General features: G+C 43.3%; 2 protein-coding genes and 1 long non-coding RNA gene across 16 annotated transcripts; 2 read left to right on the top strand and 1 right to left on the bottom strand.

Moving 5' to 3' along the window:
• Nucleotides 1-4,502: 4,502 nt before the first annotated feature.
• Fxyd4 (FXYD domain containing ion transport regulator 4) lies at nt 4,503-15,115 on the top strand. Of its 9 annotated transcripts, XM_047553158.1 has the most exons (14): nt 4,519-4,770; nt 4,955-5,029; nt 6,483-6,737; nt 6,833-7,050; nt 9,625-9,758; nt 10,176-10,304; nt 11,150-11,197; nt 12,145-12,205; nt 12,975-13,007; nt 13,125-13,148; nt 14,065-14,139; nt 14,247-14,283; nt 14,586-14,623; nt 14,709-15,115. In XM_047553158.1, exons 8-14 carry the CDS (start codon nt 12,166-12,168, stop codon nt 14,726-14,728), a joined length of 267 nt encoding a protein of 88 aa, XP_047409114.1. In that variant the 5' UTR covers nt 4,519-4,770; nt 4,955-5,029; nt 6,483-6,737; nt 6,833-7,050; nt 9,625-9,758; nt 10,176-10,304; nt 11,150-11,197; nt 12,145-12,165; the 3' UTR covers nt 14,729-15,115. The 9 variants fall into 9 exon arrangements, with proteins under 9 accessions (XP_047409115.1, XP_047409116.1, XP_047409114.1 ...); XM_047553159.1 differs by lacking the exon at nt 10,176-10,304 and having other exon boundaries at nt 4,503-4,621; nt 4,955-5,077; XM_047553160.1 differs by lacking the exon at nt 10,176-10,304 and having other exon boundaries at nt 4,503-4,621.
• An 11,780-nt stretch (nt 15,116-26,895) lies between these two features.
• Hnrnpf (heterogeneous nuclear ribonucleoprotein F) lies at nt 26,896-49,455 on the bottom strand. Of its 6 annotated transcripts, XM_047552511.1 has the most exons (5): nt 38,018-38,291; nt 37,321-37,457; nt 35,474-35,530; nt 29,118-29,205; nt 26,896-28,821 (listed from the first exon to the last, which is right to left on the bottom strand). In XM_047552511.1, exon 5 carries the CDS (start codon nt 28,768-28,770, stop codon nt 27,523-27,525), a length of 1,248 nt encoding a protein of 415 aa, XP_047408467.1. In that variant the 5' UTR covers nt 28,771-28,821; nt 29,118-29,205; nt 35,474-35,530; nt 37,321-37,457; nt 38,018-38,291; the 3' UTR covers nt 26,896-27,522. The 6 variants fall into 6 exon arrangements, with proteins under 6 accessions (XP_047408467.1, XP_047408463.1, XP_047408462.1 ...); XM_047552507.1 differs by lacking the exons at nt 29,118-29,205; nt 38,018-38,291 and adding an exon at nt 49,349-49,455; XM_047552506.1 differs by lacking the exons at nt 29,118-29,205; nt 38,018-38,291 and adding an exon at nt 48,962-49,247.
• On the top strand, nt 38,906-41,194 carry LOC124984639 (uncharacterized). Its single transcript, XR_007108728.1, has 3 exons — nt 38,906-39,061; nt 39,743-39,882; nt 40,113-41,194. It is a non-coding gene; the product is annotated as an uncharacterized LOC124984639 (long non-coding RNA).
• Nucleotides 49,456-60,948: the final 11,493 nt, after the last annotated feature.

The following is a 60,948-nucleotide window of genomic DNA, read 5'->3' on the forward strand; positions in this document are numbered from 1 at the left end:
CTAAGGTGTTAACTGCTGAATAATATTTCATTAGATGTACAGAACATCTGATAACCTTTGTAACACCTCTTCTCAGCCTTTAGTTCTGTCTAGAAAGAACTACAGGTACAAGTCACAGGAAGTTGAGATCCATTTCACGCTCCCACCAAAGAAAAAGAATACATACCCTGGATGAGAAAGACCCCCGCCACCCCCCACACACAGCCTTTCTGCCTTGCTCCTCCTTTCCCTATCCAAGTCCTTTGTGCCCCTAAACCCCTAAGATGGAGTTTTGAGGAGAGAGATCCTCCATTCTCAAGATTACCAGTTTTGTGTGTGTTGAAAGCTCTGTCCTTGTCCCTGATGATGCCAATCCAATACAAGGACACAGTTTTGAGAAAAAGGAAAAAGAAAATGTATTGCTTTGCTAGAAAGGAGAAACACAGGGGACTCCTGTCCCAAAGGTTGTGTGATTATGCCCATCAGCAGGAACAGGGGGCTTTTAAAGAGGTGATTCAAAGGCTACATTCCATATGTTCTCTGTCTGGAGTTGTAATTCACTTGTTAATTTACGAGATAGTCATTTCTGAGATCTTTCTGAGATTCCCAAAGTCTGGATTAATTCATTCCTATGGTAAATTAGTGCTCAAGGATAGATTAACTCTGTCTAGTATGGAGAAGAAAGGTAATCCTATTTCCCCTGAGATTAGAGAGGGGGACAGGTTAGGGAGGAACAGGGAGCGAGGAAGAGAGACATCGATTTTAAAAATAAGTTGTGGGGCTGGGCCTCAATGCTGGAGTGCTTGCCTTGCACGCATGAGGCACTGGGTTTGATCCTCATCACTACATAAAAATTAATTAATTAATTAAATAAAGGTATTATGTCCATCTACAACTAAAGATAAAAAGATAAGTTGCAGTGGTAAAAAGATAAGTTGCAGTGGTAGAGCAGCAAAGGCTATATTCAAAGCATAAAGTGGACCACTGTTACATGTGTAATCCCAATAATTTGGGCAGCTGAGGCAAGGATTGCAATTTTGAGACTAGACTCAGCAATTTAGCAAGACCCTGTCTCCAGATAAAAAATAAAGACAGCTGGGGATGTAGCACAGTGGAAACCCTGAGTTCAATCCCAAGTGAGAGTGGGGGGCAAAAAAGATTACCAGCCCTCGAGCCTGATTTCTTCCTACCAACCTTCCTCTTACAAATATTGACCTTTGAGTCAGGCAGCCCAGACCTTAACTCTAGGAAGTTGGGAGGATTATATGAGTTAACACATAGAAAGTGTTGGAAAACAGCCAACCAGACAGCAAGTACTCAATAAACATGAGGAACATGTACTAATATAAGGAGACACAGAAAGTGTTTGAATAAACACTTGACAGGTAGTCAATAAAAGTCTTTCAGGAATAAAACATATGAAGTTAAGTTCTATGGGTGAAAGGGTAAGGAAATAGAGATTGAGGGGGAAAAAAGACTGGAAGGCGGCAGTGGGGGAGGGCAAGGAAAGAATGGAGGAACTTCAGATGGTGTAGAGGAAAATGGGGCAGGAGCAGGTGGGGGAACGAAAGATAGTAGACTGAGACAGACAGTATTACCCTATGTACATGTATGATTATGATGTGAGTCTACATTGTTTACAACCATAGAAATGAAAAGTCATACCCCATTTGTGTACAATGGATCAAAATGCAGTTTGTAAAAATAAAAATAAAAAATAAATAAAAAGAATAAAGATTTAAACTACTGAAAAAAAAAAGACTGGAATAAACTAATGCTAAACAAGAGTTGTTTATGTAAATCTTTATATGTACTATAATTGGGAGTCAAAATAGTATGTTCAGATTCCACTGGATATAGTAAGAGTTGCATATGTTTTTTACTTTAACATAGCAATATTAAAATATGCTCGAAATTATATTTTTGCAACTATTTTAAGTTTGTGCTAAATTTTAAATAGTAACATAAAGCTATGCAAAAAGTATTATAGTTTTTTCAAAAACCTTCAAAGACCACTTCAATACATGGATATGGGGAACAGGGAATGCTCCTGAGGGGGTAGCATATGCAAAGACTTTAAAGGTCTTATAATAGGGGTCCACTTTATGCTTTATGCATAATGCTACTCTGCCATGGCAGCTTATTTTCCTAATGGATATGTTTCTTTCTCTTCCTCTCTCCTTTCTTCTCCTTAATCTTTCCCCCTCCCTAGTCTCAAGGGAAACAGGATTACCTTCTTCCCCATTTTAGGCAGATTTATCTGTCTTTGAGCACACACCCACCATAGGAACAAATTAATCCAGACTCTGAAGATGGTACTAGAAGGTCTCAGAAATTACTATCTCCCAAATTAACAAGTGAATCACAACTCCAGAGAACATATGCAATGTAGCCTTTGAATCAACTTTAAAAAAAAAACTTTTTTGTAGTTATAGATGAATAGAATATCTTTATTTTGTTTATTTTTTATGTGGTGCCTCACACATGCTAGGCAAGCACTCTGCCACTGAGCTACAGCCCAACCTAAATCAACTCTTTTAAAGCCTCATGTTCCTGCTGATCGGCAGAACATGGCCCCTATTTCTCCTTTGCTAGTAAAGCAATAAACCTTCTTTTTCCTTTTTCTCAAAACTGTGCTCTCGTTATTAGATTGGCACTGGGGACAAGGGCAGAGATTTTGGCAACAGTCTTAACGAAAGGATTCTGGGGTTGCTGGAGCTTATCATGCATGGGAGAGAACTGAGGGAGAATTCAGAGAAGGTGGTTCTAGTAGAGCCTTGAAAGTCAAAGCTTGTACTTTGTGTGAAGAGCAGAGGAGGAAAAACGTGAGTCATATAGATATTTAGGAAGCAAAAAGGACAGAAATTGTTTTATGATTGGATATAGAGACTTGGGGGGGCAAGTAAAATCTAGGATGATGCTCAGGTTTTTGCTTTTATTGCTTGGATGGAGGATAGAGAGTAGGTGGAACAATCTAAAGAAGAAACCAAGCATTTATTTTGGGAAATTTTGAGCTTCAGAAGCCTGTGAAACAATCACGTGGTGACAGAAGACAGGCGTAGGCATGGTGGTCTAGAGCTGAAAAGAAAAAGCAGAGAGGAATTTCAAGGAGGAGTGGTCATCTCAAATGTTGCTTGAGGGGAATTTTTAAAATTTTTTTTGTACTGGGGATTGAACCCAGGGGCACTTAACTATAGAGCCACAACCCCAGTCCTTTTTATTTATTATTTTGAGACAGGGTACTGCTAAATTGTTTAGGGCCTCGCTAATTTGCTGAAACTGGTTTTGAACTTGCAATCCTCCTGCCTCAGCCACCTGAGTCGCTGGGATTACAGCTGAGATGCCACTACACCTTGCTTAAGAGGATTTTTAAAGACTTAATTATTCATTCACATTTTACTCAGTAATTTATCCCTGATTTTGTTCAATATTTAATTTGTACATATATCCAGTTTCCATGCTGAATTCCTGCTAGGAGTCAGGGTCTCTGAGGGCAATGCCATGAATGATAAGCAATCATGGAAATGGGAGAAAAGGGAGGCAAGTGATCAAAATAGACATACCAATAACTGTGATGCAGGGCTTGGGAAAAGTGGGTCCCCACCATTGGGGTAGTGGAGGCACATGAACGGAAAAGTTACCCTAAGTGGGCAGCTACTGAGTTGGGCACATTGGGAAAGAATAGGTTTCCATGGGAGAGAGGATAAGGTCTAGGATGGAGAGAAAAGACTGAATAAGGGAGATAACGGAGTTGCTAGTAGAACTGGATTGAATGTGGCAAGGAAAGGGAATTGTGTCGCATAACTTCCCTAACAGTGTTGGTCCACTGACAGGTTGACCATGTTGAGTGATATGATTTTAGAGCTCAACAGTCCATTCCTTTGATAGGGTCATAGCCTGAGAGGGAGAACCCTTTCAGGTGCTCTCCTGTTACCCAGGTCTTCATTCTTACCCTCCTAAGCAGCTCCCCAAAGGGAGTTTTCAAATGCAAACCTACCAGTGTCTTTCCTTTGCTGAAAACACTCCCAGGATCTGAGGCACGTTTGCGGGGCATCTGGCCTCACTCACCGAATCGGCCCGAGAGTGCACTCCGCCCTGCCATCCTCACCCACTATGCTGTCTCTTCATGTTGACTGCCTTAGAGGCTGTGATTACTGAAGACCCCCACCCTCGAGGTAGGTGGTCTACCTCGGTCAAATGGGTGAATGAACCGGTAAAAACCCTACTGTTTTGAGTGTGCAGAGCAGCGCAACCCCGCCCCGACAGGCTGCGCAAGCGTGGTAAGGCGGCAGCTTGACAGGCACTTCGGTTAAACCTGAGCAGCCAATTCACGGGAAGAGGGGCGGGACTATTTCCGCTACAGGAAAGCCCCGCCCACATGAACTGGGTTTTCGCCTCAGAGAAGGCTTCTCCTGAGGACCCCGCCTCCACCGACATTCCTTTGTGCTGATTGGCTATTCATCTCTAATGTGCCAGCTCCGATTGGCTATCTTGTGACTACCCGCACAGAGGCCTCCAAGAGGCTTATGGGTTGTTTGTTTAGGCCTGATTGTGCGGAGTAAGGAAGTTTAGGCCTTCCCTTGGGTCCAGAGGGGCGTGACTGCCTCCGAGACCCCCTCGTCATTTCTGTGCCCCTTCTCCGGTGAGCTCAAAGCCCGCCTGAGGGAGGGCAGCTTCCGGTGACTGTCCAACATTCGGTCCTAAGACCTAGCACCCGGACGGAAGTTCTACAGAGCTCTGCGCAACTCCCGCCCTCACACAGGCGAGCAGTCAGCTGCATCCTTCCCCAAGGTTCTCTGACAGAGTGAACCCCAGATCTGTTTACCTGGGCAGTCCTAGGGGACCTGAGGGAGAGGACACTGAGAGGGGGGTCGGTATCATCCAAGACAACTGGGAGAGACCCCAGAGGACTGAGAGACTCCTCTGCCCTTCCTCTGGTTCTCTCCGGAAGCATTTATTTTCTTTCCTCTTCCAGATCCCTCAAAATAGATAATCGCAACCTTCTGATGAGCTATCATGCACAAGCAGCAAGAGGCAGAGGCCATCCATGGTGAGCCCTCAATACTCTCAGTACATTTATGGAATGAATGCCTTCCAGGTAAAGATGTAAATAAAGTTCCTTAACCTCAGGATTCAGAGGCACCATTAACAGCACATACTTTAGAGTCAAATTCTGTTACTAGCTGTGTGCACTTGAGCAACTTGTCTTTCTCTGTTTATCCATGAAGTAGGAACAATGACCAAATCTACTTTGATCCCCCCCCTTTTTTTTGGTGGTACTGAGGACAAAACCAGGATCTTGCACATGCTAGACAAGTACTTTTCCCACTGAGCTACATTCCCAGAGACCACATCTACTTTGCATGTTTGTGATAACTATTTCTAATTATACTCCCTGTGCTTAGCAGACAGTTGCATGGTGAGAGCTCAGTTCACAGGAGCTGTTACTGTAGTTGATCTTGATACACACGTGGTAAAGATCTGCAGCATGGGAGAAAGGGGGACCATCATGAGAGAGACCCCTCCAGAAGGAAACTGTTATAGAGAAAAGAAAATCTTGCTCTAGGTTACACTGTACCTTGGTAGGGGAGTGAGGACTCAACCCACAAATTTTCATTTCCTCTGCCAAGTTCTGCTCTATCAGGCTACATAGAATAAGCAGAAAGAAAGCAGGCATTTGTAAGTTCCAAGTACCACCTTCACTTTGGAAGGGACCTCAGATCCACATCTCCAGAAAGCCCTAGTATTTTCCTCCTACCCTACAACTTCTACCCTCTTCAAAGATCCATCGTTCCATCCCTATTGCCATGAGGTATTATCACCTGTAACAGATGAAAAGAAAACTTGTCCCCCCGGGTTGTGGCTCAGTGGTGGAGTACTTGCCTAGCACGTGTGAGGCACTGGGTTCGATTCTCAGCTTCTCATTTAAACACATGAATAAAATAAAGGTCTATCAACATCTAAAAAATATACATATATATTAAAAAAAAAAAAAAAAAAAAAGTCCCTATTCAAGGTAGGGGATCCAGGAATTAGGAACCCAGATCCCATGTGTAACTTCTGCAAGCACAGTGATAAGTCACCACATCTATAGAGGACACCATGCCTGAGCACTGTGTCTGTCCCCTCTGAGAGGCTCTTAAGGCTGGCCACACACTCACTGGCCGTCAACCACACGTTCTGTGCTGGAAGTGGTACAAAGTCAATTCCTGTGTTAATGAATTTATCTTTTTAGGTATTAAACCCATTACTTGTAAATGGTCATGATAGTGGGTGCAGGAAGTTTTTAAAGTTATATATATTAAGAAGTGTTTACTGGGGCTGGGGGGTGTAGCTCAGTGATAGAATTTGTGCTTAGCATGCTCAAGGTCCTATGTTCAATCCTGAGCATCACTGGGAAGGTGGGGGAGGGAGAGGGAGGAGGGAAAGGAGAGGAGGGGAAGGGAGGAGAGGAGAGGAGAAAATCAACCAAGTTTTCAATAAATTGTCCTTTCATCCACTAGGACGGTCTAGAATGAATGATAGCTGTCTCAAGGTGTGATTCCTGAGGATTTGGACTGGCAGTGAAGACTGTTTTCAGAAGTCACTTTCCCTGCTTCCTGAAAATGCATTCCTTATCAGAACCCCCGAAGCCATGCATTGGAGTCTGATTTCTTATCTACTACAAAAGGAAGCTGAGTGATAGGCAGTGAGACCTACAGGGAAATCAGGGGCAGCTGGTGATAGTCAGCCAGTGAACCTGAGCTGGGTGGGCACAGGTCAAAACCTGGAGATATCAAAAAATATGAGAGAGGGGGAGGGAGGGAGGGAGAGAGAGAGAGAGAACTGCTTCAACTCTTTTTTCTCTTTCCAGAGCAAGCATTGTCAAGATTCAAAGAACTTGTGCCTTGCTGGGTGCAGAAGGTGGAGTAGAGTAGAACCTAAACAACAGCACTCACACCTGCATCCCTCCTGTCTGTCACTGTCACCACCAGTCTCACACTTACCAAAATGTACTTTTCCCTTCTCCAAACTCTGTCTTAAACTCTGTGAAGAATATAGTGCATCTTCAAAAGCATTTATTTTCTTGAGGTAAGGAAACAAAACAGGAATTATTTAAGATTGACCAAAGGTCAAATAAAAGGCACATGGCTACTATTTTGCCTGGCATTATAGTGAGATTTCTCCTACCTTCCAAGACAGGCCAAGTGTCACAGGCATCAGAAAGTTGAGATTGTCTATTTGTCTATTTGGCCCTACATGTGCACGTGAGAGCTATTTCCCTCTCTTCCCTCTCTTTCTCCTCTTTCTTTCTCTCTCTCTCTCTCTCTCTCTCTCTCTCTCTCTCTCTCTTTCTTTCTCACACACACACACACACACACACACACACACACATTCATACACAGAGGCTGGGAAAGTTATTACTTACTTTGTTTATGCAGTACTGGAGATTGAATCCAGGGTTGATCTACCATGGAGCTGCATTCCAGTCCTTTTGAGACAGGATCTCCCTAAATTGATAGTGGTTGACCTTGAATTGTGATCCTCCCACCTTAGCCTCCCAAGCAGCTGGGATTATAGACATGTGCTACCACACCCAGCACTGGGAGAGACTTAAAAAGACACAAGAGACTCAGGCAGAAAGCATAAGATAAGGGGAGACACATGATGCTATGTGCAACCCCAACCCCCCACAGAGACCACCATGACAAGACTGCCCTACTCAGCAATCAAGTCCTCTACACCAGGCTTTCACTTCTTGGGGGTTTTTGTTTGTTTGCTTGTTTGTTTGTTTGTTTGTTTTAATGATGCTAGAGGTTGAACCCAGAGCCCCCTACATGCCATGCAACTGCTCTACCACTGAGCTGCATCTCCAGCCCCCTTAACTATTCTCCCTTAATAAATTTAAACACAGAGACCCAATCAGGTGTGGTGGTGCATGCCTGTAATTTCAGTGATTCAAGAGGCTGAGGAAGGAGGATCACAAGTTCAAAACCATCCTCAACAACTTAGTGAGGCCCTCAGCAACCTTAGCAAGACTCGACTCAAAAGAAAAAACCAGAAGGGCTGGGGATGTGGCTCAGTGGTTAAGTGCCCCTGGATTCAATCCCTGGTATGAAAAAAATAAACACAGAGACCCAGGAAGGTGGAACCCCCTCCAATATCATACATCTTAGAAGATGGATCCCAGGTTCAAACTCTACTACTTCAGAGCTACCAAACTCTACTTCCCACACTTGGGGAGAATGTCAGGGGATACCCAGAGATATGAAAGAAGAAAGAGCAGGGGACAGATGCCTAGGGTGTCAATGCCAAGAAGGCTCAGATCCACTCCCCAGGAGACTGGTGTCCAAAAAGGCCACACTCAAAAGCACAGTGAGGCAGTCACCATAGGTGGTAAAAGGTGAAAGTATCACTGTCACACTGTTGAGCCAGGGTCCTGACATCACCATCCACTCCATGTGTGACATGGGGCAAGTTACTTAACCTTTCTCTTCCTTAATTTCCTTATCCATAAAGTGGAAATAATTAGAATATGTACCTCCTAGGACCCCTGTGAGCTATGAGATACACATGAGATAATGTGTATAATAGCTCAAGGAAAGAACTGGGCTGATTAAGCACCAAACTCAGGGAATTAAGCACCAAACTCTCAGAGATTCCCTGGACACCTCTATGCTATGCCAAGGTTGGTGCAGCTCACAGGGACACAGGCCATGAGGGCAGCAGCAGCCACAACCAGGCCTGACCCAGAGAGGTTGCCCTTAATTAGTGTATGTACTTCTGTTTCTGAACACATGTGGTAGCCATAGAAGGGCCAATGCAGTAGAGAGCGACCCCTCTGCCTGCCCCTCAGCACTTGGACTTCTTGCCCAAGGAACCCTGCCACCAATAGCTTCTGAGTCCCTGAAGACAGGAAGATTTAAAGACATTTCAAATTTTTTTCACAGGTGCCAGCATCCTATTCAGACTGACCTATAATTTTCTCCACTTAAAAATATGTCTGGGAGATATTTTTAAATTAGTACACGCAGAGTTGTTTCAATCTTTGCAGAGATCGCATGTTTAGGTAGAAGGTGTTCCTGCTTTCTCCATCCCTGCCTGGTCATGAAATCTTGGGCAGAGATCATAGACAGTGCCCAGGAGAGACCCCCATTATTCCTGTTCCTGATGGGGGACTCCTAGGGAGACAGAGAACCTCATGTCTCTGAAAGAGAGATGCTTTCTACCTAGCCCAAAAGTTTCTCAGCCACTTAGTCCCCAAGGATACCTTACCAGGCCCAACTCTATTCCCAACTTCCCCTACCTTTCCTTGCCCTGTGCCCTGCCCTGAGCCCTCTCATTGGTGGTAACTCCCTTAGTCCCCAACAAACACAGGGAGAGTAACATCAGCCCTCCAGCCTGCTTGATTCTGTGCAGAGGTTCTGATGAATGTCCTAGAGGAATCATGCAAAGGATGGGTCTGGGGATCCCCCTACCCTGCATCTCTACTTTCAGAGTGCGCCTGCTCCTTCCAAACCACCCCCCCGCCAACTCTGGGTCAATGGCCTGGTAGAGTCTTCTACTCAAAGAGTCTCTCTGTTCTGCCCCAGCTCTGTCCTAGTGGAGTGGAGAGCATCCCCTCTCCAACTTCTGCCAACCACCCATTCATCTTGCCTTCCCCAGGAAGCCCAGGTCAGAGATCTCCACTTCCTTGTCAGCCATCCCTGTTAACCTTCTAGACAAATTGTCCCTCATTTGGCAAAGAAGAATCAGGTTGGAAGAACAACAGAACAGAGGTCCAATGATGTCATCTAAAGGTATGTGTGTGGCAGGGTGAGTTTGGCCAGCAACAAACAGAGCAGGCTGTCCTCTTCCTGGTACTGCCTGCCCCCCCCCTCCAACACACACAACACTCTACGCTACCTGTGTGAGGTAGGCAGAAGCCAGGCTGGTCCTGGGCAGTTTCTGATTATAGCCATTGGCCTCCCAGAATCACATGTTATGAGGGCCTGGTCAAAGGGGAAGCAATCCAAGGAGTATCCATCAGTTCCAGCCCTCCCCCTACATGAACACCAGTCCAAGTAAAAGCAATGAGACAACTGAGCAAATGGAGCCTCAAGGCCAGTCCTCAACTTCTCAACCACTCTACTGTCCCCAGGACACCCACACACAGAAGCCCTGGAACCCCCACTGCTGGCAACACTTCAATAACACCCCTCTGGACTGTCTTTTAGAATCTAGGTGAACTTAGGAAGCTGAATCCTCCAGAGAGGGTCTGAGGCCTGGCCCATCCCTCTCTTCATCTCATACCTCAGCTATGAGCAGGCCTGGGACCCCAGATGGCCCTGCCCTGGGTGTGGCAGGTGAGCTGTCTCCTTAAGATTAGCACATGGGGAGGGGTGGCTACAGGAGTCCAAGGAGTCTGACCAGTTCCCTCCAGCCTGCTGGTGTGTTGCCCTGGGCGGGGCCCCTAGGTTTAAAGAGCTGGAACCCACCTGGGCTGTCCACAGCCCAGCAGGCTCCTCAGAACTCTCTACACCTGGCTCAGGTGAGCTCTCAGGTGAGCAGGTACTTGCTAGGACTTTGGAGCTGCTAGGTGGAAGGAGGGTGACCTGGGGACCCATATGCATAAGGGATGGTGGGTGCCCCAGGAATTTGAGTTATGGTCTGCAGCTTAGATGTTTTGAGGACAGAGGCTGCAGTAGCCTCCTGGAGACTGAGGCTTCCTGCTTTGTTACTGCTGTCTGGATGATGGGTTGGAGCCTGGAGGAAACAGGAGCTAGCCTTTGGCTAAAGAACATGTGGACTGGAGATAAGACCCTCAAAGTTCAGGAACTCCAAGGTGAGGGAAAGGGTAGAGAGACGAAGGAAATGAGGGACGAAGGAAAGTCCCATTCTCAGACTGGCCTAGCATGAAACCCACCCCCACCTACTGCATTTAGAAGCCATGCCAACAGTACCTCCTCCTAGAGTGAAAGGACCCATGTGTTTGTTTATATATATATGTATTAAAACAGGTTTTCAGGGCTGGGGATATAGCTCAGTTGGTAGAGTGCTTGCCTTGCGAGCACAAGGCCCTGGGTTCAAGCCCCAGCACCGCAAAAAAACAAAAAACAGGTTTTCAGTGGTAGACATATTTCTTTGGCTAAACAAATAGTAGTTCATTTAATTTAATTGTTATAACTTATAAGGTTGCTATTATTTACAGGACCCTGAAGCCCAGGGAAGTTAAGTAACTTGCTGAGTCACAAAACGGGTAAGTGGCTCAGAGGGGACTCAAGCCCAGTCAGCTGACCCAGGATCTGTGATCTCATTAGGAGGCCAGAGCTGGGCATAGCAGATAATAATAGTGACTTCAGAACTGAGCCTGTGACACTAGCCTGCCTGTGGCTAACAATATGCAGAAAGCTAGGAAGGGCTTTATCTCAAGTATTCAGCCACCCCAGGGATAAATAAATGGAATTGTGGGAAGCAACTACCTGCCTGAGAAGGAGCGGTGCCCCACACACATCAGTGGGTGTTTCTAGCTGATATCATGTATATTCTCAGAATGGAATCTGGGGCTGCCTGGAGCACGACTGAGGGGTCGGCTGAAAGAGGAGGTCCTCACTGCAACAGTCCCTTCTCCCAGAGCCAAGTGGCTTACTCCTCTGTGCCCTCCTGCCCTACATGCTCGGATTCTAGAGCTATCTGGGAACACAACCAGAGAGTGCCAGAGTCTGGCCACCCCAGCTTAGACCTGTGTGGATAGCCCAGGGTCTGATGGTCAGCACCCTCCAACCCTGACTTGGAAGAGCAGCCACCTGATCTTGGGCATCTTGTTTCCCCTCCTTGAATTCCTTTTCTTTTTTCCTTCTGGAAATGGAGATAATGATAGCATCTTTCTAATGGGGAGAAAGGTGTTGTAAAGATTTTAATAAAGCCTTCTACGGTCCTTACTATGTACAGGCACTGTTCTGAGTGCTGAACTAGAATTAACCAATCAACATAACTCCTCTAGGCAGTCTAAATGAGAAAACAAAGTAGTTACTTTCCAAAGATCACTCTATAAGCAGGTCCATCTGTCAGGTTCGTAGCCTACTCTCACCACCAGACTCTGCCCTTTACTTACCCCTCTTGCTAATGGGTTGCACTGAAGGCCTGGGGCAGGTTGTGGATTGCAGACCCCAAAACACCTCTTTCTCCCCATATCTCGCTCTGCAGTACTACCCTACAAGTTGTGACATGGGAAGAGTGACCTGGACCTTTCTCTTGGTGCTGGCAGGTGAGTCCTCCCAGCCTCTTGACAAGGTTCTCCTTTCACTTCACCTCACTGGCAAAGGCAGTAAAAACTAGACAGCCTTTCCTGAAAGGAGGGCTGGTGTCCAAAAAATATGTTTACATTTAAATGTCAACTGAAGGAAATGTTAGTATAGGTGGAATGTGGACTCTGCAAAAAAGTTCTAATGGTTCCTAAGTCATTGAGCTGTGGAAAATTGACTATCTGTGGCATGAACATAAAGGCATGCCCTGGCTGGGCATGGTGGTGCATGCTTGTAATCCCAGGGACTCTAGAAGCTAAGACCAGAGGATCACAAATGGGAGGCCCAAAGCAACTTAGTTAGACCCTGTCTCAAAATAAAAAATAAAAAGGGTTGGAGATGTAGTTCAATGGCAAGCGGCCCTGGGATCAATCCCCAGTACCAAAAAGTAAGACATGCCCTGTTTTTTGAGAAGGCAAAGAAGTTGCCAGTGTCTGCCAGAAAGCTTCTCAGGAAAGGGTAAACAGATACTAACAAAGTTACTCATTCAGAATGCAAGAAATAGCGGGAAGCCTGAGAAATAGGAAGCGTGTGTGTGTGTGTGTGTGTGTGTGTGTGTGTGTGTGTGTGTGTGTGTGTGTGTGTGTGTGTGTAGCAAAATCCCAGGAGTATTTGGAGCTGGAGAAAGTGTAAAGAGGGGATCTGATGGCTCCAGGATCATCTCCCCAGTCTTTTCAGACAGCTGACTTATTTGGACACCCCAGTGTCACTTCCTCTTTTCTTCCTACCCAGGTCTGCCTGTCTTGGAAACCAACGAGCTGTTTGGTGAGTGAGGCCCCCAGCTGCATGCCCACTCTGCCCCATGTGTTTCCCTTCTAAGACCCCACATCCTGTCTCCTGGTTCTGGTCTTTATTCTTTCTTAATTTTTCTCTTTCCTGCAGATAAAGATAGTCCCTTCTACTATGGTAAGAGCTGATATCCCCCACCCTTTTCCTATCCTGGGCCTCTTTGCCAGACAAGTTGGCAAAGGGTGGTGTTGAGACCAATGTAGGCAACATGGGGCAGGAGATTAAACCTGTTTTTTTTTTTTTTTTTTTTTTGGTGAGAGCTTTACTCCAGCAAGCCAGAGGATGCCCTGAGATATTCAGGAAGACTTATTTGGAGCAGGAGCTAGAGATCTAGGGTTGGGCCCTGTAGGTATCTCACATCTCATCTCCTTCTTCACTCACAGCACTCTCCCCAGTCCCTAGTTCCCAATGCTGGTGTCTCCACTGGGCCAGCTCAGAGGCCATCTTTCACAAAAGCTTTCCTCAACCAACATTCTGAGCCCTTTTCTCTGTGCTCTTCCACTATGTTTTTCTTCAAAGTGTTTTTAATTTTTTTTTTTATTTTTGTACCATGGAACAAACCAGGGGCACTTAACCTCTGAGCCCCATCCCAAGCCCTTTTTATTTTTTACTTGGAGACAGGGTCTCACAAAGTTGCTGAGGCTGGCTTTGAAGTTGGTGATCCTCCCGCCTCAGGCTCCCAAATGACTGGGTTTACAGGCATGTGCTACCAAGCCTGGCTTCCTTATAGTGTTTGGCTCCACAAAATACTACACGATGTACTATTGATTGGCTTCATGTCTTTTCATTGCCTGGAATGTTTAAGTGCCAGGTGGGCAGGCATTTATTTATAGTACAGGCAGACTCCACCCAAGCAGGTGCTTATAAACACCTTTTTTCTTTCTTTTTTGGCTGGGGAATGAATGCAGAACCTCCCACATGTGCTCTACCACTGAACCACACCCCCAGCCCCATAAATATCTTCTGAATGAATGTGAGTCCAACGGTTGGTGTGAGCTCACTCTTTGTCCTCTTCTATCTACCCCCACCTCAGACTGGGAAAGTTTGCAGCTGGGTGGGATGATCTTCGCAGGGCTCCTGTGTGCCGCTGGATGCGCTATGGCCCTGAGTGAGTAGTGGGGCAGCCAGAGGGGGAGGGGGGCGGGGGAGGACCCGCAGGGGTGAGGGGGGCCTAATTCCCGCTGGCTCTGACTCTGGCTCCTTTTCCTCTCCTAGGTGGCAAATGCAAATGCAAGCACAATCAGACCCCCAGGTGAGACAGGGACTCTATTGTGTGCACTTCCTGCTGAGCAGACCTATTAGGAGGAAAAGTACTAAGACCTGAAGAGCAGCCTGGAGGTTACTCACTGAGATTACAGTTGGATTTGTTATTCACAAATAATTAACCTCAAGGGGCCCCAAATCAGAGAAAGCTCTGCCCATTGTAGAAGGGACCATGGAAGAGCAGCAAGCAAGGTGTGCCTCCAGAGGGAGGGAAACCAGGAGTCTTGGGGAGAAGAGATGGAAGATCCTCAGTGCTAATCTGATACCAATCTGGTTCCATCCTTTCTCTAGTCCCTTACCTGATAAAACCACACCACTCATCACTCCAGGTGAGATGGGCTTCTGTGGAGTTAGGGGAGGGGAGGGGAACTACATAGGGACTGCATCTCTGAGGCCAATCCCAACTCTCTGCAGGCTCTGCCAATACCTGTTGAGCACAGGACCAGCTTGGAAGGACTCCTCATGACCTCAGCCTTTGCCAGTGGCTGCTCCTATCTGCCCACTGGAGGCTTTACCCTCTGAAATGGTTTCTCTTCCAGGATAGGTTGTCAGGAGCTCTTCCGGTCAGGGGGCTGTCCAAAATTTATATATAAATTAAACTGGTCTCATCACTCTCTCAAGCGATCTGTGACTGTCTATGGGTCTGGGAGGAAATGGCAGAGGGCCTTCTGTAGATTGTTCCTTGTGGACTCCTGTGTGTCTAGAGGCTCACTTATAGAGAACCTCCCCATTATTGGCTCCCTCCTACACACATACCATGCCTCCCATTCTAGCAAGCCCCACAGGGATTCATGCACCACATAAGACACTACAATGATTTATCAAAACACCTTACAGTTTTCACCCCTTGACTAGAGACCCTCCAAGTCCTGATGACCTAGGTAGCTACATTCTGTAACCTAGAATGACCTCAGTGGTTCACCCTCTGTGGAGACCCAAACCCCAACCTCATTCAGTGAGCACTCTCCAGATGACACAACTCAGGAAATGCAGCAATTATTTCATTGACCTGTCCACCCCAGTAAAACTCTATATCCCCTCAGACCAATGCATGAAATACCCCTCTCCAATTTCCTGAGAAACCCCACCAAGGACTCCGTGCCGAAAAGTCAAGCATGGTGCATTTTAGAACCAAAAGTCATCTATGCAAATTTGAGTTCCTTGATACATCTGAAGTCTGCTCCCTGAAGATTTTATTGTCTCTTCCTCCACAGGGAGGTGTGTGGAAGTGCTTCCTGCCAGTCATGCATTCTTAACATGCTGCTGGACATGCTGCAGAGGCTGGGGTGGGTCGGGGTCCAGTGGGCAAAAGACGTGAGGTCCTAGGCAAGCTCACCCTGTTGTCCTGCCGGCCCCATAAAGCCTACCCGACCCCAGCATTTTCAGCAGGAGCAGGGGACCAGGTTTTCGGGGCAAGAGGTGACTCAACAGCTGAGTCCTTGGACGTGAACGGTTAGAGAAGCTGGCTGCACAAACCACCTTAATAGAATTTGTGCAGGCAAACTACCAGAGGGCATGATGACCTCGCAGCTTCTCGGGAGCAGAAAAAAATCAGTGTGACTGGAATGCAGGTGATAAGATCATAGAGGAGGCAGGTGCAGCACTGCAGGGAGCACCATTCTCAGGCACGCAGCAGAGCCCTGTGGGAGGGCTGGAGCAGAAGGACACTGGGCTCCTGAACCGGCCCTTTGGTCTTGGGGAGAGGTGTGCAGGGGTCCTTCTCATCTTTAAATTCAGGAGAATGTTGGTGTGAGTGGATTTCTTCTGAGAAAGCGGGGGAAATGAGCTCTGTCTGAGCCAAGACTGGGATAACAGGGGAAATGAGCTCTGTCTGAGCCAAGTCTGGGAAAACAGGAGGGAACCGGCCTGCCAAGGTAACAGGAAACAGTATGGCACTCTGACTCACAGAGAAACCTGGGTCACCACAATCAACAAGCCTTGGGAAGCTCTGCTGTGTGAAATCCTGTTAAAATGAAACCCGTCCTTGCCTGGTGCACTGTCACTGAGATGCAGCCCCCATTTCCAACCAGGGCATCCAACCTGGCGAGACAGGTTGTTGGATATGGTATTCCACACCCATCTTCAGGCTGAATCCTGGTGTGTTTCTTGGTAGTGGAAACCTGGTACATCCAATCCTGCTTTGGCTTCCAGGCTGCCCAATCCTGCTTCACTTAAATGTCACTGGAAATTTAAATCCCACAGCTGCTCCACTTCTTTAAGAAACCACTGTAGGGTAGAAGCCCCACAGAACACTGTGTGTGGCCCCCTCATCACCATGAGTCAATAAACCTGACCAGTGACCAATTGCAGGCTTGTCCTTACGTTATCAAGGATGACACCTGTGAGCGGGACATCTGAGAGACTGAGTTAATCATGGTGTAATATTGTGAGGAGAGGCAGTGCCCTGGTGATATGTAAGATGCAGGGTGAAGTCAGTGTTAGCCCCAGATGGATGGACAAGACAGGGCCCTGGGATTGGGCTGCTGAATCCCTAGGGAATCAAGCTTTTCTGTTTCCCTCCTTGGAGTAAGGAGTGGAATATGAAGCCATGGGATGAGAGGCATCTCTCTCCAGGCTTCCCTTTGTGAGATTACTCACTGTGCCTCAGAGACCCCTTCCCTGGACTTATCCTCTCCTAGATGAAGGGCTGGGCAGGAGAAAGAGAAGGCAAAAGATAACTTCCACTATATTAAGCACTTATTTTGTGACAGATAACTGTTATAAATACTTTGTACATGCTAATTCAGTTTTCCCAGTAACCTATGAGATGGGGACTGTTTTCCCTGCTCTGCATAAGGGGATATTGAGGCACCCAGAGGTTCTCACAGGCTGACAAAGTACACAGATAGCCTCCAACCCAGGGAGTCTTGCTCCTGAGCCATGTTTCTGAAGGACTGGGTTTGTTTCTGACATTTATATTGTATCAGAGAGCCCAGTAGCTGGGCCTACGAGGTGACTATATAGTTATTATTTTAATATGTTTAATTTTTTGCTGCTTGGTTAATAAGCTTGTTGGTTCATAAGTTTATTTTTAAAAACCGTCACAGAAAATTATTTGATTTAGCTCTCAGCAGCCTGCTCCCTCCTTTATAATTAAATCTTATTTTTTATGTGGTTTATTATCTATTATTTTTTATCTTGATTTATTATTGGTCTTTCATGATTATTACAGACATTACAAAGACATATCACAAAGAAGATAAACCAATTTCTGACCTAGCATCAAGAAATAATCAAGGCTAAAAGCTTGCTAGTCTTTGAGAACATTTTCTCCCTCTTTTACCTGTGAGTTGGCCTCCTGAGTTTGGGATCAGAACTCAGGCTGCAACAGAACCCAAAGGGGAAAATTGAGAAAAGGACCTTTTTTTTTTTGGCTGATTTGTAATGAAACTGATATTATAATTTATTATTACTGTGTAATAGGTATTTATTTTTATTTAAATACAAAACTAGGGGTATAGCGCTTGCCTAGCATGCATGAGGCTTGAGTTCAATCCTCAACACCACACAGATTAATAAATAGCTGGGTGTGCTGGCCCATGCCTCAGCAGCTCAGGAGGCTGAGGCAGGAGGATCCCAAGTTCAAAGCAGCCTCAACAACTTGAGGCTCTAAGTGAGACCCTGTCTCAAAACAAAATATGAAAAGGGCTGGGGATGTGGCTCAGTGTTTGGTTAAGTGCCCCTGGGTTCAATCCCCAGTACCATAAATAAATAAGTAAATAAGTAAGTAAGTAAGTAAATAAATAAATAAATAGGTAAATATCAAATTCTGGACTTCCTAATATTTTGAATAGATTTCTGTGCCTGTGCCATTTTTTCCAATTAAAAAAACTCTGCATTTATTTTGAGATCATTGGAGATTTACATGCCATTGTAAAAAATAATTCAGAGATGTCCTCACCAGTCCTGACAACTTCTTGCATAACTATAGTTCACTATTAAGACTGGGCACAGTGGTACTGTAATCCCAGCACCTCAGAAGGCTGAGGTAGAAGGATTGCAAGTTTGAGAACAGCCTTGGCAACTTAACAAGACTGTCTCAAAAAATTTTTAGAAAGGGATAGAGTTCAGTAGTAAAGTTCCCCTGGATTCAATCCCCAGCACCAAAACAAAACACCAGGATAAACCCACTAACCTTATTAAAACTTCACCAGTTTTACCTCACTCATTTGTATGAGTAAGTATGTTTAGTTCTATGCAGTTTGTATGTAGATTTATGTGGCAAACACCACGAATCAGAGATTCCTCATGTCAACCTTTTTTTTTTTTTTTTTTTTTTTTTTTTTTGGGAGGGGTGCTGGGGATCGAACCCAGGGCCTTGTGCTTACAAGACAAGCACTCTACCGACTGAGCTATCTCCCCAGCCCCCTCATGTCAACCTTTTAGTCACACTTGTGGCTGGGTGTGGTGGCACACACCTGTAATCCCAGTGACTCAGGAGGCTGAGGCAGGAGGATCAAGAGTTCAAAGCCATTTAGCAAGGTCCTAAAAGCAACTCAGTGAGACCCAGCCTCAAGATAAAATATAAAAAAGGGTTGGGGATGTCACTCAATGGTTAAGCACCACTGGGTTCAATCCCTGGTACCAAAATAAAATAAAAATATAATCACACTTGCTCCCCTCCCTATCAAACCTCCAGGCTTAACCCCTGTCAATTAGTAACCTGTTCTCTATGTCTATGATTTTGTTATTTCAAGGATGTTATGTAAATGGGACTGGAGATGTAGCTTATTGGGCCCTGGGATCAATTCCCAGGACTGGAAGGAAAGAAAGAAAAAGAAAAAGGAAGGAAAGGAGCAGGGAGGGAGACAGATGTTATATAAATGGAATCACAAAGTATGTTTTTTGTTTTTTCTTTTTTGGCAGTACTGGAGATTGAACCAGGGGCACACTACCACTGAGCTACATCCCAGCCCTAAGAATTTTTATTTTGAGACAGGGTCTTGCTAAATTGCTGAAGCTGGCCTTGAAATTGTGATCCTCCTGCCTCAGCCTCCTGAGTAGCTTAGGGATCATGTGCTTGTGCCATCACATTTAGCAATATATGTCCTTTTAAGATTAGCTTTTTTCGGGCTGGGGAGATAGCTCAGTTGGTAGAGTGCTTGCCTTGCATGCACAAGGCCCTGGGTTTGATCCCCAGCACCGCAAAAAAAAAAAAAAAAGATTAGCTTTTTTCACTGAGTATAATTCTCTGGAATTCCCTCCAGGTTGCTGTGTGAATCAATAGTTCATTTCTATTGTCAAGTAGTCCATGAGGGTGCTTTAAAAATAAGGATCTTATGTAAGAAACTAAAGAAAAACCATTTTGAGGATTAATCTAATTTGTAAGTGGTTTGAGAATATGGTCATATTTCTGTCTCCCAGAAGGTTGCAGAATCCTACCCTCATTATTATATTATTTTTTTAAAACAACCTTACTCTTTTTTTTTTTAAATCTTTTTAATTGTGTATGGATATAATGCCTTTACTTTATTTATTTATATGTGGTGCTGAGAATCGAACCCAGTGCCCCACACATGCTTGGTAAGCGCTCCACCACTGAGCCACAACCCCAGCCCACGCATTATTATTTTTTAAAGACTATAAACCCAGGGTAAGAAGTGAGGGTTAACAGTTAACATAGGATGACTCAGGGTTCTCTGGCTAAGCCCTGTGCCTGGCTCTACAGAGAATTCACGTAAGTCCCAACTCAGTAAGTGGAAGAATGTTCATAAGGCAAGGTCGCATCAACTCTGTTCAAAATGCAACAATGCAACAGATACTTTTTTTTTTTTTTTGCGGTGCTAGGGATCGAACCCTGGGCCTTGTGCATGCAAGGCAAGCACTCTACTGACTGAGCTATCTCCCTAGCGGCCCCCCTACAGTTTCTATGTAGGTCACCATCAGAGCTCCAACTTCACCTTCTGTGCTCTCACTGTGCCTCCCAGTGCAGCCTTAGGCATGTAATTTCAGTCCTTCTGCTGCACATTTCCCCAATCCCCCAGGCTTTCTAGGTCACCAATTCCCATCCTTTAGGCTGCTCAGTAGGTTTCTCTGGACATCTTACACCAAAATACCAAACTCATCCTTCCAACCACTGTTGGCTTCCCTTTGTTCACAGCCAAACTATTTCACTTATTTGTTTGCTATGGTCCCCCACGCCTAGCAGAATGTAAATTACAAATTTTCACTTGCAGAAGTCTCTGAGTTTTGGCTCACATGTTTGCAATTCTTAGATTGCAGATTTATGATTTCCATTGAGTACATATTGGTTACTTTGAGCTTTACATATTCTCAGGGTAATTTTTTAAAAAGTCCGATGCCAGGCGCAGTGGCTCACACCTGTAATCCCAGTAACTCAGGAGGCTGAAGCAAGAGGATTTCCAGTTCAAGGCTAGCCTCAGTAACTTAGCAAGACCTGTTTCAAAATATTAAAACAACAACAACAACAAAAAAAAAGGTGTGGGGTTGGCGGACTGGGGACGTGACTCAGTGGTTAAGTGCCCCTAGGTTCAATCCCTGGTTAGGGGAAAAAAAAAAAAATTCTGGATGTATTGCTTCCACCAGTTCTCTAAAAAATGAGAATAATGTTGGTTCTGAAAGCTATCCCATGCATACAATTTATGTACATAATGTCTAATAATCAAGTCTCCAGGAGAATTGCAAATTCAAAGCCAGGTTCAGCAGTTTAGCAAGGCCCTAAGCAACTTAGTGAGACCTTGTCTCAAAATAAAAAACAAAAAGGACTGGGAATATGGTTGAGTGATTAAATGCCCCTGAGTTCAATATGAAAAATACCCTGAGTTCTGGTATGAAAAAACAAAAACAAAAACAAAAAACGTTTTCTTTTTTAAAAATATTTTTGGTACCAGGGACTGAACCTAGGGGCGCTTAACCACTGAGCCACATCCCCAGCCTTTTTTGAGTCAGGGTCTTGCAAAATTGCTTAGGGCATTGCTAAGATGCTGAGTGAGGCTGGTTTTGAATTTGCAATCTTCCTGCCTCAGCCTCCCAAGTTGTTGAGATTATAGGTGTATGCCACAGCTCCTAGTCAAAAAGACTTTTTGGGCTGGGGATGTACCTCAGTTGGTAGAGTGTTTGCCTTGCATGCACAAGGCCCTGGGTTCAACCCCCAGTCCCACAAAAAAAGACATTATTTTTTTGGAACCATAAATTGAATCCAGGGGGTTGCTTAACCACTGAGCCACATCCCCAGCCCTTTTTATTTTTTGAGACTGGGTCTTGCTAAGTTGCTTATCACCTTGCTAAATTTCTGAGGTTAGTTTTGAACCCCCAATCCTGCCTCGTCTACCGAATCACTGGGATTATAGATGTGCACCACTGCACCTAGCAAGAAATAGACATTTTAAACATACAAAAATAAGATATACATGTTGAAATGATTAGAACAAAACCTAAATATAATTGTGCTTGGGTGCCCATGCAGTGATGCCAGCAGCACAGGAGGTTGTGGCAGGAGCATTTCAAATTCAAGGCCAGGCTCAGCAATTTAGTGAGATCCTAAGCAACTTAGTGAGACCAAACCCTGTCTCAAAATAAAAAAAAAGAGGGCTGGGGATGTACCTCAGTTGGTAGAGTGTTTGCCTTGCACGCACAAGGTCCTGGGTTCAATCCCCAGCACCATAAAAATAAGAAAATATGGACTGGGGTTGTGGTTCAGTGGTAGAGCGATTGCCTAGCACACGTGAGGCACTGGGTTCCTTCCCCAGCACCACATTAAAAAAAAAAAAAAAAAAGATATAAAGGTATTCTGTCCATCTACAACTAACAATATTAAAATAGACGACTCTACTTGTGATTTAAGAGTTTTCACAATGTGAATAAAATCTGTGAATTTATAAGTTCATTTTAAAAACATGAAATAAAAAAGGGGTAGCCATGTAGCTCAGTGGTAAAGTGCCCCTGGGTTCAAACCCCAGTTCTTCCCCCTAAAACAAAAAATAATTGATTGGGGCTGGTAGGGTATATAGCTCAGTGGTATAGCAGTGGTAGAGCATATGCATAGCATGTCCATAACACCAAAAAATAAAAAATACATTAAACTTGAAATGGAAATTTTAATAAACCACTGTGTATATTGATGAAGAAATATAGAAAGCTATCTGTGATTAGGTTTGCTTTTATTATTAGAAAACTTGATGCTAGGATTATAGGCATGTGCCACTGTGCCCAGCTAACATCAAATTTTCTAATAATAAAAGAACAGTAAGACAGAATGATGTCCATATACGAAGACTAAAAGAAATTAATAAAATGTCATTATTTGCAAATGACATTTTTACTTATTTTGTGGTGCTGTGAATTGAGCCCAGGGCTTCCTGCATGCCAGGAAAACACTGTCATTGAGGTATATCCCCGGCTCCAAAATGACGAGATTTTCTACGTAAACTGAGCATGGTGGCATGTGCCTGTAGCCCCAGCTACAGGATTGCTTGAGTCCAGACTAGAAACATAAAATGCACCTGCCAGCATCTGGCTCATGAAGGTGGTCTTAGTGCAGGGTGACTTGGTCTCCCATGGTCTGGTCTGGGTCCAGCTCTAATGAATTCTGTAGTATCCAGGGGCTGATTTTTTTTTGGGGGGGAGGTGGGGTGGGGACTGGGGATCTAACCCAGGAGTGTTTTACGACTAAGCTACATCCCTAGCCTTTTTTTTTTTTTTTTTTTCAATTTTGAGACAAGGTCTCATTAAGTTCCTGAGGATGGTCTTGAACTTTCATCCTGCTTCAGCCTCCTGAATTGCTAGGATTATAGGCATGTGCCAGTGTGCCTGGCTAAGGGTTGATTTTTGAATAACTACTAATTCACTGCGGAAGATGTGGCCTTGATTCAGGCACTTGGGGTTTAGACTGTTTATTGAGATTTCTCAGACACCACATGGCATCTTTTCATTTTTTTTGGCAGTACCAGGGGGGCTCTACCACTGAGCTTCATTTGCTGCTTCCTTCCCTTTACATTTTGGTACTAGGAACTGAACCGAAGGGCACTTAATCACTGGGATTTTTATTTAAGACAGGTTCTCACTGAGTTGCACAGGTTGGCCCTGAACCTGTGATTCACCTGCCTCAGCCTCCCGAGTCACTGGGATTTCAGGCACGTGCTGCTGCACCTAGCTGGAAGCATTTATGAACACAGGTACCTCTGTGGTAGGGCCTGCTCTCATTTGTAGCAGCTGGCAGAACCCTTGCAGCTTTCTGGCAACTGGGCAATAGTAATTATTTTCAAGTGTCAAAGAAACTTTCTCCAAAATCCAAAAAGTCCTACCACAAATTGTGCCTCTTTATTAGTGGTTAAGAGTTGCAATATGCAGGGCTGGGAATACAGTGGTAGAGCATTTGCTTAGTATATATGAGGTTTTGGTTCAATACAGCAGAAAAAAAAAAAAAAAGTTGCAAAATGCAACCTTTTTTTGCCTCCATACGTGTGCCTAACCTCGAAAGCTGCACAATGCTTATTTGCTTTCCTACTCCTCACAAACCAGGGACCCAGTGTGAGATGGGCTGTCTATAGAGAACCTGTGTGATCCACAATAAGCTGAACATGACCTGGGAATCCATCCAGAGAATCCAGGGCCACTCTGCCTTCCTGGAATCCTACTCTAAAAAGGGGTCATCAGGGTATTATGGGTGCCCTGATATTCATTCTGACTCAGACCCAAAATTCAACAGCCCTCAAGAGACTGGATCATTCCTTTTGCCCTGGCCCTGGAGGGAAATGTGGTAAAATGTAGTTGTAATGCTGCCATGCCTTTCCTCCTCTTCAACTGATGGCCTTTGGGTCTGAGACCTGGTTATAAACAGAACAAGATTCTGCTAATTAAAATGGCTGACATCAGGGACCTCAGGATGTAGCTCAGTGGTAGAGTGCCTGTTTAGCATTTATGGAGTTCTGGGTTCAATCCTCAGTACCAGGAACATAAAACAAAAACCAAACAAAAGAAAACCATGACTGTCAACCATGTCTTTCTGTACCCAGTTCTTGCTTCTTTTTCTATTTTAGCCAAGATATACCCTCATTAGCTGTCCTTATGTTAGCCTTGCCATAGGGCCAGGTTCATCAGGGTCCCTCACTACCTGTTACTGAAATCATGTTTATAAACCCCGATGACCACCACTACCTGTGTGAAATCCATGTGTCTATTTTTCCTTTAACTCTCGGGCTTTTTCCATTAAGCTCAAAATGCTAATGTCATTACTCAGCACATACCTCTGTATTCACCAGTATCCCTGGGCCCTGTCAGGAAACTGTTTTCTCTGGCCAGTCTTTCCTAGCATACCCACCATTCTCAACAGGAAGCATCTCTCTGCTGTGTGCCCTTGCCAAGCTGCAATATGGGAGAATTCCAATCAATAAGAGATGGCCTCAAGATCCTTTCACATGCTGATTCTGTTCATAATCATATACCAGGCGCTTCGGCATCTTTAATCAATTTCCTTCTATACCACATGCAATGTGCAGTCTTCCCACCCTGACCCCCCAGTGCTAGGGATAGGATCCAGGGCCCCCTACAAGCTACATAAACACTACCAGAGCCACACCCTCAGCCCCTATTTCAATTTTCTACAACAGAAATTGACATTTTTCTTCTTTTGTGGTAGCAGGGATTGAACCCAGGTGCACTTAACCACATCCCCAGTCCATTTTTATATTTAGACAAGGCCTCCCTAGTTGCTGAGGCTGGCTTTGAACTTCACTCCTCCCGCCTCTGCCACCTGAGCCAGTGGGATCACAGGGGGAGCACCACCATGCCAAGCTGGATTTTTTTGGGGCCAGATATTTCAGGATTTGGAGGTTGAGGCAAACCTTGTCTTCGTATTTTTACCAGATGACAAATTTGAGTTCAGCTTGGGCAACTTAGGGAGAGCCTGTCAAAATAAATATAGCTCAGAGGTCAGTAAGTTCCTAGGTTCCATTGCCAGCACTGTGTAATACAATACTCCCAATTTTTTGAACTACTGGCCTTTTTTTTTTGGGGGGGGGAGGCGGGGGGTTGAGTTCCTGGTCAAGTTGATGCATCTGGAGACCACTTTTAGCTTGTGGGTCATCACTTGTAATGGGTTTATCAACCCACTCTGCAAATGAGACAACACAGGGCATACCATTACCTCATGTGAGATGTTGGCATTTTCTTCTAACGACAGGCCTACTTTTGTTATTGCACATTCGCCACCCCAAATTTCTAAGTTCCTAGAACCCGTCCTTTGAAGTACCCAAATGTGTTCCTTGAGAAGCCCACTGCCCAATAAAAGCAGGCCCAATTTTCATGACATCCCAAACATCACCTGGTTCTTAAACTGGGATTGAACTCCACATGGGTTCTAGTCCTCCTCCACAACCTGTGGACCTCTTTGGTGCAGTTGCTCCACACCTGGAGCACAGTGAAAAACACAGGGTGTTCCAACCTAGCCTGGATCCCTAGGACCCCCTCATGGTACCCATTTATACTCCTATACCTCTACGTTTCAGGACAATGCTGCTACCTTGTCATTGCCATTGGAGAACAAACAACACTGGAGAGAGAGCTAGCTGGTCAGGTGGGCCTGTGACGCTCAAAAAAACTTGAAAATGCTACATACAGACTCATGTCTATTCAAACTCATTTTATAAAATCCTCAGGGATTTCACCAAGAACATTTTCTCTGTAAAAGCAGGAATAAGAGACCAGATGAAGACTATTAAAAAATGTGAAAATAAAGTTAGGAAAATAACAGTAAAGCATTTTAGCATTGAACGCTTTCTAAAATAAATTCCATTCACATTTTTGAAGTCCTAATGATTTTAAGTGTTATAAAGTGAAAAATGGTGTGTGCAGAACTGCCTGGAATTCAGTCATCCTCTGATCTACTAGGTGGATAGTAATTTGTTTTAGTAGCAATTTGAAAACAGGTCTCAAGTTTGAATATTACAAACCAGCGAGATGCAGAAACATATCCATAATCCAAGCTACACGAGAAGCTGAGGGAGGATCATAAATCCAAGACCAACTTGCTAGCAACTTAGTAAGACCCTGAGTCAAAATAGATATAGCTCAGTGGTAAAATGCCCCTTGGTTCAATCTCTAGTAATACAAAGAGGAAGAAAAAAAAAAAAAAAAAAAGCATGCAAATACTGTAAAAATCTGTCATTGCTAATTCAGGAAGATGCTCCCATGGATACAATCTTAAAAAAAAAAAAAAAAAGAAAGAAAAGAAAAGAGAAGAGAAACCGCCCCCCCCAACAAAAAAAAGTGGCTAATGGCTCTAGCTATAAACAACACTGAACTCTAGCATCAAAGGGAAAAGTAGGATGTTGCAAACTTAAATATAGAACACACAAAAAAAACCCAAAAATAGAAAACAAAATACACAATGCATGCAAGTCAAAGGTGGCTGGGGTAGTGTGCTTCTTCATACTTGCTAGGATGTGTTTCCAGTCACCATTTCCACCATGCACATATTGAACATTTTTATTACTTTTATTTTAGCCTCAATTCTAAGAATATAGAGATCATATATTTGATTACTAAGTTATTTTCAAATTGACACTAAAATACATCAGGATTAAAATGAATTCTTTCCAACCACCCATTTTGCTACCTTTGCTGAGCAGATAATCTGTGCCAGTCATTGTGAAAAAGTCTTTATTTTAAGAAAAAAATTTAGTTAACAAAAAATTTAACAAGTTTCACTTAGCAAAATACACCCAAAAGGAAATCACAATACAAAGAAAGCTTTAAGTCAAGGCCTCACCAATTCCTACAGTATTAGTATTGTGTCTCAGTTCTCAAAACTAACTTTAAAAAGCTTAATCTTAACCTAAAAATTTTAAATGAAGAAGAAAAAAAATAGAACAAACAAACATGAGAAATGTTTCTCTTTGAATTAGGGATCTAGCACCTTTGAGTTCTCCAAAAAAGTACATCTCCCCAATGTGTTCACTGTGGTGTTGTGTAAAAGATCCACATTTAACATACTTAAAACTACTTTAACTCAGATAACATCACTCTGAAGTATACTACCAAAATGTTAATCAAGAAAAGCGGAAGAAAATAGTTTTTAGTTTACTCAATATCACATGCTAGAAGAAAAGTTTGCATGAGAAAACACTGAAGAGGTAATTTTTTAATCCAGATTTCACAAACTCATGGTGCAAAATGGGTCCCACAGCTTCCTCTAGTTATAAATTGCTTTTCACTGCTTGTTGGCTGCCTGTGAAAATTTGATTGAAATAACTCAAATGTTACTACAAAACTAGTCATATCCACCCATGCTATTCTGACCGCTATAGCCGGCCCCGTAACAGCCGCTCACTGACTGGCTCTCTAGGCCACTGTAGGTGGCCTGGGCAGCTGACACCCCCATGCCCTGCATCACCTGGCTGCTATAAGCCCCATTGCTGGCCCCTGTTGTTGAATTCAGGAAGAGTTCTATATATCTGTGCTGCATGTTGGCCCTGTCTTTTGACATAGCTGCCACAGCTTCTTCATGGGTGGCAAACTCAACATCTGCTTCGCCCGTCACTCTACCATCAGGGCCAATCTCAATATGGACTCTCACAGGGTTGAGTGGAGAGAAGAAGTTGTAAATGTCGTTCTCGGTTGCTTTGTAGGGCAGCCCCCTCATGTGGACACAGTGGCCAGTGGTGCTCTGCACTGTGAATTCACCATCTCCATATCTATGATCATACATTCCTGAGAGACAGTAACTGAGGTCTCTCCCAAACAGGTCGGTGGTAAAGCCGTAGCCATCACTCAGGCCGCTGTACTCCTCATAGCCCCCATAGCCTGCACTGTAGGCACCAGACCTCATTCTCTCCAGGCCCGCCTGCTTCACGATGCCAATGTACCTCCGGGCTGTGCCTGGCCGGTCATAGGGCCCCGGCCGCTGCACAGACATGAACTTCAGAGGCGGATCAGAGTATGACCTAACCTCCTCCTGACTGCTCTTAAACACTTCGATATACCTATGCCCTATTCTCTCCTTGTGCTTCCCTAGAGCCTTTTCAGCTAATTCCTGTGAGGCAAACTGCACGAAGGCCTCCCCTGTAATCTTGCCCTCGGGGTCCACAGGCAATGTGATCCCGTTTGGCACAATTTCCAACCCTGAGAAGAACTGAACGATTTCTTCCTTTGTGCATCCAAACGGGAGTCCCCGAAGCCGCACGAAGCCGTCATTGGCAGTGTCGGCGCTGTTTGGACCACTGTGCTTCAATACCCAATCCATCTCGGTTCTGTGTGACTTGAACACCTCGATGTACCGGTGTCCCATGCTTTCCCTGTCTTTTTTCAGGGCCATTTTTACATCATCTTCTGATTCAAGTTCAACAAAAGCCTCACCACTCTGCCTGCCTTCTCTAGTGTAAATGAAATGGACACCTGCAACCCCATCGTGAATCGTGCAGTCGGAGAGAAAGTTCTGCACGTCCTCAATTGAGCAGGACCAGGGCAGGCCACGGAGCTTGACCACAAAACCTTCACCTCCCTCAGGGCCCAGCATCATGGACACTTGACAAGGCAGATGTCAGACAAGCTTGGGCACAGGTTTCTGTGGCTGGAGGAAAAAAAAAAAAAAAGAGAGAGAAAAAAAAAGAAAAAAAGAAAAAACAACTTTAAGTTTTCATTAGCACGCAAAACAATATACAATAAATAATGTCATCCCCGTTTTATAGATGCAGAAGATTAAGTATGAGGGAAATAAATATATTAAGGAATAGCCAAGTGTACCATGCACCTGGAATTCAAATGACTTTGGAGGTCAAGGCAGTAGGAGGCCAGCCTAAGCTTGGCAACTTAGTGAGATCCTATCGCAAAACAACAAACAAAAGCCAGGTATGTGGTGGTACCCACCTGTAGTTCCAGCATTTGGGAGGCTAAGATGTGAGATCACTTACACCCAGGAATTTGAGGATAGCCTGGGCCACAGAGACACCAGTTTCTTAAAAAAGAGGAAAAGAAAAGGGAGGGGAGAGAATAACTCTGGGCAGGGTGGCATACACCCTACAATCCCCAGACACTTGAGGTAGTAGGATCAAGTCGAGGCCAGCCTTGGCAACTTGGTTTGATCCTATCTCAAAAGAAAAAAGTCTGGGAATGCAGCTCAGTGGTAAAGCACCCCTGGGTTCAATCCCTAGTACCAAAAGAGAGGAAAAACAAAACAATAACAAAAACCCAGAAACTTTAGAATTAGACAAATGGGATCACATCAACTAAAACACTTTAGAATGGTAAGGAAATAGTGAAGAGACATCCTACAGAATGGGAGACAATATTTCCAAACTATACAAATGGTAAGGGTTAACACCCAGAATATAAGAATTCAAACAAGCTTGGGGAGGTGGAGCACCTGAGGCAGGGCAGCAATAGATCTAAATAGACATTCAAATGGCGATACATTAGAAAAGCTACACCATATAATTAAGCGATCCCACTATGAGGTATATATCCAAAGGAAATGAAATCAGTAGGCCAGAGACACATCTGAACTCCCATGTCCTTTGCAGCACGATTCACAATAGCCCAAGAAATGGAAACAACCAGAATGTCTTGTCAACGGATGAATAAAACAGATGGAATTCTGTTGCTTAACAACATAGGTAGAACTGGACATTATGCTAAACAAAATACCCAGGATGGAAAGATAGATCCTGTACGTATAATTAAAAAGGCCCTGGGTTCAATCCCCAGCATCACCAAAAACAAAAAACAAAAACAAAACTATTTTTACCATGAAATGTTTCAATAGGTTTAGCCTCATTTAAATATCACACAATGTATGTGTGTATATGTACATAAACACTCCAAAATATGTTATCCCACTAATATGTAGAATTTTTGCTTTATGATCAATAAAAAAATTAATCTGGAGCTGGGCAGGAGGATTGGAAATTCAAAGCCAGTGTCAACAAATTAGCTAGGTCCTAAGCAATTTAGGGAAACCCTGTCTCAAATAATCTGGTGAGGCCCTAACTGACTTAATGAGACCCTGTTTCAAAATAAAAAATAGAAAGGGCTGGGGGTGAAGCTCAGTGGTAGAGCACATGGTTTTGGTATACACAAGACCCTGGTCCAATCTCTAACACTTAAAAAAAAAAAAAAAAAAAAAAAAAAGGAGTTCTTTTGTGGTCTCTATCCCCCTCCTTGGGCCTGACATTTAACCCATTTGCTTGTTTTCTTCAGATACCATAAATAAGAAATAAACCCAGTAGACTATCTGTAAATCACAATACAGGATAGTATTCTCTTTAATACTGGGGTGAAACAGATTCAGTATTCTCACTGGGTGGGGTGATACACACCTCTAATCCCAGTTACTTGGGAAATCGAGACTAAGGCACAAGGATCTCAAGTTTGAGACCAGCATCAGCAGCTCAGTGAGATCTTGTCTCAAAATAAAAGGCTAGGGATGTACCTCTGTGGTAGAGCACCCCGATTTAACCCCAAGTAAACAAATTAAAAAAAAAAAATGACATTTGAAGTATATGGAAATTTAATGTTTCAACAAAGTGTCATTTCACATTAAGCATAATAAGCATAGCCATGGTAGGCTTCAGGGCAGGGGTGTGGAGTGTAGTTCAGTGGTAAAAAGTGTGTACTTAGCATGTGTGAGATTCTGGGTTCAATCTCCAGCTTCAACCAAAGAAATCAAACAAAAATTGGTGGCTTTCTTAAGAAGTGTGAACTATATCATGTACAAAAAGATTCAAGAGGGGGAAAAAAAGGAAAATTTGTGATATAGGAATGCTGAGCTGCACAAGCAGCAAGGAAAACCAAAACAATGACAAAAATTACCTTTGACTATTATATTAGTAACATAGTGGTATGTAACTCATTTGAAATCACCCATGCTTAACAGGTTGATTTTTAAATTCTTCTGAAGTTAAAGAGATACACACCACTGATGAAAGAATTCTACTCACCAGTATCTACATCAGACCACAAATGACAAGAATGCTACCTGCATTCTTATTTGTAACAATGAAGAATTGAAAGATACCTCTACACCCCCTAGTAATGGTGTAAGGGTACAAACAGTTCTAAATGCAATAACCTGAAAGGATCACCAAGACCTAAAACTGAGAATTTATCTATGTATCATGATTTAGAATGCAAACGCCTTAAGTATATCACATGAACTTAAGATGTAGTAACCCTTGCGGATGAGAGAGGGATGAAGTGAGATTAATATATATTGCTCTCTTATGCATAAATGTATTAATATCAACTGTACATACAAACTGAATAAATACGTGCTTCCTGAGCACTACCTCCTAAGTCTTATCAAAGACACTACAACTGTTATTGGTACCCTCAGTGCAACAACATGCTGCCATGGCAAAAAAATACTACCAGCCCTTCTCATGCCCACTAAAGAAATTCTACACTAACAAATGAGAAATCTCCTTTTCAGGGCATGTTTTTATTGGACCTCTTAGGGTGATGGATCTAGGACCCACTCAACAAGAATGAAGGTTCCTTGAGCTATTCCAGTCCCACTGCCCAGTGAAGCCAAACATTGTGTCCTATTGTCCATGACCCACACCCTGGATACATTCCTCACTTATGGAGGAATCTGGAGGCATCAATTATGTTCTGTTCTCAGCATTAGGTCCAGCCAATCTGCTAGAGAATACATAATTCACCTACCATATCACTTCTTCCTGGACTCCTACATTCAATGATCTCCCCATCCCCTAGGTACTGTTATCACCAGTTGACTCTCACAAGTCTAAGCATAACACTACTGAAATCCAACTCTGCAGTCACATCTTCCTGACTCCACAAGTGTCAATGTTCTTCTTAGACCCAAGCTTCTTTATCCACACCATCTTTTCTATCCTTATTTCTCATGACCCAGCTTAGACCTCATGTACCATATTTTCAGTTCCTTCTCAAGCAGAATTTGTATGTACTTTGTGTCCAGTAAAACCAGAACCTTGGATGTTTCCAAATATCTGACTGTTCCATAATAGCTGTACTAGGAATCTGTAAGCAATAACTTGACCTTTCTTATAGCTGATATCCTTACCTATAGCTCTGTCCTGGGCAGCGACCTAGAATTTTTTTTTAATTAAAACAAAATTTTTTTACAGACTGCAATTTGATTCATTGTACACAAAGGGGGTACAACTTTTTGTTTCTATGGTTGCACACAATGTAGATTCACACCATGCATGTAATCATAAATATACATAGGGTAATACTGTTTCATTCTACTATTTTTCTGTTCCCCACTCCTTCCCACCCCATTTTCCTCTATATCATCCAAAGTTTCTTCATTCTTCTTTTTTTTTTGGTAGTGCTGGGGATTTGAACCCAGGGCCTTGTGCTTCTGAGGCAAGCACTCTACCAATTGAGCTATATCCTCAGTCCTCTTCATTCTTCTTTTGCCCCCTCGTTATATATCGTCATGCACTTATCAGAGAAAACATTTGGCCTTTGGTTTTTTGGGCTTGGCCTATTTCACTTAGCATGTATCTTCCAACTTCATCCATTTACCAGCAAATGCCGTAATTTTATTCTTCTTTATGGTTGAGTAATATTCCATTGTATATATATATACAACCTAGAGAAAATCTTCTGAGGACTGAACCCAAGGAGCTTTACCACTGACTTACACCCCCAACATTTTTCTTGTTTGCAGTGCTGGGGAACCAACCTGGGGCCTTGCAAATACTGTCTGACAAGCACTCTATCACTGAGCTACATACACCACCAGTCCAATTCTTTTGATTTTTTTGAGACAGTGTATAGTTAAGTTGCCCTACCTGGTCTCAAACCCACAATCCTCCTGCCTCAGCCTCCCAAGTAGCAAGAATTGATTATACAAATGCATCACCACTAACATTTAATCCTTATCTTCACTCTTTCCACTGAGTGGTCTCCTAGTGATGAAATGGCTCACTTAGTGGCAACCTATCTTAAAATAACATAAGCCTTTCCTATACCAACTTTACCTAGAGTTACTTGGTAGTCTTTTTTCCTTCCATAAAATAGAATCAAAGAGCCTACCTATTCTTGCACTCCCCCTCCATTAAAAGGGCATTTTCCTACTGGACTTAAGATCTGCTTGGAAAGAGAATAAAAATACCTTCATCTACTGCAGAATTTAATCATTTCTTCCTGGAAAGCCTCTTTCTAGGTGGTCCCTCCTATTCCCTGTGGCCACCTCTGGGTTTAGAACATGCAAGCCTACCAGACTGGTACATACACACTCATGCATAGTTCCTTGGTACCTAAAATGAATCCAGCATTTTCTCTACTTCTATAGCCTTCCAATAGCAGCAAGAATGACTTTGTCTACAACCACAGGCACCCGAAAGTAACTAAACTCTTAATCAACTTCTCCCAGCCTCTCAAACCCAATCAACTCTTGTGTTATCCCATTTTTCACAGGGTCCTCATTCCTAAATCCTATTCAATATTTTTTCTTTTTCTTTCTTTATGATACTGGGGATGAACCCAGGGACACTTTACCGGTGAGCTACATCCCCAGCCCTTTTAATTTGAGCCAAGTTCTCACCAAGTTGTTTAGGACCTCACTAAGTTGCTGAGGCTGGCCTTGATCTTGCAATCCTCCTGCTTCAGCTTCCTGGGTTCCTGGGAACACACGCATGCGCGACTGTGTCTGACCCTGTTGGTTATTTCTTGATTTCCAACAACACAGATGCAATTATGATTGGGTTAAATGCCAATAAACCCATTATAAACTGGAAATACCCTAAAATGCCCTTTAATATACTTAGCCTATTTTAAACATGCTCACAACATTTACGATAGCCTACAGTTACACAAAGTCCATCTTAAAATAGTGCTGAGTGGGCCCCCTTTTATACCATTAGAAAGTCAAAAAATCATTAAACCATGATAAATTAGGGACCATCTGAAGGTTTCTCACAGCTGAGCGTGATGATGCATGCTTGTGAGCCTAGCAACTCAACTCAGGAGGATGAGGGAGGAGGACTGCAAGTTTGATACCAGTCTCAGCAACTTAGCAAGACACTCAAAAATGTTAGCAAGACTATCGCTCTCAAAAAAAGGCTGAGGACATAGCTTAGTGTAAAGCACCCCTGGTTTCAATCCCCAGTACAAAAAAAAAAAAAAATAGTTAAAAAATTTCTCAAGCTCTACACATTATATGGCAGAGTTGGAGCTCATTAATTCCTTATCAAAGGAAAGAATTTTCTTTCTGTATTTCTTTCATATCCATCTATTTTTTATTTACTTCTAATTTCAATACAACGGGTAACCTATTCCTGGCTACCCTTGTCTCATTTTTAAAAATTTCCCCAAGCATAGGCTGGGGATGTAACCTAGCAGTAGAGTACCTGCTTGGCATGTGTGAGGCCCTGGGTTCAATCCCTAGTAGTGAACAAACATACCATCAAAAACCCTCCAAGCAAAACTGCAACCCCAATCACGGCTCAAGCTTTTTTGTTTTATTCCAACCCACACACCCAACCTCATGGATTTGACGCACATTAATTCTCCCTCCAAATATACCCTCCCAGCCTTCTTTCTAGCTAAATCCTGCTAATCCTTTAGGTCTCAGCTCCATTAGCTCATCTTTCCAAAAGATCTTCCCGTTCTCCACAACCTAAGACTCATGGTCTTATATTCCTATAGCACTCTTATTGTAGTTTAAAAAGTGTCTTAAACTGCATTTGAAATCTACTGGGAACAGACTCTGTTCTGTTGTCCACAGTGACCTCATCCTCAACACAGGCCTGGCACAGCAGGACCAAGATTAGCACAGGATTAACTGGCGAATGTGGGGTCAACAGCTTCCTCAAGAATGCAACAGCCTAACTAGACTGAAAAGACATACAAGAGAAGCATAAAACAACACAGACATTTCAAAGAATGACAAAATATAACCCCCCTAGTAGAAAACCTTACAGATTATAAATGCTATTTCAGAAACAAAGTGATCTTCTCTCTGAAAGCTCGGGGAAAAAAAGCACTTTTTTTCTGAAACATGTCTACACTTAATACACCTATTGCTCATTTTCATTCGCGAATAAGTTTTATACCCCATTTTCCAGAAGTTCTTAACTTTTCATTAACCAAAACTCAGTTGAAAATAAGTACTGGAGTTCTGTTCAAAGTTAGATTTAAAGTTAGTGGCAGAAAATACTTTAAACTACTAAGAAAAATTCTTTCTGCTTAACAAATGAAACGTAATTGAAAAAAATGACTTTTCTTACCTCAAGGAACAATGGATGCCTTCAGTGGAAGACACTCAAAGTAGGTAACAAATTGTCCTTTTTAAAAAAAGAGAAAGAGAGATAGTATTTGTTATGTGGCTTCAGAAATCCTTCACGCTGGTATCAGTGGGTCTCCAGGGACTGGGGAAAGGATCAGAACTAGCTTTAAGCTCCCATAGGCCAAGGACGCCCTTTATACCCCCCTGGGTAGGCACAATTAAAACTCAATGCCTAACCTAACAGCATTTAGAAAAAGTTTATCTGTTCATAGGGTAATACAGAGAACATAAGGGAAACATCCCGTGAGTGAAAACTTAAAAATTGAGGATAGGAGGAGGAGAGAACATGTCTAGAATCCAAAGTGGTATCCTGCCTTTCACTGGAATGGGCAACCAGGGAAGATTATTTGCTAGAAATTGCTCAGCTTAATTTACAGTTTACAAGAATCCCTCTGGGGGCAGTGTGGAGACACTCAAGTCTCCCAGTTTTATTTGGTAACTAACTTAGAACCAACTATTTGATCTGATGTTGATCTTTTAATTAATTATCTGAAGAGATGTTGCAATATGGTTTTCAGTAGGAAGAACTACCCTCAGTCCCCTGAGGGAGCTGTCTCCAAAGAACTAGGCATGGGCTTAAATCTATGGAATATTTGAGAATTAATGAGCATTCTAAAATGTGAAACCAGGAAAGTCAGTTAACCTTGCTAAGTCTGTAGTCTTAAAACAAATAATTACATTTGTCTTGTCGCAGAAACTTCCTGGGCTTATTACATAAGACTCCACTGGGGGACTGTACAAATGGAAAGTAATAGAGTTATTGGGAAACTTACTAAGAAATGGTAGCTCCAAATACCCTGGTATCGGGTTTTCAAAATCCTTCAACTACCCATATCCCCTGTCTCTTGCAGGCAGCAGAACCTTACAGATCAGATCCATTTTTGCCCTAGTTAATCCCAGTTCTTAAGATACCTCCAACGTGGTCCACAGACTTAACACCTAAGGTCCTTCTGGGGACACACACAGCTGGAAGCCAGATCACTTTAGATCACTCAGAAGACCCTGTTAACATTTGAATTGCAGTAGGGTGAAGAGGCAGAAGGAAAGACCCAGTCTCACTGCTGGCGGCACAGCAATTGCTGCTGTTTAAAATAAAAAATTAAAAAAACAAAAAAAAAAAACCACGAACAACAAAAACACAAAAAACTCCTCCAGTATTCAGATTTAACTGTATGGAGTGTGCTGCGAGGACTTTGCACAACTCTCCCCTGGTGACTAACAACTTCGTGTGACAGTGCAGCAAACCGAATTCTGGACTGAAGGTTCTCAAACGTGAGTATGCACATGGATCACTCAGGGGACTAGTGAAAACGCAGGCTCTCAATACAGACGCGTTTGGGGGCTGAGACTGTCCGCATTTCTAACAAGCTCAAAAGAATATATGCTCTTCCCCCAACTCCGTGATACTGGCTAGACTGGATTTACGCCGCCTTCAGGTAGATCTAATCAAGATAAACAGGGTGCGCCCTTAAATCCTTGGCTAGTTGGATTTATCTGCCGAGTAAACAGGGCAGTACAGGCACCACCCACGTTGTTCTTTTGTTTAGGACAGGGGCGCGGGTGGGACCCTGGCCGCACCCTCCTTTCTCATCTTTGTGTTCAGGAAGTCCCCAGCAGTTTTCACTAGGAGCCCACCCCTCCCCTCATTTTGTAAATGAGTTTTAACCTCCGGATCTCGGGGAGTGTTTCCAATCAGGTTATTTTACTTAAAGTTCTACTCGAGTCAAAAGTCCACAGAAGCCGCAACCGTGAGGACTATACCGCTGACTTTTCTGTTCTAAGACTTACCGTTGAGGAAGATAGGGCTGATTTCTACTTTCATCAAGCAAGCGCGGCTCCAGGCCAGAGAACCCCAAATTCCACCCGACGCTTAAAAACGCAGAAGGCTCCGGGGAAAGTCCAGGTGCATCTTTTTTGTTCTTAACCTGAAAAGGAAGTTCAAGTCGCTGGGGCAAATGCTTTTCTGTGAGGGTCGGAAACCCAGGGGCGCGGCCGTTTTGGCGGGAAGCGAGGCCGAGATCTGGTGACAAGGTGACGGCGTTCCCGCGGGCCTCCACCTGACGATCCCACCGCCTGGAAAGCGCCGGCCGGGCAGGAAGGTCGGCCCAGGCCTGCGCGGGCTCGGGCTCCGGCTCGGGCGGGAGCTTCCGGGCGGGGGCGGGGCGAGCCGCGGGGGAGGGGGACTCAGCGCCTCCCGGTGGGGTGGGGGAGGAGTTGCCGGAGCTCCACCGAGGGTCCGCGGGCGGCAAAGGAAAGCTGCGAAGACTGCTCACCCGCCGCGTGGGGGTGGGGAGGAAAGCGCCCCGGCGAGCGGTGGGGGTGGCGGGCGACCAGCAGTTACAGGCCCGAGAACTTCCCGGCAGTCAGAGAGTTACCAGGCCGGGTTTGCGTGCCGAGGTCGGGAAGGGAAGGCCAAAAGGGGTCTGGGGCGGGCGGGGGAAACAGAAGAAGAGCGCCGGGGTACAAGTACCCGCGCCCGGCTCACCACGCCCGGTCTAGGCCGTCGGGTCCGAAGTACCGGAGCGGAGGCCGCGTGATCTAGGCCGGCGGCCGGACGTGGGTCACGGGGTACAGAGGAGGAAGTGCCGCCGCCGGGCCCGCCAAGATGTCACCAATGGGAAACGCGTGCCTGCAGGTGCGGCTCGCGGCCCGCGCGGTCAACCAAAGCAGGAAGTGGGGGTAGGAGAGAAGAAAGCAACGGGGAAGACAGTTCAGTGAGTTCTCCAAAGGAGCGAGGTCAAAGTCCAGAGTACCAGCTACTGGAGAGGGGAAGGAGTGTAGAAGAGAAACGATCAAATTAAAAACTAATGACCTCCGAAGGAGGGAGAGTCTAGAATAAAAAATTGGGTACAATATTGTTTTGTACATTTGACCATGGACTCACGTACCTATTTTCCGTATTTAAGACACAACTTTAAAAACGCAATTCATAAAATTTACAGCTTAAGGGCTGGTGATATAGCTCAGTTGGTAGAGTGCTTGCCTCACAAGCACAAGGCCCTGGGTTCAATCCCCAGCACCGCAAAAAAAAAAAATAATAATAATAATTTACAGCTTAAAAGCAACTATTTTATAAAACTTAATTCTACTTCAAATGAGCCACTAGAATTATAAAGCAGTCGTAGTATGAGCAGTGACTATTTTGTTAAAAGAATTATAAAATTTTGTTGTAATTATGTTACTGTGGTTTTATTTCTTGAAAAGATCCTTGTTACTGAAAATAGAAATATTTACAGATGATATCGGATGGAAGGGGTGGAAATACAAATGAAACAAGATGAATCACTACTAATTACTGAACCTGTTGATGTATACGTTAAGTTTCATTACACTTTTATCTATCTGACATTTTAGAATAGTCTTTTTGGGGGAGCGGAGCTTAACCACTAGGCCACATCCCCAGCTCCTTTTTAATATTTTGTTTATAGACAGGTTGTAAGTTGCTGAGGCTGGCTTTGAACTTCCGCAGATCCTCCTGCCTTGGTCTCCTGAGCCGCTGGGATTAAGAATCACTTTTAAAAGAAAAGAAGTAAGTCTTCAGAATCTACTTACCCAGAGATAATCAACATCGTGTAGGAATTACTGGGGAAAGGTACTGAGAATATGGTGATGCAGACAGGGAAATTCACAATGGTAAATGAGCCAAAAAAGAATTGCTCCAAGAAAAAAAAAAAAGAAACCAAGGTGCATTTATCTACCCATAAAAATTTGTTTTTTAAAGATTTCAAGGACTCAAGGGACATATTTGCCACCCCAACACACACACACACACACACACACACTCTGGGAGTTCAACCCAAGAACATTCTACCTCTTAAGCTATACCCGAAAACCCTTTTTGAGACAGGGTTTCCCTACATTCCTACATTGCCCAGGCTGGTCTTGAACTTGCCATCCTCCTACACACAGGGCTGTGTGTGCTGCTGCCAAAGCATATTTGGCTCTTGATTCAAACTAGTAAATATTTGTAGGGGACATTAAAAGAAATTTAAACATTGGCTAGAAATTTACACTTTAGGCCTCACAAGCGTTTTAAAATGAGGGAGTTCATTTTTAGAGATACATCCTGAAGTTAGAAAATAACCGCTGATTGTTGAAGCTTGGTGACTGGTACAGGGGAGTTCATTTTATTATACTTTTTATTTTTGTTCATTTGTTTGAAATGATATAAAATAAAAATGCTATCAACCACTTTCTTGCTTATTTTTAGTATAAGAATTCTGAAGATTCGAAATCCAGCTATCTCAAGGAAAGTGAGAAAAACTATAAATTCACACATTCAAGAAATGAAACAATATTCTGAAGGAAAAACAACCACATAATTGGTTTTCAGAAAGACTGCCCTATAAGGTAACGGTCTTAACTGATAAGCATTCTTTAAGTGTGCTTCTTAAAGTCCTCTTTTAGAAATAATTCTTGGTAATTGATGTGATCAGCTTGTATTTTCCCACATATTTCATTTGAATATATTTGTTGCACTTTAGTGTTTTTATGTATGCCTTCTTTAAATTAACAGGTTTGTGACTAAGTGAAGGCAAGTGTTAATTATCGATCAGTCATGATGTTTTCTGTCTTGTAAGGGTGATGAGGAAGAAAGAATGTGTGGATGACTTGAGCAGAGCAGCCCACTACAGTCTGAGAACAATGAAAGGATGCGGCAGACAAGATTTTTTTGGGGGGTACCAGGGATTGAACCTAGGGGTGCTTAAGCATGGAGCCACACCCCCAACCCTTTTTATATATTATTAGAGACAGGGCCTTGATAAGTTGCTGAGGCTGGGTTTGAACTCCTGATCGTGCTGCCTCAGCCTCCTGAGTTGCTGGGATTACAGGAATGTGTTACCACACAAGATTCTTTATATCCTTGAAGGCCTGCTATAGCATTTTATATTCTAGTATCAGTGGAAAGTTTTGCTTTTTTATAACAGCTCAGGTGCTATATGGAAAAAGAATGGTGCATAGGGGGCCATGGTAGATGCCTGTAATCCCAACTCAGGCTGAGGTAGGAGGATTAAAAGTTTGAGTCTAGCTTCAACAATTTAGTGAGGTCCTAAGCAACTTAGCAAAAACCAATCTCAAAATAAAAAGGGATGGGGATGTAGCTCAGTGGTAAAGTGCCCCTGGGTTCAATCCTATTGGGGGGTTGGGGGGTTGGTGAGAACTGGAGAATGTGAAAGATTTCAGTGCCATGCAGATTAAAAAAAGAAGTGAATTTAAGAGATTTAATTATTCACCAAAAAATGTGCACTTACAAGATGCATGACCATGCTATGGAATTAGATGGTGGAAAAGACAGGCATAGTCTCCACCCTCATTGGTCCATGAAGAGTGGAACAGGAAATCAATAAAGGACGAGCTTTGATATGAATAAAAAAGAACAGAAATGGGGATTAGCTCAGATCGGGTTCTGTGGAAGTGACATTTAGATGCATAGAGGTATTCCCAGTGGGTGTGTGTGTGTGTGAGTAAGTGTGTGAGTGATGGGGTGGGAACAGACAGAATTTCATGTGGAATGAAGGTGAGCATTCCTCTCTCCCAAATAGCTAAGTTTTAAAAAATAGAAGATAGAGGTGCTGGGATTGTGGCTCACAGGTAGAGTGCTTGACTAGCATGTGTGAGGCTCTGGATTCGATCCTCAGCACCACATAAAAATACATACATAAAATAAAGGTATTGTGTTCATCTAAAAAAAAATTAAAAGCATTTTTTTAAAAAAATAGAAGGTAGAGTGCTTGCCTCACAAGCACAAAGCCCTGGGTTCAATACCCAGCACACACAAAAAAAGTAGAAGCCCATATTAATGTTTTCCTTTTGTATACTGCCTCCCTATTCCTCCTGGACACTTGTTTGAAATTTTTATTTTTCATGTAGCTCCCTGTCACATGGTTCCTTTGTATTAGTATTTTTGTTTTGTAATAAACCCTTTTAATGTTCAGTTCATAAAAAAGAGAGACCATGGGATAGTTTGTACTGCATATTTGTTTTCCATATGAGGTTAGATGGGTCTGAGGAATAATTTCATGGTGGTATATAGTATATGAGTAGTGCCTAGACCTATTTATTTACTGTCTTCTGATTCTGCCAGCAATTGTATTTAACAGCATTGAATTCTCTTCCAAACCAGCAATTTTTGTAAGGTCCCAACTGAGCAGCTCTTAAACATGTCTTCTTGTCTTGAGAGTATGATGCAAGTCTGGACCAGTTTCATCAAAAACGTGTATCAACATATAGCTGTTGGATTTGAAATGAGAAGTCTGAGCCAGTACCACTATCATAAAAGTTATAAAGGACCAAGATGCTATTGTGGATCATTACATTAACATTTCAAATTTTACTCCATTACTACATTTTCATCCAAAGGGAATATCTCATGATCTTTATGTAGTATATACTTACTAAGTGAAGTCTGGGATAATATTACTGATTTCCTTAGTGTTCATTTTTCAATATGAAAATGCAAAAACCAATATATAATGTGAGGTAAATCATATCTATAGAGAATTAAAATTAACATAAGGGACAAATTTTTTACACAAAACAAGCAATATATGTAAGTATACGTAAGTATATACATAAAGGTGAATTTTCTTTAAAGTATCCATAAAAAGAAGCACTACTATTAGTCTTTTTTTGTACTGGAGAGTGATCCCAGTGGTGTTTTACTGCTGAAGTACATTCCCAGTCCTTTTTGAGATAGGGTCTAGCAGTTGCCCAGGCTAACCTGGAACTTGTGATCCTTCTGCCTCAGCCTCTGGCATTGCTGGGACAAGTAGTGCCTGGCTAGTCTTAAATCTGTTCTACACTGAGAGAAAAATTTTCCTCATTTGGATTAATTCTAGTAGTTCTTTCCCCAAGTAGGAAGTAAAACTCTAGCATAGCTAAGAAACATGGGTTCATGTTTGCTGGATAGATTCAGTTAAAGAAAATACAACTGAAATAAGATGAAGGATCCTAAATTACCACCTCCTGTGTCAATTTTCCTGTATATTTCTCCCCTGAGCAAGAGTTCTAAGAGGGCAGTCAGATCCTGGGCAAGGCTCAAGAAGCCTGTGGTCTGGGTTCCTGGTCTCCAGAGAAACCTCTGCAATGCAAACCCATAGTCCTGTCCCTTCAGAAAGGTTTGTTCCTCAGGGTCTATGAGGGATGGGTTTCCTCTGAAAGCCTTCACAGAAATCTGACGGCTCTATGGGGTCCCTGGTACTGGCCACAGCAAGAGTCCAGACAGGAACTATAGCTCCTAGTGATTCCTTGTTTCTTTCTTCAGAATAACAAACACAGCATTCTGTCCTGAGGGATGCCACTGAGAACAGGATGAGGAGGAAAAGAATTTAGGAACACTGGCAATGAAAGAGTGAAGGGCTCCAGCTCCCAGAAAGAATATACCACACATTTCAAACATAGGCAGGCTTCAGGGAACAATTAGTGCTGAACAAAACCATAAATATTTTAACAGGAAAAAACCCAAACCAACTGAAAACATTAGGACTTTGAGATACTCCACTAAGAATTTTTAAAAACTTTCTGGAGTGGGGCACAGTGGTTCACATCTATAATCCCAGCAACTCAGGAAGGCTAAGGCAGGAGGATGGCAAGTTCAAAACCAGTCTCAGTTAACTTAGTGAGTCCCTAAGCAACTGAGCAAGAACTCGTCTCTAATAAAACAAAAATGGGCTGCGTATGTGGCTCAGTGGTTAAGGGCCCAAGTTCATCCCTGGTACCAAAAAGTAGCAACAAAAACAAAAACAACTTTCTGGTACCCAAAATCATTGAATTCATCCTCAGTACTACCAAGGGGTTTTAAAAAAATTTTGAAAAATTTTGAGTTCAAGTCAGTAACAAATTGATAAAAAAAGAAGAGTAGCCTGGAAAAATCAAGTGGAAAAAACAATCACAAAAGTGGGTGGGGGAACTGGACAGAAAAAAATGGGTATAGAGATTTGGAGGATATACTTTTCCAAGTCAGTTTTCTCTATGATTTAGAAGTTTCACCAACATATGCCTGGATTGTGTTCTTTGAAAAATATCCTGATAGAGCCAGATTTAGTGGTACACGTCTAGTGGCACAGTACCAGCTGCTCATGAGGGCTTAGGCAGGAGGATCACAAGTTTGAGGCCAGCCTGGGTGACTAACTTAAGTGCTCTCACTGTTTTAAAAGAAAAATGGCTGGCAACATAGCTCAGCAGGGGAGCACAAATTTGTAATTTTATTGCTACATGAAATGTCTTGTAATAGGGCATACTTTCTAATAAGATTAGAAGTTTTAAATGTTAATCTATCATTCTTCTCCTTAATAATTGTTTATTGCCTTTTCAGTTTTCAAGAGATCTTTTTCTTAGAGGCCATATGGTTATTTCACTAAGTCATAAAGTTCTGTTGTTTTGACCTGTACTTTCATACTTAGTTCTATCATCAACCTGAAATTGATTTTTCATTTCCAAAAGTTAATTTTACTCCCAAACTCAGATTCCAAAATCCTAAGCAAATGTTAGCTCAAATTCAGCAATACACAAAGCAATAACATCATCATGACCAATTTGTATTTCAGGATTGCAAATGTAGTCAACCATTTCAAGGTCAATCGCTGCAATTTAGCATACTGATTTATCAATGAAGATAAAGTATGAAGTAAGGTAACTTTTAAATGTTTTATGAGATATACTAAGTTAATGTGTCAAGAAAGAATTAGGTGGCTGGGGTTCTTGCCTAACATGAATATATGAGGCACTGGGTTCAATTCTCTCAACACCGCAGGTAAAGGTAAATAAAAAAATAAAGGTCCACCAACAACTTAAAAAAAAAAAATATATATATATATATTTATATATCTACATGTAAATAAAAGATTTAGGAGGGCTGGGGATGTGGCCCAGTAGTAGAAAGCTAGGGAGCTAGGGCAGGGGAGATATTAAGAACCAGTATGAAGGCCTCCCATTGGTCAGACACTGGACTTGAGAGAATCAAAGAGAATAAAAGATGCAGTGGATTAAAACACATCCTATATATAGTAAAACATAAAATATATGACTTCATAATGAGACTAGAAAAAATATGCATCTTTGGCACATGGTAGAGATCAGAGATCCACTTCATTATGCTGAATATTGGTAAGCATAAAAAAGAAATCAAACTGGGCACCGTGGCACATGCCTGTAACTACAGCAACTTGGGAGGCTGAGGCAGGTGGATCACAAGTTTTTGGCCAGGCTCTAAGCAAAACTGAGTGAGACCCTGTCTCAAGTGCCACCAGTACCAAAAAGAATAAAAAAAAAAAAAGAAAATCAAAACCTCAACTGGCACTGTGAATAGAAAGTACATATGGAAATAGTGGCTCGTGCCTGTAATCCCAGTTACTCAGGGCAACTTAGCAAGACCCTTTCTCAAAATAAAAAATAAAAAAGGGCTGGAGATGTAGCTCAGTGGTACAACACCCCTGGGTTCAATCTCCAGTACTGCAAAAGAAATAAAGTACATCTTAAAAGGAATGAAACGGGGCTGGGGAGATAGCTTAGTCGGTAGAGTGCTTGCCTTGCAAGCACAAGGCCCTGGGTTCGATCCCCAGCACCATCAAAAAAAAAAAAAAAAAGGAATGAAATGATTAAGGAAAGAAAATTGATAACTTTAATTAGGATGACTAAGAAGGAATTATAGAGCTGGGGATGTGGCTCAGTGGTAAGTGCCCCTAGGTTCAATCCCTAGTACCCGACCAAAGAATATATAATTAAAACATCACTAATATGTGAAGAAAACTGTTATATGCACTTATGAATATGGCAAAGTGAACCCCTCTTATGCATAATTAAAATGCACTAGTAAAAACATTTAAAATATATCACTGTTTGGAAACCACTGACAAACCCAAGAGTTTAGGTAATAATCATCAAAGAGTTGCTTAACATCGTATAAGAGAACACCAATGAGTAAAGCCTCTGGCAGAACCACAGTCCCTCGAAGAAGTATTCTTCACAAACTCTTCATCAAAATCAGGACACCTTGTATAGAACTACTACCATTCTATAGGAAATACAAAGTGTAGATTTAAAAACCACCACGGGAATGTAATCAACACCCAGCATGGAAAAGGGAACGAACTCTACACCCAAACAACCTATGTGTTCAACAAATGTCAAAAGGTAGAATCTTTTAAGAAAGAGGATACTCTAGATCACCAACATATAGTAGGCACTTGCCACACTAGAAATGATAGGTAAATTGAGATGTGTTGTTAAGTGTAAAATTCATCCTGGGCCTTACATGAAAAAGAAAATTTGCACTATATTTCTATTGGATACTATTTGCTCTTATCAAAAAATAATTTAAGACATTTTATATCTACCAAATATGAGGTATGACCTTGTTTGGATCCTGACTTAAACCAACCAGCTATATAAAAAGCTGGATGGGACTGTAGCTCAGTTGTAGAGTGTTTGTGTAACAGGCTGAAGGACCTGGATTCAATCCCCAGCACCCGGGGGGGCTGAGGATTAATACACAATACTTTTGAACTAAATACCTGGTAGCAACAAGGAATTTTATTTTTTTCAGGTGTGATAAGGGTATTATGGTTATGGTCTATTAGCCTTTAGAAAATGTGGAAAAATGTTCACGAATAAATACTCAGGGCCAGGGCTGTAACTCAGGTAGTGTGTTTGGCTTGGCATGGCTGAGGCCCTGGAGGTTCTACTCTCAGCAAAAAGAGAAAAATTTTAAATGTTAATTGGTCCATCATTTTCAATAAGCTAGGGTTGTCTTAGTTGAGCTCAGTTTTCCCTCTGCCCATCTATAAGAATCTCAGCTCAGAACAAGGGGCCCCGGCATAAGTCTGTCCCTGGCAAACCTAAGTCCCAGACCTGTGTCCCTGGGCAAGCCACTTCTAGCCTCCATTTTTTTCACCTCACCACAGGACTATTAACAATTATAAGCACCTGATTAGAAAATGGGATTAAACCATCTAGCACTGTGCTTGGTAAGGGGTAATGGGGCCCTCCTCTCTCTCCAGGTTGGCAATGGAATGGCCACACCAGATAACAAATTCTTCTCTTTACACAGTATTTTCCCTTAAATCAATTCACATTTTAACTTGAATATTTTGTTTTAAAAGTTCTGTAACACCACCCTTAAATGAAAATCGGAGTCACTCGCAGTTAAAAAAAAAAAAAAAAAAAGTGCCGGCGCGGGGACACACACCTGTAATCTCAGCTACTCAGCAGGTTGAGGCAGTAGGGCAAATTAGAAGGACACGGTCTCAAAACCAAAAGGGCTGGTATATAGCTCATGGGTAACGCACGCCTAGGTCCAATCCCCAATGTCACAAAAAAAAACAAGAAAACCAGTTTCTTAATAATCATTAAAAATAGATATTTAGCCGCGTGCGGTGGGCACGCGTGTACTCTGGAGGTAGAGGCAGGAGGATCCAAAGTTCAAAGCCAATTTAGGGAGACCCTTTGTCAAAATTAAAAAAAATAAAAGGCCTAGTGGTTAAGCAACCCTGAGTTAAAAAATAAACAGGACTGGGGTTGTAACTCAGTAATAACGTGTCGGTAGGTTTGAACCCCAGTACTCCCCCCCCCCCACAAAATTAGTGGGAGTGGCGGCGGCAGAGTTCAACCTACAACAAAACAGTTAAAATGGAAACTTACTCTTATTATTTTTGGTACTGGAAGATTGAACCTAGGGCGGTCTACCACTGAGTCATATCCCCCAAGCCTTTTTTAATTTTTATTTTGAGACGGTGGTTATGTTAAAATTGTTCAGGCTGGCCTGGAACTTGCGATCCTCCCTGCCTCAGCCTCCAGAAGCGGTAAGATCATAAGTGTGCACCACTGCGCCCGGCTACTTTTATTTTAAAATAAATCCAGAAATTAGCACTGGAAACATCACTTCTCACTTAAAGATAATAATATATCTTTGTCTAACCTGAAAACCTGAGGTTATTTTCATTCTTACTAGACATTCAGAAATAGTTAACTTTTAAAAACATGACCACAGTAAATAGGAAGAATTATATTAATCGACACTCTTCTGATGTGTTTCTGACTAAAAGATCCAGTCTTCAAACTCCCAGCCCACCAGGTTCAGCGCGGGCCCGCCTCAACCCCCGCCCTCCAGCCCGCCGGCGACACAGGCGGTGGCGGCAGGCGCGGCCACATGGCCCCTCCGCGCGCCGGCGCCCGCCCCACACGCTGAGGGCCCCAGCGGCGGGCCAGAGCCCCCAGCGCCCCAACGCAGTAGCGAAAACTAGGAGACCTACTCCCTAGTACTAATTGCCCGCGGAAGGAAATGCCGCCGCCCGAGTAGCCGAGGGAGTAAGGCCGCACGGCCCTCCGTCCCGGACCCGCGCGTAGCAAGGCGGGAGTCTCGCGTGCAACTGGGGACGCGAGGGGGCCTTCTTACGCATGGTCTGGAGGATTAGCCAGGCAGGTGGTAGGGCCCCGAGCGGCCGGCCAGCTGCGGGACACTCTAGGAGGGAAAGGGCGAGGGTGCAGCCGAGCCCAGGTCGAGCACACAAGTTCCTGGGAGCAGTGAGGATCCGCAGAAATACTCAGAAACACAAAGAAGTAAATCAAAAGCGAGAAGAAATGGCCGACTAAGGTCCCGAAGCAAATATTTTCACTCAAAACGCAACCACCGTACCTCTAGGAGCAGGAGACCAACGCAGAGACTGGCGCTCCGGGCACACGCGCCGCCACGAGGAGGAAGAAAAGGCCGCGGGCACTGCGAGCGGAGGCTCGGGCCTGGCGTGGGAGGGGGGCGGAGTCGGCCTCCCTCCCCCAAGTCTTGTGCAACTAGCGGCGGCTCCAGCCACGTGAGCGTCCGCTTTCATTTCAAAGAGCCCTACGGTGCTCCGACCGTCCTCCCGCAAGTCCGCAGGCGAACTTTGGTTTTATAATCGCCGCCGGCCAAGCAGCGGCCGACAAACCCGCCAGCCCGGTCCCAGGGCGTGCGGCCTTCGGGACACCATCTCCCCCGAACCCGGACTCCCAGTCAAGTGACGAGCCCAAGTGTGAAGCCTTGGCCATAACCCATCTGCCGGACCCCAAATTCCAACCCCGCAGTCCCACCCCTGTGGGACCAGTCCCTGTAGGCCTCTGGTGCGCGCCCCCAGACCTCGGGTCCCTCTTCCCTGACCACAAATCCCAACCCGTCGGCCCACTTCGGGGGGAACAGTCCCCGTTCCGCCTCGGGTGTGCGCCTCCAGACCTCAGAACTCGCCTCCCTAATCCCAAATCCCAATCACGCGGTACCATTCCCAAAGGGCCCAGCCCCCCACCCCACCTCCAGAGTGCGGTCCTGCACCTCAAATCTCGGATTCCGCCTCTCTGACTCCAAATCTCAGCCCCACGTTCCCACCGCTAGTGACCCCAATTCCTGGTCGGCTTGGTTGTGTGGCTCTTCACTCGGACCCCCCTCGCCCGCCTGGCCGGCCCTCACCTCGGGCGCCGATTCTCCACGCTCCCGCACTCACACCCGACACCTTGGTCTTCCCCCAGAGCACCTAGAGGAGGGTGGAACGCGGGGGACTTGGCAGTTGTAGTTGAGGCAGTTGAGGCTTGTTTACCATCACCATGGAAACCCCCGGCAGCGCGCTCGGGGCGGGGCTTCCAAGGGGCGGGGTTAGGCGCGCGGCAGGCCAGGGTCTTCGGCTCCCGCCCGTCGAGCGCACGCGGCGCTTCCGGAAGCTCACCTGCTCCCGGCTTTCCCAGCCCAGGCCCGGCCCCACGCCCCAGGCACCCGGAAAACAACACCCCCAGGGGTTCACGTCCCCGTCCCACTGCCAGTTGCCGGCGTAACGGCGGACTGGCCTCCCTCGAACCCCACCTTCTTCAGGAAGACACGGCGCAGTCCTGCTTCCACGACGGAGCCGGAAGGACGCAAGGACCAGGACGGGGCGGAGCCTCTATGGCAGACGTCCGCGGGCGAGACCGCGACGGCGCCATTGTGACGCGCCCAAATTGGCGCTGGGGATTGGCCAGTCGGGGTTAGGGCGGGGCCAGGGAAGTGGGCCCGCCTTTCGGGAGGGGAGTAAGGTGGTGGCGCAGGCGCGAGCACTAGAGGGAGGCCTCAGTGACCCGCCAGTGGAGGACACTGATTGTTGTGAGCCCTGCTGTCTTCCGAGTCGTGAGCTCAAAGGAAGCTTAGTTTAGAGATCAGCGTGGGAGAAGAAAATGAACGACATTTTCTATTCAGGAAGAAAGGGGAGCCCGTAAAGCCGTCTTTGAAGGATAGGGCTTAAGGATTTATTAGGTTGAAGGTGTTCACGTGATAATCACGTGAGCTGAGAACACACACACACACACACACACACACACACACACACCCCTCCCCCCCGCCCCCCCTCCTCAATGTGATTCAGAAGATTCAGGAGGAGTGCAGGGTTTTCAGGCACAGAGCATCTGAGCTTGACAGACTTGGTGGATTAATGACCTGAGGCAGAGGGACAGATTTTCTTGATGTGGGCAGGGCTAGTACTTATTACTATTTTATTTTGCGGTACTGTCGATGAAAAGATGTCAGGGCACTTAATCAGATTTTTTTAATCATCGGAAAAATTAAAGGATTCTCAAAATAAGTGTTAGATTATCAGTAGATAATGATAAAAGAAGGAGCAGTGTGTCTAAAGAAAAAAGCTGATTCCAGGAAACAGAATGGGAAGTGTGAAAACAACTATCAAAGGTGGAAATGTTGAGAATGGGATATAGATGAATGGTAGAGTCCTTGCCTGGAATGCGTGAGGTCCTGGGTTCGATCTCTAACATACGGAAAAAAAAAAAAAAAAGTGGCCTAGGGTTGGGGTGTAGGCCTGTAGTCCTAGCTACTGCAGATGCTGAAGCAGGAGGCACATGAGTTTGAGGGCAGCCTCAGTAATTTAGTGAGGCCCTAAGCAACTTAACAGAGACCCTGTCTAAAAAAACAAAAAGGGCTGGAGATGTGGTTAAGTGGTTAAACCCTGCTGGGTTCAATCCCCACTGCCAAAAAGAAGGAAAAAGAAATTGTCCAGTGGGAAAAATTAAGTAATTTGAGCCAAAATTGTAAAAAACAGGTCCTACAAAAATTAGGTATTCTTGGAGCTGAGGATGTAGCTCAGTTGGTAGAGTGCTTGCCTAGCATGCAGAAAACCCTGGGTTCAATCCCCAGCACCAAAAAAAGAAAAGAAAAACTAGATATTCTTGTCCTAAGCAAGAACTCTACCACTGACCTACATCCCCCAAACCCAGATAGGAATTCTAAATAAGAAACTTAACAATAATTCCATTAACAGCTCATACTATAGAAAGATCTCTGGAGAGAAAATGTCAAATCTAAGTCAAATATCAAAGTGTAACAAAAAAAAAAAGCAATGTTTGCAGGTCATGGTGGCACATATCTGCAATCCCACCAGCGACCTGTGGATATGGCTTAGTGGTTAAGTGCCCCTGGGTTCAATCCTGGTACCAAAAAACAAAGGCTTTAGGGCTTGGTGACTGCTAAATGAGCTTTATAATCTTCCCATCATAAGAGGACCTCTGAGCCAAATAGGCTCTTGAATCCTCTCAAGTCTGCAGTTTTCCATTATTCTTCAGTATTGCAATAACCTTTAGGGTGGTCTTCTCTCATTGCAAGATTAAGGCCTTGTTCTGGCCTTGAAGCTCCTGCTGATCGTAGGGGTTCATCCCAGGTGTCTACTCCAATAACTTTTGCAGCATTGAGCAAATCACACATAGGATTTCTTCTTCCACAGTGATGGCTGGCATCACTCAGACTGGTGCCATTGGCCCAGGCCTTTTCCACAAATTCCTGGTCTCTTCTGACCATCTGCACAATGGCTAGCTCTTTATTTTACACCTATCTCCACAAAAGTGTCTCCTGTAAGCTGTGAAATCTAAACAAATGTATTTAAAGTGAAAGTACCTACACAAAGGTGCACCTTTGAGATTTGTGGTTTAAAAAAATTTTACAAATTTTTGTTTACAAATGAAGATCATTCCAAGTGCTGCCTCTTACAGATTGACCTGCCTATTTGCTATACATACATTTTTTAAAGATTTTTATTCATTGTTGATGAACCTTTACTTATTTATTTGTACACGGTGCTGAGAATCTAACTTGGTGCCTCAACACATGCTAGGCAAGCCCTCTACCACTAAGCCACAATCCCAGCCCCCATAAATATATTTTTAATCATAAAGTTAGTACCATTCAATAAACATTTTATTATTTTTTGCCATACTGGGGATTAAGCCCAGGGGGCACTCTACCACTGAACTATATTCTCTATTTTGAGAAGGGTCTTGCTAAATTACTGAGACTGGTTTCAAACTTATGGTCCTCCTGCCTCAGCCACTTAAGTCATTGGGATTACAGGTGAGTACCACCATGCCTGGCAATATTTTCAGTTTTTTAAAAAATAAACTCTTAATCTTCTTGGATCAGGGTATATAGTTCAGTGGCAAGAGTGCTTGCCTAGCACAAACAAGGCCCTGGTTTACATTTCCAACCCTACAAAAAGAAAGAAACCAGACAAGGCAGTGACTGCTGAATTTACCTGCTTCCCTCTGGTTATCTTGCATTTCATCTCTGCCTACTAGACCAACTGACCCCAGGGAGAAAGTTAACATATGGATAGAGCCCATTCTGTGGTTGGACAGTTTCTTGACTTTCTCACTTCCTTCACTATCCTCTCAAATAGGAAAGGAAGACATAAAAAGGACTTATAAGCCAGTCTGAAAGGCAATTGTTCACTAGGCTGTACAGTGCAGTGGTTCAGAGTACAGACCCTGAGGCTGGGTGCAGTGGTGCATGTCTATAATCCCAGTGACTCAGGAGGCTGAGGCAGGAGGATGGCAAGTTTGAGACCAGCCTCAGCAATTTAGCCAGGTGAGACCCTGTCTCAAAAAAAAAAAAAAAAAAAAAAAAAAAAGGGCAGAGGGCTTGGAATAAAGCTCAGTGGTAAAGCACCCCTGGGTTCAATCCTTACTACCAAATAAAAAGAGAGTATAGACCCTGGCACCAGAAAGCAACAGCCTCAACCCAATGCCCAGACCTACTATCTAGAAACTGAGTGACCTTAGGAAAATTAGTGTAACAGTTGGGTGCCTTATTCCTATCACTGAATGAAGATGAGTTAATATAACACCTACTGTTGAGTTCATATATGGTTTAAATGAGATTAAGTAAAACAGGGCAAAGCACAAGGAATATGAAATATATTAGTTATTGTTACTGCTATTTAACAGATACTTGCTTTTAGCAAGAAACTTGCCTTGGATCTGTCCTAGAAAGGTGGGAGAAGTGTCAAAGTTTAACAGGTAAAGTGATTTTTCGATGGCTACCAAGTGGAACATTTTCATAGATTTTGGACACTCCAAACCTCGGCACCATCTGTTATGAAAGAGATATTTGTAGAGAGGATGTTTTCTTTTTCTTTTTTTTTTTTTTTTATGTTGCTGGGGATCAAACCCATGCCTCTTATTTTAATTTCAGTGCCCATAAGTAATGTTTTATTGTCCATAGCTTCTGTGTTACAGTAGCAGTAAACTAATCACAACTAAGACTATATGGCCTACAAAGTGTAAAATATTTAAGGAACATTTTCTGGTCCATGCTATGTAATAATATATTAGTAGAATAATGGCCAAGGATCAAGTTTAAATAATGTGAATTAAGATTTTCTTTATTTAAACTGGTAAGAATAAATTTTCAAAGAATAAATTAATTGGAGTAAATGGTAATTAAGCTAAAATAGGATTATATAGGTCCTTAAGGTAATATGATGATTTGTACTATTTAAATTTGTTACACTGTGTATTTTTTTAAAAAATTAATTTGGTAGTTCTAGATGGACAGCATACCTTTATTGTATTTGTTTATTTTTATGTGGTGCTAAGGATCAAATCCAATGCCTCACAAGTGCTAGGCAACCACTCTGCCATTGAGTTACACCAAATTTGTTTTAGTTGAATCTTTTATTTAATTATGTGTGGTGCAGAGTATCGAACCCAGGGCCTCACACATGCCTGGCAAGTGCTCTACCACTGAGCCACAACACAGCCCCTCTACACTGTATTCCTTGACATTTTCGTGACTTTTGATTCCCAAATGTCGTTACGAAGTCATTGGCAGACTGGGTAACTTCACAGAGAAAACTACTAATTTCAACATCTAAACAGTTAAAGAACCTTAGATTCTCTAATAAGAAGTATGCCTTGCACCCATGTAAAGGGGTTATAGAAATTAGTCAGATTTAAAATGTCTGTAATAAGATTTTAAATGTCTGACATGATTTAGATTTAGCAGGGAAAGCTGTATGGGAAACTAACTGCAAACCAAATATGTGAAATTAATGGGAAAATAATAGAAGAACTTCATCAGTTAGCAGAGCTTACAGTAAGGAATTAAATACTGTGGCCTCGTGTTGATCTTTTATTGTGTAATATATGAATTATGGCAGTAGTTTATCTTGCAAAAATGAAAATATTTTAATAGAAAGGAATTTCTTTTGTTAAAGCCATATGTATACCAGTTTCCACAGCTCCTTTTGATTACACTAATATACTGCCATACAAATAATGGATACCATATAGTACTTGGCATGAAACTGTCAAATTTTATCCTCTTGCTTTTTTTTTAATTAAAATCTTTTTTATTTTTACAGACTGCATTTTGATTCATTGTACACAAATGGGGTACAACTTTTCATTTCTATGGTTGTATACAATGTAGATTTATCCTCTTTTATTTAAAAACCACAAACATTTAGAGTCAAAATGTATGAACTGATACAAGATTGCTGTTGAAATTCATATAGAAGTCTGGGTTAAAACAGACTTACAAAGCTAATGGATCAAAATACAATGGGGTATACTGACTTTATTTCCTAGGGCTATGTGTATGTCAGACATGGAAACTGTACCTCTTGCATGACAGGCAAGCACTATACCACTGAGCTAACTCCAGCTTGTTTACTTTTCTTGATCCCTATAGAAAAGTGTACGTTTGAAGCAGCCCATGTTTATTTAAAAGAGTGAATAACTGCCAGGAAGGTTAATTTCAGAGCACTTTTCAGTTCTTTCAGAGTCCTTTACTATTTGTTAAATCTTGCAGAGGGAGTTATGGCACCCCCTTGAGCACGCTCCTCACTTGCCTGTATTGGTTTCTTACCCAGTAAAAAACGCTGCTGTGGCAGGGCATGGTGGATCACACCTGTAATCCCAGCTACTCAGGATGCCCAAGCAGAAGGACTGCAAGTTTGAGGCCAGTATTGGCAAACTAGTGAGACCCTGTCTCAGATTAAAAACAACTGGGGATGTTGCTGAGTGGTAGAGTGGCTCTGGGTTCAGTCCCTGGTATCATATATACACACAAAGATGCAGCTATGCCAGCTGTTGTGGTACATGTCTGTAATCTCAGCTACTGAAGGGGCTGAGGCAGAAGGATTGTAAATTCAAGACCAGCCTCAGCAATTTAGCAAGACCTAGTCTCAAAATAAAAAAATAAAAAGGGCTGGGGATGTTGCTTAATGGTAGAGCTGAGTGCCTAGTATGTACAAGATCCCCAATTCAATCCCCAGCACTAACAGTGGGCAGTGTTGGTAAACTGTCCTCATTTTAATTTTTTTGCTGGAGATATGAGAATATGAATCCCTAGGCCACCCACATGTTGGGTAAGCAGTCCACTACTAACCTATACCCCAGCCCCACAGAGTGGCAGCCTTTATTTGTTCATTTCCCCAGCAGGCAGGACCAGCAACTGAAGCTCTAACTTGGATGTTAGCTAACTTCTAACTTGGTCTCCATTGGGTCATCAGTTTAAAAAGAAAAAAAAAAAAAAAAAAATTCCAGGTGCATGCCAGTGGCTCAAGATGCTGAGGCAGAAGGATTGTAAATTCAAGGTCAGACTCAACAATTTAGATCCTGACTCAAAATAAAAAATAAAAAGGACTGGAAATGTAGCTCAGTGGTAAAGTGTCTGTGGGTCCAATACCTAGTACTGAAAAAACATCATCAGTATTTTAATTTGGCCATAAATTTTCTCACCCATACAGATAGATGCCTTCACCTCTGTGGAGCCTTAGGAGAGTAAAAAATTCATTTGGATGAGGATTTGTTGGGGCAGCTTGCAGCTTCTTTTTCTCTCTGCTTGTATCTCAGTAACTTCCTTTTTTGTTTTTGTTTTTTCCAGTGCTAGGGTTTGAACCAGGGCACTTTACCACTGAGCTACACCCCCAGTCCCTTTTAAATTTTGAGACAGGGTCTTGCTCTATTGCCAAGGCTGGCCTTGAATTTAAAATCATTCTTCCTCAGCCTCCCAAGTATTTGGGATTACAGTCATGCACCAGCAGGCCCTGCTAGTAATTTCTATTGAAAAACCGAATTACGGACTGGCATGGTGGCACACATCTGTACATCCCAGTGATTTGAGAAGTTAAGGCAGGAGGATCACAGGTTCAAAGCTAACCCCAGTAAGTTAGTGAGACCCTAAGCAAATTAGCAAGAACTTTTCTCAAAATGAAAAAGGGCAAGGGATGTGACTCAGTGGTTAAGAGCCCTTAGGTTCAATCCCTGGAACCAAAAAACAAACAAAAAGCAAATTATGGGGCTGGAAGCATAATTCAGTGGTAGAGCACTTGCCTAATATGTGCAAGACCCTGGGTTTAATCCCTAGCACCACACATAAACACACAATGGCATATTTTAAACATATAGAAAATACAGATAATAATAAATTTAAGAGATTGACATTTTGCTCTATTTCATATTTTTTGGACAAAAGATTACAAATAGGAACTGAGTTTGTAACTCAGGTAGAGCACTTACCTACATGCTTGAGGCCCTGATATGAATCCCCAGCACTGCAAACAAACACTAAAAACAAAGATTACAGAGAAACCAATGCTCTAAATTGATTTACAACTCTCTTTTAAATACATTACTGAAGTCCAGAGTGGTACAGTGCTTGCCAACCATTCACAAAGTTCTGGGTTTGATCCTCCATATTGCAAAAAACACAGAAGAATCCATTAGTGAAGCCAGGCATGGCCAGGTATGGTGCCACAGGCCTATAATCCCAGCTATTTAGGAGGCTTAGACAGGAAGATGACAGGTTTGAGGCCAGCCTGCGCAATTTAGTCATACCTGGTCTTAAAAAATAAGGACTTTGGGCTGGGGATATAGCTCAATTGGTAGAGTGCTTGTCTCACAAGCACAAGGCCCTGCATTCAATCCCCAGTACCACCAAAAAAAAAAAAAAAAAGAAAAAAAAAAAAGAAAAGAAAATAAGGGCTGGGGACTTAACTTAGTGAACTTAGTGGTAGTATTCTTTCCTAATGTGCAAGAGTCCCTGGGTTCAATTTCCAATAGTGGGGACAGACAAAAAAAAAAAAAAATTACAGTAGGAGCCTGGGTGGGGGGTGGGGGGGGTCAGTGGGAGACTGAGCATGCATGAGGTCTTTGACTCAAATCTCTAGCACCACAAAGAAAAAGAGAGAGAGAGAGAGAGAGAGAGAGAGAGAGAGAGAGAGAGAGAAATAGATATTACTATAAATACAATTTCCAAAAGAATTTGTTTTTAGATAGGGTCTCAGTAAATTACCCAGTCTGGCCTCAAACTTGTGATCCTCCTGCCTCAGCCTCATGAGTAGCTAGGATTATAGGCACGTGCCTGGCTCTAAATTCAATTTCTCAATGATGAAATATTTCAAAATTTCAGAAAAGTTTAAAGATAATGTTTAGTCAGTGGGGAGTTTTGAAATTTTAGGATCTGGGAAGTAACAGAATTTGTACTCTGGTTACATAAATTTCTTTAAAGAATACTGCTTCCTAGCTGGGCTCAGTGAAACACCATTGGAATCCCAGTCACTCAGGAGGCTAAGGCAGGAGGATCACACAAGTTTGAGCCAGGAATTTAGCCAGACCCTGTCTCAAAAAATAAAAAGGACTGGGGATGTGGGGATGTAGTTCAGTGGTAAAACATCCCTTAGGTTCAATCCCCAGTACAAACAAACAAACAAAAAACCCTGCTTCCTGTAAGGTAGTTTGTGTATAGAGGTGTGAAGTGTCCTAACCCAGTTTTTAGGCCCTGGCTAGAGGCCAGTTAGTTCCTCCTCTTGTGCAGCTGATTAAGTCCACACCCTCAACCACCTCCCTTATCAGAGCTTCTACACTATAGGCCATTATTCATGCACTCTAATCACCCAAGTCAGGTACCAGACACCAGGAACAGCCCCTGTACCTCAAAGCCCCCTGACACTACTCAAATTGCCAGCCCTCGAGATGTGTGCTCTAACCCTTTCCTTCCCGCAGAAACCACAATATAAGTACTTGCCCACAGTTCCCCCTATCATGAACCCCTAAGTGACGCTATGTGAAGTACTGTGTTCTGCACAGTGAACTGAGTACTGTAGTGTGTCCTTGTCCATGGTTTTGTTTTCTGAATTTAAGTTACTGGAGGCCAACTATGATCCCAAAATATTAAATGGAAAATTCCAGAAATAAACAACTCATAAATTTTAAATTGTGCCCTCTTCTGAGTTGTCAGATAAAACCTGGAACCATCTAGCTACCTAGGTTTTTTTTTTTTTTTTTTTTTTTGGGTGCTGGGGATCGAACCCAGGGCCTTGTGCTTACAAGGCAAGTGCTCTACCAACTGAGCTATCTCCCCAGCCATACCTAGGTTTTGAATCATCTAGTGTATCATTCAGGGTATCTATTTTATATGACAATCCTCCCTACCCTGATAGTAAATACACAGTATAATAAGACATTTGAGAGGGAGAACACACATTCATATAATTTATTATAGTATATTGTTATGATTATTATTGTTAATCTCTTATTGTGCCTAATTTATAATTAAACTTTATCATAGATATATGTGTATGCATAAGAAAAACAATATATGTAAGGTTTAGTACTACCCAAGATTTTTGGAATCCACTGGGGATCTTGGAACTATCTCCTGCAGATATGCAGATAAGGGGAAAGTACTGTCATCAAAATTGTAAAACTGTTTCTGGTCTCTATCAGCATTGAGCCTCACCATACCTCATCCAAGGTAATGTATGAAACAGTTCCTTCCCACTGCAGCTTCTATTTCATAACTACTGTGGTTAGATGAGTAGGAGGGAGCCTAGCTCTGAGATCTTTGATGAGGCTTACATTCCTGGTTGAGCATCAGACATTACCAGGGGCAGGAGAAAGGAGCGTGACAGGCCAATAGTTCCTGAACCTCACTCCATCTGGGAAAGAGGGTTCAAGGACAGAAGGAGGACCCAGGTGGACTCCCGGTCTTCCTCTGAGAGCTGACTATGTGTTAAGCACTTTGTTACCTAGGCTTTTGTCAGAAAAAGTTCTCTCGATATTTTTTTTAACCACTTGGCATTTATTAAGCAGCAATACACCCTGCGAACATTTTTGTTTCCGGCTACTTTATTTATGAAAAAAGCAAATCCTTAAATTTTATCCTGGAAAAAATGGAACCTTCTTGAGATCTTTATAATATTTTCATAATAACTAGTTGATTTTGAAGTTTTCTGACGATTTGTAACAGGAATGGAAAAAAGGTGGCACATAAATTAAAAGATCAGTTGGATAAAGTGGGTTGGTTTATAGGTGACAATGAGAGGGTAAAAAGAGAAAGAAGGCATAGGGCTGAATGACGTCTCTTGTGGACAAAGAATAAACCAAAGATTTCTTCAAAAAACATAACTTGCGCCCAGAGCAGTGACGCAGGCTTGTGATAGAATGACTTGTGGCAGGAGGCCAAGTTCAAGGTCAGTCTCTGAAATTTAATGAGACTCTGACTTAAAATAAAAAGGTCCGGGTCAGAATCTCAGTGGTAGAGGGACCCTGCGTTCAGTGTTCACTTCCCAGTACCAAAATAAAACAAAACAAAACAACAAACGTAACCCATCACTGAAATCGGGAGCTACCAAATTGCCTGCCCTTCTGCTCTTCTCAGGGAATCCCCAGAGGCAGATCACCTAGGGTATTGCAAAGCACCAGGTGTGGCGGCTGATCAGGGAAGCCCGGCTGCGCTAAACTACAAGCCCAGAATTCCCTTCCCCAGAGCTTCCGGCTGGGGAGTGGGCTGCCCGAGATTTGGGCAGGAGATTCGGCGGGCGGGACTCGCAGTTCCTTCTCGGTGGACTGTGGCGGCTGCCGTCTTCACAGCTGCCCCTTCTGCCTCTGGCTCTTCGGATCACTAAGTGAAGGTCACCTCGTGAAGAAGGCCCCGCCTTTTACAGGACGCCCACACTGTCAAGGTCAGAGGCGATGAGAACCCTGGTGAGTTTCAGCTTCTTCCTGCTGTCCCCCACTTCCCTTCCAGATGGTGACTGGGTCCCTCAGTTGCACAACGTCAAGTCCCTGTAACAAGTCATTGTACACCTTCCCTGATGGATCTTTTGCACTCTTTGGATACTAAGAGATATGCAGGAGGCCACTACTGATCTTAAGTTGTTCTATATATACTGATCTTAAGTAGTTGTTTTATATATATATATAAAACTGGGTGCTTAAGGAATGATTGCGCATGATTGAGTTTTGTTTGTTTTTGTTTTGTACTGGAGATTTAACTCTGGCACTTAACCACTGAGCCACATCCCATGCCCTTTTTTAAAAATTTGAGACAGGGTCTTGCTAAGTTGCTTAGGGTCTCACTAAGTTGCTGAGGCTGGCTTTGCACTTTGGGTCCTCCTGCCTCTAGGATTACAGACATGTGCCACCACGCCTGGCCTATGACTGAGTTCTTGAAGCCATGCTGTTGAACACTCTGGGAAAGATATCTATTGATTAGATATGTGGTTAACCCTTGCTGCCTTTCTGAAATGTTGAAGGCTTGGAGTGGGGTGAGGGAGAGAGAATCTAGACCTTTTACAGTAGTCCAGTATTCATTTTCCTAGAGTGATGTAGCATGGTCTTTTAAGTATATAGTATATAACCACAGACATTAAAAAGTTCTAGAAGGATGCTCCTAAAAGTGTTAACAGTCTACCCATCCCCTGTTTGGATTATGGGACAACTGACTTGTTATTCCAGCTCTTCCTTCTTCACTTTTTTCTCCAAATTCAGGGACCTTATTGCAGCAAACTCATTTGCAGGATGTCTGGATGTCTTCTTGAAACAGATTGTCTTTCTTGGCTCTAAGTCTCAACTGCTCCTTACTAATGTCATTTCCCCTGATTACTGACAGAATCTGAGAAGCTATGTACTCCTTAGAGAAGCACTTCTTATGCTTTTCTGAACAACTATTTTAGAGGTAATGGGGAAAAAAGAGATACTGAGGACTATGAGTCATTGACTTTATTATCCTTACACATATGATTCATCAATTTATATATACTTCCATGTAGAAAGAACACTATTAGAAAATAACTGGTATAAAAAACTAAAATCACAGATGTAAAAGAAAGCAGGGGGAGGGACTGGGGATGTAGCTTAGTG

The sequence above is a fragment of the Sciurus carolinensis genome, chromosome 5 (assembly GCF_902686445.1).
Source record: "Sciurus carolinensis chromosome 5, mSciCar1.2, whole genome shotgun sequence".
In the NCBI taxonomy this organism is placed as follows: domain Eukaryota; kingdom Metazoa; phylum Chordata; class Mammalia; order Rodentia; family Sciuridae; genus Sciurus; species Sciurus carolinensis.

Bases quoted from the DNA above. Each gene is read 5' to 3' on its own strand.
- Fxyd4 (XM_047553159.1), top strand. From the start codon at position 12,166: ATGGGAAGAGTGACCTGGACCTTTCTCTTGGTGCTGGCAG. The intron at 14,140-14,246 runs GTGAGTAGTGGG...TTCCTCTCCTAG, and splicing joins TGGATGCGCTATGGCCCTGA to GTGGCAAATGCAAATGCAAG. The intron at 14,284-14,585 runs GTGAGACAGGGA...TCCTTTCTCTAG, and splicing joins AAGCACAATCAGACCCCCAG to TCCCTTACCTGATAAAACCA.
- Hnrnpf (XM_047552507.1), bottom strand. From the start codon at position 28,770: ATGATGCTGGGCCCTGAGGGAGGTGAAGGTTTTGTGGTCAAGCTCCGT.